Source organism: Cryptomeria japonica, chromosome 4 (genome assembly GCF_030272615.1).
Source record: "Cryptomeria japonica chromosome 4, Sugi_1.0, whole genome shotgun sequence".
NCBI lineage: Eukaryota > Viridiplantae > Streptophyta > Pinopsida > Cupressales > Cupressaceae > Cryptomeria > Cryptomeria japonica.
Genome location: NC_081408.1, coordinates 324155842 through 324227930, shown reverse-complemented (window position 1 = coordinate 324227930; position 72089 = coordinate 324155842). Strand labels below are relative to the sequence as shown.

General features: G+C 35.8%; 1 protein-coding gene across 3 annotated transcripts; it reads right to left on the bottom strand.

The window, feature by feature from the left end:
• Positions 1-30262: 30262 nt before the first annotated feature.
• Positions 30263-71111, bottom strand: LOC131041677 (uncharacterized). Of its 3 annotated transcripts, none has more exons than XM_057974830.2 (2): positions 68251-71111; positions 30263-30380 (listed from the first exon to the last, which is right to left on the bottom strand). In XM_057974830.2, exons 1-2 carry the CDS (start codon positions 70278-70280, stop codon positions 30377-30379), a joined length of 2034 nt encoding a protein of 677 aa, XP_057830813.1. In that variant the 5' UTR covers positions 70281-71111; the 3' UTR covers positions 30263-30376. The 3 variants fall into 3 exon arrangements, with proteins under 3 accessions (XP_057830813.1, XP_057830811.1, XP_057830812.1); XM_057974828.2 differs by lacking the exon at positions 30263-30380 and adding an exon at positions 67374-68028; XM_057974829.2 differs by lacking the exon at positions 30263-30380 and adding an exon at positions 67375-67964.
• Between the last annotated feature and the right edge of the window lie 978 nt (positions 71112-72089).

The window sequence follows — 72089 nt, the reverse complement described above, 5'->3', positions numbered from 1 at the left end:
TTTGGTGATTGGCACACTTGTGAAAATTTTGTCGAGTGGTCCAACTTCTAACACACACTATCCTCTCCCTTGGATTTTGTGGTCCTAGGTGCAAGAGAAAAGTGTTAGTAACACTCAAAATTTCTATCTTTTTAAGAGAGGCCTACAAAGAGACACATCACTCTTGGGAACGACCTCGCACGGTAAATCCTTCAAGCCACTATAGAAATTAGGTGTGAGGGAAAGTTGTATCCTTGGGTAGAGTTGTTCCTACAGTGTAACTTGCCAAAAGAACATATGGTCCCCACCACAAGTTACAAGGCTCTTAAGTGAGTCACTACAGAATGAACTTATGTCCAAAAACATCGAACATTACTAGACACCTTTTTATATAGAATCCCACCCATTCTATTGATTGAGGATAAGTGTGAAAATTTTAGTGCAAGAGCGTAGATGGTTTTTCTCCCAAGATACTCATCATACATATTTCCTTGAGTAGAAACAAGGATTTTTGAAAGGCTACTTGTAGCTTGATAAAAGTGGTGACTCCCCCATCATAGGGATCATCTATCTATTATTCTCATGCAAGACTTAGTATATCACATCCTTACCTTCCACGACAAGATTCATAAGGTATGTAGTACCAAAATTGAAGAAATATCAAGATGTGGGTTGAAAATATTGCAACTGCCAATTGACCTTAGGGATAAAAAGTGTTTGACTTGTCTTCGTATTGTGTCAGACCAGTACAAATTTGAGCCAACTTCAAGCTTTTGAAACATCTAAAATACACTTGTAAAAAGTGTCAAGAAGTTCAAAGAGTGTGTTGATCTAGACCCACACCTATTTGTGCCTTTTTGAGGCAACATTATTGTACTTGTGTGTTTGTTGTGTTTTCTTGTCAAAGAAATTCAAAAACCAAGTATTCATCCAACATTTGACCAACAAGACATCAAACAAAGTGCAAACAAGATATCAAATTATATGACCATCCTTCAAATCTTGAGAAAGAGAAATCTTCATCAACATGTCAACTTGAAGAAAAGACCATTGAGTTCAAAGGCTCTTATCAAAAGAAAGAAATTTTTCTATCTCAATAGATAAATTTTTATCTCACATAGAACCTTCGTGCATCATATGCATCTATATCTTCACAAAAAATCCAATGATTTTGATAAAGAGCCTTTGAAAAATAGAGCATTTACTCAGTATAGAGCTTTGAGTTATCACAAGAACAAAGGAGGCAAAATTATCCCTACTTTCTTTCTAAACATTTGCATTACATATAACATAGCTTGAGAAAAACCACCAACCCCTGAGCAAGAAGAAGAAGAGTTTATCCCATTTGTAACACAATGTTTTTATTGAAGTTCACATTCTATCCACTCTCATGTTCATACATCATCAATCCAAAACAAAATCTTGAAACATAAAAAGGTCTTGTCCTAAGTTCTTTTTCAGATATTGCTTAAAATCAAAACAACACATCTCTTTTTAGAGTGTCTCTACATCTAGGATAAACTCATCCTAAGAGGCATTTCTATGCAGGTTAACACTAGTCTATGAGTGCATCCTCTCATTACTAGGTAGCTTGGTTTGTAACACATCTCAAACCTTTCTATACCTTATCACATCAACATTATTGATAACACTAAAAGCAATTCAGAAAGGGACTTTGATAACATCAAACCTTCAGTGTCAAAGATATACACTTCACAACACATTTATCTCTTGATCTATCACCAACTCATAATCACTTTCACCAAACTTCAAAAACAACTTTCAAACAAAATGGCTCAAACTAGATCAAGAACCAGGCAAATAGAGATTGAAGAAGAGGAGGATGAAAATGTCAATGACTTTCAAGAAGCCATTGGAGGAGGTACAAATGATGAAGATCCTAGTATCCCCACTCCTAAAGCAATAGAAAGAGCACAACATAACCCCCTCTTCAATCAACTTTTTGATGAAATCCTTAAAAACAACACAGATGCTCATTTTTTGAGACTTGCTAAAGAGGGAGCCAAACTACCCTTTGATTTTGATACCACACAAATACGACAAACATTCAAAAACCATAGTCCTAACGAGGGTGGAAGAGGTCGAGATAACTTCAGATATGACCTTAATCAAGGAAACCCTCCACCTCCTCCTCCTAATGACATGGACATATTGAGGCAACAAGCCGAGAATCTCGTTCAACAACTCCATAGTGGTGTGAAGACTACCCGATTTTCACTTAATGATATTTGTCCCTATCCCTTTAATAGGAACCTACATATGCCACATTTTCCATGAGGGTTTGAAACACCTAAGTTCGAAAAGTATTGAGGAAAAGGAGACCCTAGAGATCATGTCCGAGAATTTCACTCATCTTGCCTAGAAGTTGCTTATGAAGACACCTATCTAATGTGCCTCTTTCCTCAGAGTTTGGGAGGTACAACCATGCAATGGTTCTCCCAATTACCTGGTGGCATTAGAACATTCAAGGAACTAGTCCAAAAGTTCATCGCATATTATTCACATAACATTGAATCACCATGGTAGATCTATGCAATACTAAACAAAAGCCAGGGGAGCTATTTTCAGCTTTCCTGCAAAGATGGAGGCAATTATCTAGCAAATGTTCTCTTCATCTACCTGAATGAGAGCTAGTGGAAATATTTATTTCCAACTTGAACGATGAAATGGAATTTCATCTAGACATGAAGGGCACAGAGTCCTTTGAAGACATGATCACGTAGGGATTAAAATGTGAGCGGGCCCTTATCAAAAAGGGACTTATTAAGATATACAATGAACCAAAAGATGGTCCTCACCCATGTTTTAACAGTGATAAACCTAACTTCTAGAATAAAAACAAGAACATCATCAATGATGGGGTCATAGATGCAAGGACCATACAAAATGCACAACCTGTGGTCAGATTTGCAGGACAAAATCCCCCTCCTAAAAATAACATCATTGCTCCTCCACAAAATCAAGGTCGCAATACACCGTAAGAGGAACCCAAACAATGACAACAAAATTATAAACCAAAATGTACATACACACCCTTAGGGGAACCCATTGAAACAATATTACGTCAATTAGTCTCTTCAAATATGGTGACCTTACCAAAGACATCTAACTACGAACCTTAGTTCAAACCTCCATGGTGGAGAGATAATGAACATTGTGAATTCCACCAAGGGAAAGGGCATAAAACAAGTAATTGTCATAGACTGAAAGATCTTCTTCAATATCTTATTGACCAAGGTGAAATTTAAATCAAAGGACACGATCCAAAATCTTCAAATAATGATCATCTCATGTTCAAAAATCCACTTCCATCACAAGATCAAAGTGGTCCTTCCACCTCATGGTGCAACACAGATACGACTGATTATATGCAAGCAGCCTATAATTATATTGTGACTCACCTATATGATGCCAATGAACAAATTGCAAACATCACCATCAAAAATCCGAACCCAACCTGCAATGTTGTCACACATCATAGCAAGATCAGCATTAAATCAACTCTACAAGGCACAACCTCCCTCCCAAAGTAGTATAATCTTGTAGAGCAGTTAGATAAGATGCCCACACTTATATCCATCTTAGAGATTTTATGCCTATACCCATCTCATAAAACAATCTTGGATCAAGGTCTCCAAGAGGTGTCAATCCTTGCAAATCTTAATACAAATCAATTTCAAGCTATGGTTGGTAATCTGAGATCATCCCCATGTCTCACTTTCTCTAAAAGTGACAATACATCCTTCCAACAACCTCACAACGCCTCACTCCATATTGAAGGGTTTATAAACCAACATAGGATCAAGAAAGTCTTGACTGACAATGGAGTTGGTCTAAATATATGTACATTATAGTTGGTCATAGTATTGGGATATCCAATAGAATCAGTGGACCCCCACAAAAAGATAACCATAAAAGCCTATGATGATGCAGAGCGTTCTTCCAAAGGAGTTGTTGTGTTACCGATCTGAGTGGGCTCAGTGGTGAAGCACATCATCTGTCAAGTTCTGGACCTTCCTTTTCCATATAATTTGTTGTTAGGAAGACCTTGGATACACACCATGCAAGCTATTCCATCCACCTATCATAAGTGTATCAAGTTTCCCCATAACGGTGTAGAAATCACAATCTTGGGTGATGCAAATCCATTTGCATATTGTAACAATATTAACCATTAGGCAGAGATAACCATTTGTAACAATAGAGAAGATATCCCATCCACATCATATGTAAGTCCAACCTCTCTTTTTATCTCAATAATCCCTACACCATAGCAAGAGAAGTTGAAAATGAAAATGGTTGAGGAAGGTCCCAGAGAATATAATCTAAGACAACTCTTTTGTGTTGGGAAATTACCCACTTCTCCTAGAACTTATGGAAAGCCTCAAAGGTTACTTCAACCACCATTGGTCAAGACAACATGCACTTTGACACAATTCATCCCTGGAAAAAGTCAGGAAGAGGAAAGTAGATATGAGGACCTAGCAGAATGGATCTACAAAGACCCTATCAAAGATATCCCACAAGTTAATCTTCCTACTAATAAATATGGAAAAGGCCTCATCATTATCCAAATTATGGGCTATGATGGTCGAGGTGCTTTGGGACCTTGCAAGCAAGGACAACATGAGTCATTGCAACCTGAATTAAAACCCAAAGATAACACTGGTCTAGGTTTTCAAAAGGAAACTCTTTGTAAACTCATATTCAAAGGGAAACCCAACAAAGCTCTACACTAGCCTAATACAATAAAGGGGCCACCCTTGATTATATCAACAATACCAAATATAACACCAACTACCCCAACAAGGCTAAAAATCCCATCAATACCATCCACAACACTACTCACACCGCTAAAAATACTAGCAAAACCCATTACCCCCACTAAAAACACCGATAATTCTACCAGCAACACCAATCATCCCACCAATCAAACCAACAACCCAATCAGCAGTAGCAATCACATCCACAACACCATTAGCAGTATCTGTACCCCCAGCAGCATTGGCAGAACCAGTTAACCTATTAGTAACATCAGTGGCACCCAAAGTATCAACAATCCCATTCCCAGTAGTACATCAGTCAATCACAACTATAGTGTTCAACTCAAAGGATATCCCGGTCTAGTATAGTAATTAGATACTAGAAAGTGACTTGGAGACTGACTCACATGAGTGGGAATTTGACTCTCTACATCCAGACACATTAGATGAGGAAGATACATCACCCCCTCCACCTCACAAATAAATCCTTGTTTACGGAGAAGCACAGATTAAAACCTCTTGGGTTCCTGAACTGGAAACACGTTCCACAGACCCTATGTCACATCCTACACCTGATTCTTATAGGGAGAGTACTATCAATGACCTTCACCACAATGTCTTAACCCTCACTGACACATCCCATGAGCTTAACCTGATCGATGAAGTAATGCCCATTATCCATCCTAAACTCATCGAATGGAACCAACCTAATCCCCCATGCCTTGACCAATTCCAAAATAATGAGGCGATCATTGAATTTTTGGAATTATGGGATAACATACCAAGCGGGGATCACAAAGCTGGATTCACCATCAAACTTAATAGCCTAGTATACTTTGGGGTGGATGCCAAACCTTTCAACTGCAAAAATATCACAATAAAGCATGGATCTTCTAGTGAAGACCACACTGTGGCACTATTTGATCCCAAAAAAATAAAAAGAAAGAGCATATCCAATGGTGAAAACCTCTCTGAGGTGCCTATGGATGAAAGGTTTGACATCCTCCCCTCTAGTATGAATCAGGAACAATCAACAATCCTCATTGAGGAAACAAAATAATTCAATGTGGGGACTCCTAAGACTCCTCACCAAATACATCTAGCATCTCTTTTAACTCCAGAGGAACAACCTAAATTTGTAGAATTCTTCCAAAAGCATCAGATCAACTTTGCATGGTCATATGCGTACATGCCTGGTCTAGATCCTGATTTGGTCATGCATCACCTCACCATGGCAAAAGGAGCCAAACTAGTAAAATAGAAACTCAGAAAGATGCACCCCCAGATTATTGTATTAGTCAAATCAGAACTCAAGAAGCTCTTAGACATTGGTTTCATCCGACCAATTGATTTTGTAGATTGGATCTCCAACATTGTACATGTTGGTCAACCAAAAGGGGGCATCTGCATTTGTATCGACTTCAGAGATTTAAATAAAGCATGTCCTAAAGATGACTTCCCCCTACCAAACATTGACATGATTGTAGACCTAACAGAAGGACATGTCATGCTTTCTCTTATGGATGGCTTTTCAAGGTACAACCAGATCAAGATTGCTCCAAAAGATCAACACAAAACTGCTTTCACATCCCTATGGGGAACATACTGTTGGAATGTGATGCCTTTCAGTCTAAAGAATGTAGGGGCAACTTATCAAAGAGCTATGACCACCATCTTTCATGATATGATGCATACCGTAATAGAGGATTATGTTGATGATTTAATAGCAAAATCATTAATTAGAGAAGGTCATCTAGAAATACTAGCTAAAATATTTGATAGATTAGAGAAATATCATGTCTGTCTAAATCCAAAGAAATGTATCTTTGGAGTAACCTTTGAGAAGATCCTAGGATATATTGTCTCAAGAAAAGGCAATGAAGTAGATCCGGAGAAAGTCAAATCAATCATGGACATTGTCACCTCTGAAGAACATCAATTAGTTAAGGACACTACAAGGGTGACTACAGTCAATACGAAGATTCATTGCACAACTGGCTGATAACTATCATCCCTTCACACATCTCCTACACAAGAATATCCACTTTCAATGGGATACAAAGTGCCAACAAGCATTCCAAATGCTTAGAGATTACCTCATGAATCCACCATTACTAATCCCACCAGATCCAAATAGACCTTTATTGCTCTACATTTCAGCTACAAATACAACATTAGGAGTATTGCTGACACAATACAATGCAGAAGGAAAAGAGTGTGTTGTATACTATATCACCCGCACACTGGTAGGCTATGAACTCAATTACACACCTATTGAGAGATCTTGTCTAGCATTTATATTGGTAGCCACCAAATTAAGACATTACCTGTTGACACACGAGGTGCAACTCATTGAAAAGATCGATCCACTAAAGTACCTACTCATCAAGGCAACATTGAAAGGTCGCTTGGCCAAATGGGTGATGATTTTTAGTGAATTTGACATTGAGTATGTGGATCGTAAGGCTATCAAAGGTAAATCTATTGCAGATTAGTTGGACAATGCACCCCTCATAGGTGATCATCCTCTTATTTCTAACTTCCCATATGAAGAGATCTTCATGATCACCGCAGTACAATTGTGGAAACTCTACTTTGATGGCTCCTATACTAGACATGGCCCAGGGGCAAGAGTTTTATTTATAACACCTCAAGGTGACAGTATCCCAAAATCTTACAGGCTAATTTTTCCATGTACAAACAACATAGCAAAATATGAGGCCTTAATCATAGGACTCCGACTAGCCATACAATGGAAACTGAAAGAGCTATAGGTATATGGTGACTCCCAACTAGTCATCCAACAAGTCATAGATGAATATCAGACCAAAGATGATAAGCTCATGCCATACAAACAAATGTTGGACAGTTTAAAAGCATCATTTACAACTATCACCTTAGAGTAGATACCTAGAGATCATAATCAAGCTGATGATGCCATGGCTACAATTGCATCTCTCTTAGATCTTCCACAAAATTCAACATGCTATGAGTTCTTGGTAGAACGGATTTGGATTCCCACTTATGATATCCCCGAATTCGAGATGATATGTCACCTTATCGGTTCTGAATCCCCATGGTAGGGTGAATTATACACTTACCTCTATGATCACACACTCCCTCCCAACCAATCCAATAACCAATGCAAAACCTTCATATGACAAACTGCTCAATACACCATCATTGTTGAAACCCTATGCCAACGCAATCTTGATGGTACTCTCCATCGATGTCTGGAACAAGATGAGATCACAAAGGCCTTGCAAGAGGTACATGAAGGAATTTGTGGGACTCATTCAAGTAGTCCTTCATTAGCAAAGAAGATCATATGCGTTGGATACTATTGGACATCCATGGAAAAAGACTTACTGTTTTGTCAAAAAATGTAAGAAATGCCAAGTCTATGGAGACCTGATACATGCACCAGCATAGGAATTGCAACCAATCACAACACCATGGCCTTTTTGTCAATGGGGACTCGACCTTGTGGGTAAAATCCATCTATCTTCATCCAATGGCCATAAATTTATCATTACCACCACCGAATACTTCACAAAGTGGATCCAAGTCGTTCCACCTACCCAAGTCACCGACAAGCAAATCGCCTCATTCATCCTTAATTACATCATCTACTAGTATGGTGTACCCATGTTCATCATCAGAGATAATGAACTCCCCTTTAAAAATTAGGATGTCCACGAACTTTGTGACAAGCTTCACATCCAACACCGCTTTTCCACTCCCTATTACCCACAAGGCAATGGTCAGACTGAAGCATCAAACAAAAAATTATTGAGAATCCTCAAGAAGACAATCAATGATGCTGGTCATGATTGGCACATTCAACTGAATCCAACACTCTGGGCATATCGAACTAGCATTTGAACCCCTACAGGCGCAACTCCCTATTCACTAGTTTATGGTGCAGAAGCCATTCTACCTATTGAGGTTGAGATACCATCTCTATGGGTTTCTTTGCATAATCTGATAGATGATGAAGCATATCGGGTCTCCCATCTTCAAGACTTAGAACTACTTGATGAAAGATGATAAGCTGCATACAACCACCTCAAAGCCTATCAGCAGTGAATGAGTAAAAGCTATAATCATCGGGTTAAACCTCATACATTTGAGGTAGGTGATCTCGTTCTCAGAGAGAATCCTCGCAAACAACCAAACAGAGAACATTAGGGAAAGTTTGAATCAAACTGGCTGAGTCCATATGTTATCACTACTATATTTGGGTCTGGGGCATATCAGTTGGCTACTTCAGAAGGTGAACCACTAGCATATCCTATCAATGGCATGCACCTCAAATAGTTTTATACATAAGTTGTATAGAGAATTAGGCTCCATCCCATACCAGAAAAACACCAAAAACATTTAGAAAATGTCCTGAAGAAAATACAAAAAAATAAAAAATAGTAAAGAGAAAAATCATACATCCAAACGGTGAACAACCACTCTGGTGGCACCTTGGGTAAATGCGATGGTGAAAACCTAGCAAATAGGTGCCACTCTTAAAGGTTATGGCTCCATTTATCTCTTAAACTTGTTTTGATCACATCCATTGTATACATTCATCCATCACTCAAACCATGGCTTATTATTTGATTTGCAATTAGGATTAGTCCTTCACGCATCCTACATCGTTCTTTTCATAAGGACTGTCTAAAACTAGGGGCAATGCTCTTAACCTATTGATGGAAGTGGATTCTACATTACAGGTGATTCATTGAGTTCCTTTTTTTCTAACATTCACAAAATCCAAAAACATTAAAAAACTATTAGGCAATAATACCAAAAACATTCCAAAACACCACAAAATCCAAAAAACATGATAAAACATCAAAAATCAATCAAAAAAAAGGCAACATATAAACTTTTGTACATACACATCGCAACAGACGCCAAACAAACATTTTTGAGCTACTTAAAATGATGATTACTTATCAAATCAACCACACAATCAACACAGGTACACACAACATTCTTAACAAGAATGCATCCTTCCTTTCAAACAACAAAGACATGATAACATTTTCTTTGACAAGAAAATTTTGTTTAAGCTATCATGTACTTGGTTGGATTGTTAAGTTATTTATTCATTTATATCAGGTTCCTACCCTACTCCGGGATATCCACAAATGATGAGAGTAGCCGGGATGGTTCCTAAAGTATTGTTTGTTTGTTATCTGCGAATTAATCCAATGAAGTTCTGGGGCATGTACTGATGGTGTCTACGTGGGAAGCTCACTAAGCTAAATGATCCTATGCAAAACTTGTCATAGATCACTATGGCTTGCTGACTACATCATATACCTCAACCATTTGAGCATGAACCAAAATGGAGGGTCCATATTCTTTATCTATGTTGTTTGTTTACAGGTATAAATGCTCCAACCTTGGTTCCTATTGCCTCGTCCAAGATTGATACTACCTTTCTCAGTGATGAAAATAAAAGCACTATGGATAGTCATTCCATCTCATCTATTTATATTGCATTCCATTTCATAGCACCCATCCATTTGATCATTCATTATTCATATTTATGGTTTGTATGCAAGTATGAACAAGCTAAAAAGAGAGGTTATTTAAATATGAATTAGTCTTGGATACAATCATGATGGAGTTCTCTGGTACATCATCATTACAACATACATTTTCTCACCAAGTTGCATTAATCTATCATTTAGTTGCATATGGGTTCATTACATCCATTTTATATTCATTAAGTACATCTCATATCATTTAGTTGCATTCATTATCATTTAATAATATTATCATCCTTACATCATTTCATCATTGCACATAGGAACATTTAGATTCATTTGGATAAATTTCCAATCATCTCATTTACTTCCATCATTAGACATTAACATAAATTCATTTAGGCATCTAGTTACAGTTAATTATATCTCAAATCATTAAAATATCATTACATCCATTTCATTTAAGTTGCATCTCATATCATTTAATCTTATCATTTCCTTACAAATCAATTCATCACATTCATTTAGATATTAATTTACGTACATTTAATATCATTTAAGAGCATTTTATTCATTATAATTTACAAGTGCATACATTTTTTTGACTCATATATAAACATGTGTATCCACATTTGTTTATTCATTATCATTTCAGTGCATTGATTTTTAGGATCATCAATAAACATGTATATCCACATTTGTTTATTCATTATCATTTAAGTACATTCATTTTTAGAAACATATATAAATAAATGTGGATACATTTGTTTATTCATTATCCATTAAGTGCATTCATTAAAGACTCATCCATAAACATGTATATCCACATTTTTTTATTCACTCATTACATACATTCATTTAGATCATTAAAATCAAAACGCGTGTCATTTCACATCACATATAAGCATTTGTCTCCATCATATAAATATATTCATATATAGCCATTTTTTTCAACATTCATTCATTCATATCCAAAATCTCCATTTATTTACATATACAATATAAACAAAAATGCATTTTGCTTCATCTAAATATCATCATCCAAATCATACATACAACATAACATCACAACATGTTATATCATCATCATAAACATCAATAAAAATTATACTTCATTTACTCATCATTCATTTATCATAAAGCCATCATTTGCATCATATGCATAAAAAATTCAACAAAGCATCATCCATCTACCAACCTACATCCAACATATTAGCATCACATACATGCATAGACATCATAAACATCATCATCATACACATATAGAAAGAAAACCCATCCATAACATACATCTACGCATAAATCATAAATTATCATCTTGCATAAACAACATCATACATAATCATCATCCTACATAAACAACATCATACATAATCATCATCCTGCATAGAAAACATCATACATATCAGCATATAAGCATAAAAATGTCATAACCACCATGGGATCTCCTCATATGTCACATCTCATCTTGCACAAATATACATGTATCAGAGTACAATGATGTCAAAAATATATCGGCTACCAAAGAGCCATCCAAGTCATAGTCCAAAAAAATACAAATGTCACAAATAAATAAGTGCTCTCAAATAGCACTCTGCCCAGATGTTGCACCACCACCACCCCCTACTCCACCACTACCACCTGCTCCACCACTACCATCTGCACCACCTGCACTATCCTGTCGTGGAGGACCCATCACACCACCACTGCTCTACACTCTTTGAGACTGCTTTGATCTTGCTCGGTGCATCTGTGAATAACTCAGTGCTTGCTGACTGGATGGAACCACCTGCTCATATAAACCCCACCAATAGTCAATTTCTCTCCCTGCCCAGTGCATAGCACTCAAAATTATCATTGTCAACTCTTGTGCCTGTGCTCCCTCCAAAATCTTAACTCTCTCCTGTAGCTGCATCACCCTATCCACTGCCTCATCCTACTCTCGATGCACTACAGTCAACTCTAACTCTTGGGAAAATAGCTAAACATCTCTAGCTGCAATCTCTGCCTCACTCTCCTCCAATTGTGCCTTAACCACTATCAACTGCGTCTACAGATATACTATCATGTGCTCTCGTAGGTCTCCACCTCCCTCTCCTCCACCTGTGGCTCCCTCTCCTCCACCTATAGCTCCCTCTCCCATCTCCATAGGTGCCTCGCCCTCCCACATCTCCCATCCTCCTAATCTAACTCCCCTTGCATCAAAGGCCCCTATGATAGTTGTAATGGTTGCCCACCTCTCCCTCTCCTCTACAAACGTCCTCCTCCACCACCTCCACCCCCAAAACCTACTCCTCCACCTCCATCACCTCCTCCCCCATCACCTCCACCTCCATCACCTCCCCTACCTCACCCACCTACTACAAGTCCTCGACCTCCTCTCCTCCTCCGTCTCTATCTCCTATCATCCTCAAAAGATGGAATTGGCTCCGCTAGATCCGATATGCGTGGAATAGGATGTGCAGTAATATACTGGGTATACTCATCTGTAACCCCTACATCTACAATCTTCAACCTCATATGCCATGGTCTCACCTATAGGGTCCAGAATTCGGCTAAGGCTTGATTATATGGTAATACTGGCCCCCACTAAAACCGCTCCTGCATTGCTCGTGCATACTCCCCTGACCCTCTCGGCAACCCATGTCTCCGCCCAAACTGTCTCATCACTCCACCTGGTAAATGTCTCTCCACATTGTAGGTTGTCCTACCAATAAAAAAACATGTCATAAACACATATGACAAGGCCTCTGCATCATCATCCCAAGGCTCACACTTAATATAGGGCCTCCATATCACTGTATCTAAATCGTCTAATGCACGTCGCCACCACTCTAACTTCCCCAGGTGGGGCTGACTCGTCATACCTACACACATGTACACATAGGGCTGATCTACTGCCCTAAATCTCAAACTGACAGGTTGTGTCATGGGTAGGTGCTCCCATGCCCAAATATGCAAAAGAGTGGTCCCAACTCCTAGAGAACTTGTCTCTTGGTACATTACCTCATGAAGATCCCAATATAAATGTGCCAGAATGCATGGTCCCCATGTAAAGAGGGTCCCCTCAGTCACCATCTTCTCTATAACTTGGCCCCATCCCATGGCTAGTCCATGCGATCATTGATCAATGCATAGAAGGCCCCCAACAATCCCTGATAACATAGTTGGAAGTGGCTCATATAACGCAGCTATCCCCTCCTATGGTTCTGAGCCGTCATCAATAAAAACATCCTCTGCAAATATCTGCTGCATAGTTGTTGTCTCCCATGCTTGGTCATATGTCATTAGCTCCCCTTGGATAGGGATGTGCAAAATCTGCCACACATCCTCTAGTGTCACGATCATCTCACTCATAACTAGATGGAATGTGCAAGTCTCATTATGCCACTGCTCCGCTAAAGCCGTAATCAAGTCACGATTCATCTGAATCATGGGCATGTGCATCACATCATAAAGGCTCGTCGCTGTAATGCAATTAATCTCAGCCAATCTCTTAGCTACTAGGTGGCCAAATGTCACTCCCGCATCTATAGCATGGGAAGATCCTCCTACACAAATACATTTGCATCATCATCAGTTGTTTTGTTTCAAACTTTCTTAAGTTTAAACCTAGACTATCAACAAATACTCTAATCAAGTATCTTTGGGTCTCAATAGGTAAGCAATCATGGCAAACCTAGACTACAACAGACATTTATCCTAAGAACCTAGTCTCAATGGGGCTACTATAGTTCAAAACAACTCACTTATCCATCCATCCACCCAACACAGGCATTAGAAGATCATTTTCCTCAACACTGGGGCATCTATTTTTGACAAAAGCACAATTTTTCTAAACACACAAAAGCACTACAACATGCACACAATAGCACTAAAAAAACAATAGCGCTATATAGATGACAATCGCACTAAAACCACCATGCACTAGCGCTAAAACAACTTAAGCGCTAAAAGACCTAGACAAACTCACCATAATAGAACAATAGCGCTACAAAATTGACTCGATCGTGCTAAAACTACATCAGCGCTAAAACTACCAGACACATGTGCTACAATAGTCGATAGTACTAAAACTAATGTGCAATAGTGCTATAGCGGCACAAAAGCGCTATTTTAGCGGACAAAAGCGCTAAAACATAGTCTTAGCGCTATTGTCTCGGGTTGACTTGGACGCTTGCAAAAAGACATTAAAAATGCACAAAACTTAAAAATTGAAATTTGCATACCACTGGTTTGTAGTCATCTGGCTACTAGAATCACAGATCCGCTCTAACCGATGGTCTGCTATGGGAATCGACATGTTGGCTGCTACTCGCTCTTCACCAAAAGTCACTATCAAGAGCTCTAAAATTTCTATGTAGATGGATGCTAATGAGGTTGTTTTATCCCTTACCCTCTATATATACCCTTCCAACCCTAAACCAATTTCACCCTGCTCACCGCCATGGTCCCCGTGAACTTCAAATGTCCTTCATTTCTCCGTTTTAACTCCAATTTCTTTTATTCTTTCACTGTTAATGCTAAATTCTTCTACTCTACTTCCTCGCCAATTCCCATTCTTTTTCGAGAGATCGCTTGAATTCTCAAAAAATTTCGGCCCATCTCTTGAGGGGGCATACCACCCACTAAATTAACATTTATGGGGCATATTTCTTTACACTTATTTTTCTTTCTTTGAAATGACGCGATAAACCGCACTGTCTCAAAGAGGGGCAAATGTAGTCACATAAAAATGTCCACTTAATTAAATGAATATTTGCTATTTATTTGATTAATAAACCATCCACAATCAGTTAATTAAATTAACATTTAATTAATTCATCCTCAAAATCCTTCTCCTTTTAATTAAATAAATTATCCAATTTATTTAAATTAATTCATTAAAACAAATTCACAATCAATTAAATGAATAAATCCTATTTATTTAATTTAATCCCCTTTCTTCTTTTAAATAAATAATTCAAATATTTATCTAAATCATTAAACAAACCCCCCCACTTGCATTCTCCTACAAATGCAAGTTGCACCTATTTGTTGAAATAAATGAATTTTATTTTAATAAAATCCTATTTTCCCTCACCCACCAAACCTACTTGCAATCTTAAATCCCCTTCTAGACTCTTCTAACCCCTTCCTAATTAGCCTAACCCATCCCCTAAATATTGTCACATTCCTAACCAACTTGGGGTCACTTCTTAAAGCCTTGAAAGTCTTTGAAAGGCATTCAATGCTTGGTGTCTTCAACAAGTTAACCCCTAAAGTCTTCCAAACCATTAACATTTAAATCCACTTGCCTACATAGGTATCTCCACTAACTCTTTCACAAGAGTTTATCCATTGGATAAAAACATTATTTATTGAATAATGGCTTTATTCATTCAACTCAAACATTAACCTTACCCCCTAGGGTAACCCTCATATCATATCAAGCATTTAATGCTTCTTCCCTCTCCCCTTAACCCATCTCATGTTGACATTTGTCATCTTGGGATTGGGTTGAAAGCCCTCACATGGATCTTAAAACTTTCAATCCTGACCCTTGTTGAGATTACTCAATCTCAACCATCCATTGCTCCATTTTTCCTATAAATAGAGCCCATTTCTTCATAATCCAGATCCTAAAAACTTGCATGCATCTAACTTATAGTGAATTCTAGAGAGCATTCAGCATAATCATTTACATTTTTTCTTTTGGGCTAAAATTAACACTAGATTAAATTAAATTCTCATTCTAGCTTGTTCATTTTTTGCATTCTCATAAGCATTCATTTTATAATCTTGAATCTCCATAAGACATCCAAAAAATAGTGCAAAAAGATTCTGAGAGCTACACTCATTTGGGAAATTGGAGAGGAGAGGAATAAGGGAAGACAAGCTACAAGCATGGTGGAGGGCATTTGGAGATGTCTTGTTTCATTTCTTAGATTCATTAAGCTTTCTATCTTATGTGTTGTGTCTCTGTTGATATGCTTGCTTAGGCTATTATTTGATTTTTGATTTCTAACACTAACAATTGGTTTTGTTGCTTGTTCATTTATGTTTGATACTAACATATCCTAACTATCCTTTTTGCAGAGCATCAAGAGCTATTTCTCTTAATGGAAAGAGTAGTGCAGATGATGTCTACTAGGTTGAAGGACTAAAGCACAATCTTTTGAGTGTGGCACAATGTAATGACAAAGGATACCCATTGGAATTTAAAAATGGTATGTACAAGATCTATGGCAATAAAGGTGGGATGATTGCAACCGAGAAGCAAACTAAAGGTAACTTGTTTCATCTTAATCCTAAAGTGAGCAACTGTTTCATTGCAAAGATAGATGATATTTGGCTTTGGCATAGGAGATTTTATCATGTAAACTTTGATAACATTGTTAAAGTGAGTAAGTCCAAGACAATGAGAGTTTTTCCTCAGTTAGACAAACCAGTTAATGCTCTGTGCAAAGAATATCAATTAGGAAAGATGACATCCTCAACTTTCAAGAGAAAATCTTTTTCAGCGGAACATTTGTTAGATTTGGTTCATACAGAACTTTGTGGACCAATAAGAACAAAAAAGATTCAAGGTGATAGATATTTCATGATCTTCACTGATGATTAGTTAAGGATGATGTGGGTCACATTCTTGAAGGATAAGACTAAATATTTTGGTAAGTTCAAGGCATTCAAGGCCTTAGCTGAGAAAGAGAGCGGTAAGAAGATAAAGTGTCCGAGGACAGATCAGGGTGGTGAATTTACTTATGAGGAATTCATTAGGTATTGTGAAGGAAATGGTATCAAGCGGAAGCTTTCTGCACCAAGGACACCACAGCAGAATGGTATCACAAAGAGGATCAATCGGTCAGTTGTTGAAGCTGCTAGGATGATGTTGATATAAGGAGGTGTAGTGAAAACTTTCTGGAGAAAATTTGTCAACACAACTGTCTACACTATGAACTGGATTCTGGTAAAGAAAGGTAAGGACAAAACTCCTTATGAATATTGGTATGGTAGATCACCTGATGTTAGTTATTTCAGAATATTTGGAAGCAAATGTTTTATTAAGAGAGGTGATTATATTAGCAAATTTGAGGCTAAAAGTGATCAAGGTATATTCCTTGGCTATTCCACCAAAAATAAGGCCTACAAGTGTTTTAACAACCAAACATAGAGAATTGTTGAGAGTGTTAATGATCGAGTAGATGAATTTCCTGAAGTCTTAGAGGAAACCAATTCAAAGAAAAAGGATGAAGATCCTTGCATTTTGATTTTGGAACCAGAAACTGTGAAATCAAATATTGGTGTACCAATCCAACTAGAATAGATAAATTCAAAAGAAGAAGATGATAGTGAAGAAGATGAACCTGAAGATAATGATCATGTTATTCTAAGATATGGAGACTGAATCACAATCCTGAACAGATTATTGGGCATAAGGATGCTAGAGTACTAACCAAAAGAAGAATCAGAGAAAATTCTTGCATGATCTCCACTATTGAACCAAGAACTGCTAAGGAAGCATTTGGTGATGATCATTGGGTTAAAGATATGGAGGAAGCATTAGATCAAATTGAGAAGAACAACAGATGGACCCTAGTACCCTGACCGGTAAATAAAAATGTGATAGGAACTAAGTGGGTTTTTAGGAATAAATTGAATGATTATGGTGTTGTGGTTCGCAATAAAACTAGGTTGGTTTGCAAAGGTTATGCACAAGAAGAAGGAGAAGACTATGGTGAGACTTTTGCACTATTGGCAAGACTGGAAGGTGTCAGAACTTTACTTGCATTTGTTGCACACAAGAAATTCAAGGTATACCAGATGGATGTTAAGTCAGCGTTTTTGAATGGGATACTTGAAGAAGAAGTATACATTGAGTAGCTAGATGGTTATGCTCTGACTGATAAGAAAGACAGGGTATGTAGATTGCATAAAGATTTATATGGATTACAGTAGGCACCTAAAGCATGGTATGAAACGCTTCATACACATCTGATGAAGATAGTGTTAGGGTTCCCACAGATACTGAGAGGGGGGGGTGAATCAGTATCTGACCGGTAATGAAATTTTCTTAAAACTGAATATGCAGAATATAAAGTAACAGTATACCGGTATGCAAGAATTAATGCAAATAATAGAATCAAAAGCATCCACATGAAAAAAACACCATAACACAAGATGTTTAACGAGGAAACCCGGTGTGGGAAAAACCTCAGTGGGATTTGTGACCCACAATATTCACTTACTGGCCAATAAGAGAATATTACTTACAATAGGGGCCTGCACATGCAGGAAGGCCAACTGCCTAGAGCTCACTGCTCAATAAAAAGTCACACTGACTTACAATGAGGATTTACACAAATCCAATATTCTGTACTGCTTTACAATAGCATCTTCAATGCCAGATTCAGTACCAATTCTTGCTCTGTTCTTTACATATACCCTTGACCTACAATTCGCACATTAGGTCTGCCTTATAATTTATTTATTGCATTATATCCATATCCTACAAATGCCTACAATGATCTCTTTTATATACAAGAGTCATTTTACAATTTGCCAAGTCGGCTTACAATGATAAACAAAATATTACATATCAGAAATCCTGTCAGCCTCTGTGCTGGTATACATATTTCCTTCTGTGTCGGTGTACATCTTCTATGTCGATGCCGGTGTAGATTGATTTTGTTGATGTTGGTGCACTATTTTGTTTGAGTAATGCTTAGCCGGTATAATGTCTTGCCGGTGCCATAGGATTGCAAGGTTGCCATCAATGACAAAACCTTCAATCACACACAATGTCTCATTGGAGTGTCCATATGCCAATAGATAGGCTTTCTAAGAACTAGTGATGATAGTAACATATATATCAAATCTGAAGGAGATAAAATACTAGTCAGTGAAGTATTTGTTGATGATATCATATTTGGAGGTAATGATGACATGAGCAACAGTTTTGGAGATGAAATGAAAAATGAGTTTGAAATGTCTTTAGTGGGGGTAATAAAAAAAAATCATAGGCTTGCAAATACAACAAATGAAGAATGGTATTTTCATCACAAAGTCTAAGTATGTGAAAGAGGTATTGAAGACATTTGCAATCAGTGACTGTAAACTAGTTGTCACACCTATGGTTACAGGTTGTAAGTTATCTAAGAAAGATGAGTCCAAATCTGTTGATGAGAAGGAATACAAGTCAATGGTTCGAAAATTACACTATGTTGTTCACAGTAGACCGAACATAGCTCATGCAATTGGCATAGTTGCTAGATTTCAGAAGAATCCTATGGAAACACATCTGATAGCAACCAAAATAATTTTTAGATACTTGAAAGGTACTGTTGATTATGGGTTATGGTATCCATATGGAGGAAATTTTGACTTGAAGGTGTACATAGATTCAGATTGATGAATACTAAGAGGAGGGGGTGAATTAGTATGCCAAAAATCTTTGCACTTAAAAACTTTGCTATACTAATAGTAAACTGGTAAAATAGTTTAGCAGACAAACTAGTTAGCACACATGCAAACCAAATAGAAAATAATGCATTCACCCACAGAAGCAAAAACACCATAACACAAGAGATTTTGATGTGGAAACCCAAATGGGAAAAACCACGGTGAGATGGAACTCACAAGTAACTTTCTGCAGAATAGGAACTAGACTGGTTAAGGTCAAACCAGTTAAGGTCATAAAATGTTCTTTACCAGAATAGATCCTGTTAGGAATCTCAATCTCTGTTAGGAGATAAGTCTGATTAAAGACTACCTTGCTAGAGGATTTTAGATCCACAGATGTGAACCACCTTGTTAAAGGATTTACAAAAGGCTTTTGGGCCTACCCAGTTAAGGGCTTCAGACTTGTCGAAGATGTGAGTAATCAACAAGTGAGTGATCTAGCTAATAACATAGATTGCTTGGTTAGATCCTTGATAGCTCGTTCCTAATACATTCTAGCATTACTTTAGTCTTCTACACATTCATACTCTCTCTAACTCATCAACCACCTAAAACCCTAGCAACAACCTAAAACCCTAGACATGATGTCCTTTTAAAGGAATTTGATTTCATGTCGGTCCAATAGGATTACAATACAATTTCTTGGGTTCAATGCATCTAGACATATCTAGTAACATGACACAAAAAGAACTATTGAAGTGTCGACACCGTCAAACAATTGGTGGATGGTAACTCATCACAAAATGTTAGTTGGTAACTCATCACAGAGTATTACTGGTTCATAAAAAATACCGGTTTAAGCAAAATACCGGTTGCTGGTTTGACAAAATGAAGACTGGGAAATATGTGTTCTGCCACTTTGATCCTTCATACCACTTGAGATCCCCAAACTATTTGGGGTCAACATACCGCTTTAGATTGGTAAACACTTTCTGCAAAACACCAATAGTCTAAGGACTATAATGCATCATACAGGTTGGGAACAATTGCTAGTTGAGCATAACTCATACATATAAAAGTGATCTCAATGCAAGTGTGTGTCCATCAATGACAATCACAACATAATCATCAAAAATGCCAACAATATCCCCCTTTGGCATTGATGGCAACACTTAGGAAATTTTGACATCTAAGTGTTTTACAACAAAAATATGCCATAATCAAAATTACTCCCCCTAAGCATATACACTATCCCTTTTGTAGAAAAATACAATGTATACTACTTCTTAACAAAAATAACATGAAAGTATACATCAAAACATTCAAAAGTTATACTTCTCCCCCTTTGCCAACAATGACAAAAATAATATTGCAGACTAACCCCTGTTTCATTAAAATAATAAATGTTTATGACAGTAAAGAATAAAACTTGTCAAAAACTGATTTGAAGTCCTACAAAAATTGTTTCATAGATAAAGACCAGGACTCAAGTAGGGAGGTTGCCACTTCTTTCTTTGTCTACATCTAGGAGACATGTTCTTCCATGGTGTCTAATGTGTTCATCTCTTGAGTCACCGTTAAGGCATCCAGATTTAGATAACATTTCTGAAGTATCTGCAGGTGAGGAAGTAGAACCAATTGGAGTTCCTGCAAATCTTGAGTCTGGTTGCTGATTTCCAACTCTATTTTGGCAGACTGGATGTGAAACCAGTGAACAGTTTTCCCATAAGCTGTAAAAGAGTCATACGACAGCTTGAAGGTGCTCATATATAACTGCAAGTCACTTTGTAACTTTTGCTTTTGTACAAGCACATCATCATAGAAGAGATGGGGTTGGCAAATCTTACTCAGTAGTAGATTCCCCTCATCCAGAGCATTTCTTATGTCTTTTTGTGCTTTTTGCAGTTTGGACCAGAGCTCATTAAGCTTCTTCACTAGGTCAATGTTGAGAGCCTTTTGATGCTCTTTCTTGGCATTTACCTCTACTACCTCTTCTAGGCTCTGCACTTGATCATCCACTACTGTGCATAGGAGCTTCAATTGTGCCAATGATGAGTCAGTATTGGGGAGGTTTGTGCCTAGTAACAAACCGATAAGAGTGTCCACCACAACTTTGATCACATCTTCCTCCTTAAAACCTCAAGGCATTCTTGAACAACCTTAATGCTCTGTAGCAGCTCTGTTTTGTTTGCAGACTGGAGGTCAATAGGACTAGTGAGGTCAACCGATTTGGCTTGACTACCAGTTGCCTTTGGAGTCTCCATCTGCATGCTCTTTACCGCTTCTATTTCTTTGTCCTCCTCTGCCTTCTTCTTCTCTGCTTCTTTTCTCTTTTCTTCTTCCTTATCCTCCTTTGCCTTCTTCTTCTCCACTTCTTTTCTCTTTTCTTCTTCCTTATCCTCCTCTGCCTTCTTCTTCTCTGCTTCCTTACTCTTCTCCTCTTCATTTTCTTCCTCTACCTTCTTCTTTTCTGCTTCCTTTCTCTTCTCCTCTTCCTTTCTCTTCTCCTCTTCCTTTCTTTTCTTCTCATCCTCTTTTCTCTTCTCTTCCTATTTCTGTTTCTCCTCATCTTCTTCCTTTTTCTTCTTCTCTTCCTTATCTTTTCTTCTTTCTTCTTCTTTGCATCTTCTTGTTTCTTTTTCTCTTCATCCTCTTCTCTTCTTTTCTTCTCATCTTCTTCCTTTTTCTTCTTCTCTTCCTGTTTCTTTTCTACCTTTTCCTATTTGTCCTCTGCTTGCTTTTCAACCTATTCAGCCTGCTTCTCTTGTCCTGTTGCTTCAAATGGTGTGTCCTATGTACATCTTCTACATCCAAAGCATCGACATCAATAGTGTCTATAGGTTCAACATCTGGGTTTCCTTCATTATCAAACACTTCATCTGGTTTAGTTATTGTTGGTTCTTGCTCAGCCTTCCTATTGGCTTCAGCCACTTGATGCATCTTAAGAGCTTCTAGAGCAAGAGTGTTTGTATTATTGATCACTTCTTGACTCTTTCCTTCCAGCAACAAGAGTCTTCTTCTTCTCATGAAGAAGAGGCCTTTGTATTTATTCATAACTTCGAAAAGTTCTGAATTAGATACATCAGAAAAATGTTGAGCAAAAATTATCTCTCATTTCCTGTTCTTTTTCTATGGCAATGCGCCATTTATTGTCTAAGGAGTTATACAAAGAATCTAGTGTATCAGATCTAATTTCTGAAGGTGACTGGTCATTAACACATAAATACTTAATGATTTCTTGTTCAACTGCTTCCTTTTCATCATCATTGAAATCATCAAAACAATCAATCAAATCATTCAGCACTTTTCTCCTAATATTTTTTATGGTTCTTTGACAATGTGTCAAAGGTTTGTAGGAAGAAATGTCAATATTTACCGGTGCCAATTATGTCGGTTCATTCTTTGTCTTTTTCCTTGCTAGTCTTGTCTTCTTGGGTTTTTCTTCAGACACAGTTTCTTCTGAGTCCGGTGAATTATTCCTTGTCTTCCTCTTTGTCTCGAAGACTTTGTCAGGTGCTGCTTCCGGTTTCTTCTTTGCAGGTGACCGCTTGGTCACTTTTGGACTGGCTACAGTAACCGGTGTCGATGCCGAAGGCACTGCCTTTCCTTTCTTTTCAGGAGGTTCTACAACTAGTGCAACCCTTTCCAGATAGGTGTCAATTCTCTTTGCCTTAGGATCAAGAGGTGAGGTGATTAGGGTAGAAGCATACCTGTCCAGCATATCATACATCACCTCATAACCCATAGGCTCTACTTCTTCCTGTCTGGGCTCAATGACCTCCATTATGCATTCATCCACATTGATGACAAAAAGCAGATATCATCTTCATATTTCTTGACAATGTCACTAAATATCCTCATCCTCATACTTATCTTGCTTTTGAACTCATCAAAGTACTTGTTCAAAACTTCAGGGTAGCCGGTTCCAACTACTTGTGGGCTTTCTTTGATCTGCTTGGTAACCGGTTGGTCCGCAGACCACTGAATATCTCCCACTCTGGGGAAGTAACCTTGGAAGTAGAAAAATAGTCCTACTAGTAGTTGACCAGACTTGAATTTTAATGCATTATCCTATTTGATTGATTTAAGATTAAATAGGAGTTGCCTTTGCATACCAGTGCAGAGGTCAAATGATGCATCTTCCTTGATCATCTGGTAAGCGGCATTTACCACTGCAGTAGATATAGAGTTAATTATGCTTGCATGGAACATCTGGTATCCAATCACCATGCACACATATTCATGAGGTCATCCTTGATGGAATTAACAATCATTCCTCATGAGTCACTTACTGAACCAGTGAGCTTGGTCATTTCAGTCTTGATGATCTTCCTCAGAGCTGGCACTTCACCGATGTTGCAGAAACTGGGGACGGCATGAATAGCTTGTGGTGTGATATTATGCGTTCTCTCCAGCTACATCTTGTCACCATGAACTCTGCTCAGAATGATTCTAATGTGGTCATCTATGAAATCCTCTAGGAAGTAAACTTCATTGTGAAGTTTCTTCTTCTCCAAAATGCTATACTCTGGTTTGATCTTTTTATCTTTCCCACAGAATAGACCTAGCTACAAGTGGATTGCTAGAGACCCTAGGTCTTCAATTTTACAGTCTATATAATCCGATATTCCTTCTTCCACTATTACTCCAGCAGGAACTTGTGACAGGGCATTGTATTTGGACTTGTGTTGAATGAAGCTTACTAAATCGATAGATGCACTAGAGCTAGTATGAGATGCAGAAGCCATGACAAAAACAAAATACTCAAGAAATACCTTTTAGAAATCAAGAATTTAGGGCTTTCAGATTCTACTTCACCTCACACTTCATCGGTTGCAGAATCATCGCTTTGCATTCTTCTCTTGACCATTTGTAATTTGCTTCTGAATCTTCTTCAAGGTTTCTAAATTTCTCTAAATCGTAGCACAAATCACTTTTTCCTTGCTCTGCACTTGAAAACCTTTTTTGCTTGAAAAATGATGGTGAGAAATGATTTGAAAATTCCTTTTAAGCATATTCCTCACCTACCGTAATAAATGCTCCACCATTAGGTCGTAAAACCCTAATTTTCCTCTTACCATTTCCAGTCTTCCGCCAAATAAAAGGTATCTCATACCAATTAAGGTCTTTTACCGGTGAAAACCGGGGGGTTCGTAGTGTTTCACCATTTTCTCCCCCTAAGATTTTCTGATGCTTAGTTTGTTGGTTCTATTATTTCCACACTAGGTGCAGAAATCAGTTCTTCTTGCAACACTGATGGTTTCTTCTTCCAGGTTTTGTTCATATCCACTTGAACAGTGTCAATATCAATCTTTCCTTTTGGAGTGATCAGTACATCATCCGATATGTTCTTTCTTGTTCTGCAAAATCTGGTAATGTGACCCAGTTTGTTGCAATGATAGTAGACCATTCCAGGTGCTCTCCAAGGTCCATTATTCATGTTGTCATTCTTCCTCCTGCATGTTGCAACAGTGTGACCATGACCATGACAAACCATACAGTTTGCTCTCCATCTAGTTGCCGCTTGATAGCCACCGCTTCTTGACTGATGATTGAAGGCATTAAACCAGTTGTGATTTCGGTTCACAAAAGGTTCAGGACCAACTCCTTGAGTCCTCTGAGGATATCTTCCAATGTTGTTCATAACAAACCTGAACTTAGATGCTCTATGCCCAAACTTGTTACATGCATAATAGTTACCATTGAATCTATAGGATCTAGGTTTATCATTTAAAAAATAAGGAAAATTATTGTAAGCCTTACTCCTACACACATTGGCAGTATGTCCTTCTTTAAAATAGTTAAAGAAAATAGGTTTAAACTTTTTCTTACCATTATCCTTTGATGTCGGTTGTTTATTTGATGCTCCAGCATTTGTACCAGAGGTCTCACCTTCCTCATGACTGGAATAACCAAGTCCATCAGTATTCTTGATGGGTTTGGCAGATTCAAGCTTTTTCTCTAGCTTAACAGAACTCCTGTTGAACTTAGCAAGTATTTCCTTTGACTCAGAGAGTTCTTTGGAAATAGCAGCATTTGTTTACATCAGATTTGCATTCTTAGAGATGGCAATGTTCAGTTCTCCTTGCATGTCTTCCTTTTCCATTTTGGTCGCATGGAGTTGAGCACTTAGGGCAGTGATCTCTTTCTTCATCTTGGAGATTTCTTGATCTTTGTCTTTTATTAGATCTTCAGCTTTCCTCCGGTTCTCAAGCTCTTGGCACATTCGGATAGTCAGTCCTTCCAACTCTTTTCTCATATTGGAATTGGATTCATTCATCTTTTCTACTTCTTGGATTAGGGCTTCCATGACCACTTCATCAAAAGAACTATTTTTTAGATAGCTCCATCAGCTTTTCAGCATGTTCTCTCCTTTTTGCTTGAGAGGCCCTGTATTTGACCATAAGATCATCGTAGGCTTGCTCAAACTGAGTGAGCCGATGAGTAAGTTCCCTCAATGTGTATTCCCCCATATCTCTCTCCAAGTGGTTAAACTTATAGAAAGGTAGGCTCTGATACCAATTGATGAATACTAAGAGGGGGGGTGAATTAGCATGCCAAAAATCTTTGCACTTAAAAACTTTGCTAGACTAACAGTAAACCGGTAAAACAGTTTAGCAGACAAAATGGTTAGCACACATGAAAACCAAATAGAAAATAATGCATTCACCCACAGAAGCACAAACATCATAACACAAGAGATTTTGATGTGGAAACCCAAATGGAAAAAACCACGGTGAGATGGAACTCACAAGTAACTATTTTCAAAATAGGAACCAGACCGGTTAAGGTCAGACAATTTTCTTTACCAGAATAGATCATGTTAGGAATCTCAATCTCTGTTAGGAGATAAGTCCGATTAAAGAATACCTTGTTAGAGGATTTTAGATCCACAGATGTGAACCACCTTGTTAGAGTATTTACAAAAGGCTTTTGGGCCTACCCGATTAAGGGCTTCAGACTTGTCAAAGATGTGAGTAGTCAACAAGTGAGTGATCTAGCTAATAGCATAGATTGCTTGGTTAGATCCTTGATAGCTCGTTCCTAATGCATTTCATCATTACTTTAGTCTTCTACACATTCATACTCTCTCTAACTCATCAACCACCTTAAACCCTAGCAACAACCTAAAACCCTAGACATGATGTCCTTTTAAAGGAATCTGATTTCATGTCAGTCCAATAGGATTACAATACAATTTCCTAGGTTCAATGCATCTAGACATATCTGGTAACATGACACAAAAAGCATCGTTGAAGTGTCGGCAGCATCAAACAATCAGTGGATGGTAACTCATCACAAAATGTTGGTTGGTAACTCATCACAGAGTATTACCAGTTCATACAAAATACCAGTTTAAGCAAAATACTGATTGCCGATTTGACAAAATGAAGACTAGGAAATATGTGTTATGTCGCTTTGATGTTTCGTACCACTTGAGATCCTCGAACTGCTTGGGGTCAACATACCACTTTAGATCAGTAAACACTTTCTGCAAAACACCAATAGTCTAAGGACTATAATGCATCATACCAGTTGGGAACAATTGTCGGTTGAGCATAACTCATACATATAAAAGTGATCTCAATGCAAGTGTGTGTCCATCAATGACAATCACAACATAATCATCAAAAATGCCAACACGGATTGGGCAAGAAATGTTGATGATCGAAAAAGCACAATCGGTGGAGCATTTTTTCTTGGACGAAGGTTTGTTTCATGGAGTAGTAAGAAGCAAAGTTGTACTTCACAATCTACTATTGAAGCTGAGTATGTTGCAGCTTACATGAATTGCACACATGCTATATGGATGAGGCACATTTTGGAAGGTTTTAAGATGAATATTTCAGAACCTATAAATATTTTATGTGATAACACAAGTGCCATAAATATTTCCAAGAACCCTATTTTTGCATGCATGAACCAAGCATATTGAATTGAAGTATCATTTCTTGAGGGAAAAAGTTCAGTGTAAAGATGTTATCTTGGAGCATGTTTCTACCAAGGAGAAGCTTGTAGATATTTTAACTAAACCTCTACCTAAGACTACTTTTGAATATCTTAGAAGTCAGTTAGGGGTTGTCCCTCTTCATGAATTCAGTTAAGTATGATGTAGATTACATCAGTCCTAAAGCTACTTGTAGAATTTTATAGGAGGATTGGTGTAAAAGTGGATGTATTCCACAAGGGGAGCATCTAGTTGCATATTGTTGATGATACACAATGAAATTTTACATTACATGTTTTACTTTCAATTTGGCATTGTTGTCAAAGGGGGAGAAGAATTATGTGATTATGGGAAGGAGAACCAGTGACAAGCTGAAGACACAGTGAACATGGTGAATACTTGCTAATGTAAACAAGGATTCCTATTCACAATCACACAGTAATCAATGGTATTAATACTTGTATTGTCATCAATGCCAAAGGGAGAGATTGTTGGCATTTGCATGAAGATTGCATTAATGATATGTTATGTTGTCATTGATGTCAGTTGAACCGGTAATGATATTGTTGATATTGTTGTAATATTGTTACAATAACCGGTAGGAAGAATTTATGCGGAGAACTAGTAACCAATGTAACGGTGTAAATCTTATCTATTGTTGTAATCGGTAAAAACTACTTGTTTTTAATAAACCCTAACTGATTAAGTTTGGTGAATTGGTTATATTGGTTTATGATCTGATGTTGAGCAGTAATGATGATGACATGCATGATTATTGTATGAAGACAATTCCAAGAGATTTTGGTGAGTTGTTGTAATGGTTTTTTGTCTAGGGAATGAGAAAATGTATTGCATTCAATGCAAAGTGTGTGATGAGTTACTAAGTTCAATGAAGCGCTGATCAAGGAGCAATCAAGGTTTTCTTGATTGATGTGCAGAGATTGCTATGTAATCCAATGGTCATACTTGAACCAAATCTATTTGTAATCTCGATGATAGTTAGGTTTTTGTTGTGTTACCAATCTGATTGATTTGTATTTAAGGTCGATGAATTTGTTTAGTTTTAAGAGAGTTGGCAAAGATATAGACACGGTTTAGTTGAGTGTGTGGTTTCCTAACCGGCTGCAATTTTAGTAAAGGCAGATAGGAGCATGAAATGGATTTGATCAAGCAAGTGTAGTGCTATTTAGATAGATCAGCAAACTCCTGTTGTTTTCTAACAATTACAGAAAAATTGAAATCCCCTAGCTGGGTAAGCTCTAACAAGCTTGGTGCTATTCAAATCCTCTAACAAGGTAGTCCATTAGATTGGATTTTCAAATCCTCTATCGAGGTTACTCCTTACAGGGTATTTATTCTAACAAAGCATTTGTAGTCAATCCCTTAACTGGGTGATTCCTAATAGGATCAGTTCTTAATAAGACTTTTTGTACAACTTTAACAGGCTAGGATCCTAAGAGAGCAAAATTCAAAAGAGTTTAGATATTATCTTGTGAGTCTCATCTCACTATGGTTTTTACCTATTTGGGTTTCTACATCAAAAATATTTGTGTCAAGTGGTGAATGTTTTTGTTGTTATGTTTTCATGGTTGATTTACTTAACTACTTAACTATTTTATTGATAAGTCATGATAATCAGTAGTATTGAAGATATGAAGAAGTTGTAAATAATGTTAAATTACTATAACAGACAACCAGTTTATCTTATGAGTTTTTATCTTGACAGAGTTATTATTCTAAGTTTACTTTGAGAGATTGATTGGTGAAGTATATTATCAATTTTTCTATCTACTGATTCACCCCCCCCCCCTCTCAGTAGTTGACCGGATACTTATTCTTTCATCATACAATCATTTCAATCAAACAAGAAATCTTTCAAGTGACAAAGGATTAGACCCCAAGGATTTCTTTAGTCACTTTGAATAAGAATTATTCAAGCATATACCCCCTTTAGTGGTTTGTATTCCAATGTTTAATGAAAAAGGGTTTAACCATGGTTGATTTGATAGCTAGTTTAGTCCATCCCTTGTTCATCCTAAACAATATCTATATATTCACTTTATCTAGGTCCATTAAAAAAATTTCAATTTATAGTGTTCAAACAAATTTATTTGAAAATAAACTTGTCATGGGAGAGAAAAATAGATTCAAAGAAATCCATGTGAGAGGGTCCAATACCATGCATAAATGCTTGACATAAATTAAATATATTGATAAATACATTCAATAAAGACATATATAAAATAATTCAATCATCACATGTACATTCAATAAATTTACTTGATATCTAACACATAGTAAAAACAAATATATAAATATATATAATAAACATAGGATAAGATCATGACATATGAGGTACACGTGTTTATGCACGAGTGTATCAATTACTCCAAACAAATATGTATGTATTTATGGTCCTAAAAACATGAGTTTGAGTAAATAACTTGAAGGTCCTAGTACATATAATCTAGATCCTCTCTATCTTTTATTATCTCTAAAATCCTTTACAATGTAATTTTAATGTTCTTTCAAATCACATATCTTCGGCTGGGATCTTCTTGAAAACAGAATCTTCATCCACCTCCATCAAATTTTCTATACCATACAAAAAAATTCTAGATTCGCTAGGACCAATTTCTTGTCATATCTAAGCTGCATTAACTTGCTCATTAATAATTTCAATAGGCTATTCTTGACTAGATGTTGAATCTCTTTTTTTGTCCTCTATTTTTTTCTGTCATACAACCTTGATCTAATCCTTTTATTCCCCATTGCAAATTTCTTGTTTTAATTCACCTGCATACACATACATATGCACACATAAGTCTTGAATTGTCCAAGCAAATATGAAACTATTAAGGAGAAAAAATTATTATTAAATTGTGACATACATGCAATACATATAATAAATATAAATCATTAAATTTATAAGTTTTTCCACCTTGAAAAATGCATGATTATGAATGGTTTTAAAGGGGTAGATTATTTCCTTGTGGATTAGGGATTCAAATGTACGTCCACTAAAATAAGTAAAATCTAGAATGGATTAGGAATGGTTAAGGATAATTTGTTGTAGATTAGGGATGAATAGGGATGGTTTCTATGGTTTGAGGATTGTTTATGGTGGATTAGGATGTTTTAGGAATGTTCTTTTAGAAAAATATAAAGGGATGAATTATCTCCTAGTGGATTAGGGATCTAAACTAATTCCAATGAAATTAATGAAACCTAAAATTGATTAGGAATGGTTAAAGATGGTTTGGTGTATACTAGGGATGACTAGGGATGGTTTAATATGGATTGGGATAAAATAGCCCATGGATTCTAGAGTAGATTAGGGATTTGACTGAGGGAAATTAAAGTAAAATATACTTGGATTAAACTTGGATTTTGAAGGATGATGGACTAAACTAACTTTTTTAATGTAAATTAATTAGTAAGAATATGTATTCAATGTAACATAGTAAAATATACATTTGAATACATGTAAATAAATTTTATATATATATATATATATATATATATACATATAGATAATACATACATACATGATGAATACTAAGAGGAGGGGGTGAATTAGTATACCAAAAATTAATGAACACAAACACTTAAATAGTTTAGCAGTTAATCGGTATAACAACTTTACTAACAAATGGGTTAAGACAAATGCAAACCAAACAGCAAATAAATCATATACCCACAAGAGCACAATCACCATAACACAAGAGATTTGGACTTGGAAACCCAAATGGAAAAAACCACGGTGAGATGAAATTCACAAGTAATTATCTGCAGAATAGTAACCAGAATGGTTAAGGTTAGACCGGTTAAGGTCATACAATGTTCTTCACCAAAACAAATCCTGTTAGGAATCTCAATCTCTGTTAGGAGATAAGTCTGATTAAAGACTACCTTGTGAGAGGATTTTAGATCCACAGTTGTGAACCACCTTGTTAGAGGATTTACAAAGGCTTTTCTAGGCCTACTTGGTTAAGGGTTTCAGACTTTTCGAAGATGTGAGTAATCAACAAGTGAGTGATCTAAATACTAGCACAGTATGCTTGCTTAGATCTTTGATAGCTCATTGTTAATGCACATTTAGCATTACTTCAGTCTTCAATATCTCCACACTCTGTTTCTTCACACAGACCTAATCTTCTTTTGTAATCGCACATACAAAAACCTCATCAACCACTTAAAACCCTAACAACAACTAAAACCCTAGACATGATGTCCTTATAAAGGAATCTAATTTCATGTCGGTCCAATAGGATTACATTGCAAGTTCCTAGGTGATAGTTTTGATACTTAATATAAGTATAGATCCAATAACCAACAAGATGAGAGGGGGGGTGAATCATACAAACTTAATCATCAATAAAAACATCAGATTCAACCTCGGTAACATATACTTCAGTAATATAACCAAAACTGTTAAACTTGAAAACTCAAAAGCATATGAACAACATAAACCTCATAACACCAGATTTAACATGGAAACCCAAATAGGGAAAAACCATTGTGGGATTTTGGACCCACTAAGAAATATACTCTTCTAGAGTATGCTCGATTAAAAGAAAATCCTGTTAAAGATTACAAACATATTGCTAGACGTGACCCGATTAAGGGATTTCCATCAGATTTGCTAGGATCTTCACCTTGTTAGAAGTGACCTTGTTAAAGGATTTCAAAAACTCAATCAGAATGTCACCTTGCTAGAGGGTTTTACATATAAGACTGTTAAGTCCACTCGGTTAAGAGATTTTCTATCACTTTCACAAAATAACAGTAATAAAATCTATCTGCAACTTCACATCTAAAATGCTAAAGCAGATTCCTATTTGTTCAATACAATCTAGACATAGAACTAATCTTGTCTATCTGTTGGGCTTCTATACTATGTTATTCTAACAGGTCTTCAAGCTTCTATGCTCGGTAATCACTATGTAGCATCCCTGTGCATACACTTGCCCGCATACATTATTTATCAACAGTTTCCTATTTATAAACAATTAGGTAACTACTTAATCTCCTTGATCACATTTCCCATGATCAGTCATAGCCATCAGATCTTCTATCTTGTCCAGGTTCAATGCATCTTTCGATCTGAAAACGTTTTACCCCACCTTGGAACTTGCGCCAAGGTATTGCGGTTCAATCTAAGCTATAGATCTTTATGCCAACTTTCCTTTGCCTTAGATTTGTTAACAAACTTCATTCATGACTCACCAATCATTTAATTTGTTCCAGCTCATCAGCTTCATTAAATAACGCATACAAACATTTAATGCATTATGTTATAGCTCGGTTACAACTCAATTATAACTCGGTGAATACTAAACTTCACTCGGTAGACATTCCACCTTCATTAATCGATAGCGATAACCTTAGGGTATACCGACTAGGTTCTTTGCTTGATAACATAGTATAGTAATAGCCTTTACAATTTGTAACATATGTATGATGTTAAAACAATCTAAAACATCATGATCTCATCATTGTCTGACTCGGTACTAGTTCCCCATTGAATACCTTATTCATCCCCTTATTCATCATATACCTGTGTCTTTTACCGACATCTATATATTCTTCAATTCATACTTACCATGATATGGCAACATCAAACTGAATTAGAAAATCAATTTCTTGACATCAATGACAAAATAATAATATCAAGATAGTAAACATCTTTAATCAGTTATATCCATAATCATCAACAACCTTCTCAATATCCTTATGAAATGACAACAATCTTCCATTGTCTATTATAATGCTATATTGCCAACACTAGGTACAGTGCATCTAGACACATTTGGTAACACAACACAGAATCACCACCAAAGTGTCGGTGGATGATAACTCATCACAAAAATACTGGTTGGTAACTCATCACAAAGTAATACCGGTTCATACATTTACCGATTACCGGTTCACACATTTTACCAATTACCGGTTTGTCAAAATGAAGACTGGGAAAAATGATAACAACTGCTTTGTTCCTTTGTATCACTTTGGGATCCTCGAACCACTTGAGGTCTTCATACCACTTTGGGTCCTCATATCGCTTGAGATCGGTAAACACTTTCTACAAAACATCGATAGTCTAAAGACTATAATACATAATACCGATTGGAACAAATATCGGTTGATCATAACTCATACATACAAAAATTGATCTCAAAGCAAGTGTGCGTCCATCAATGACAATCACAACATCATCATAAAAAATGCCACCAATCTCCCCCTTTGGCATTGATGGCAACACTTAGGAAAATTTTGACATCTAAGTGTTTTACAAAAAAAAATGCCATAATCAAAATTACTCCCCCTAAGCATATACGCTATCCCTTTTTGCAAAAAATACAATGTATGCTACTCCCTTACAGAGATAACATGAAATTATACATAGCATTCACCAAAATTTTAAATACAAAATACTACTCCCCCTTTGCCAATAATGACAAAGTATTGCAGAATAACCCATGTTTCTCATTATCATTAATATAATAAATGTTTTTGATAATAATGAGTGAGACTTATCAAAAACCGATTTAAAATCCTGCATAAAAGTCTTCATGGATAAAGACCATGATTCAAGTAATGAGGTAGCCACCTCACTTTCTGTTTGCATCTGGGATACCTGTTCTTCCATGCCATTAATTGTGCTCATCTCTTGAGTGACCATTAAGGCATCTAGATTAAGATAGCATTTATGAAGTATTTGCAGTCTGGGTAGTAGAACTAGTTGAAGTTCTTGCAAATCCCTCGTCCGGTTGCAAATCTCTACTTCAATTCTGATAGACAGGAGCTGAAACCGGTGAACAATTTGCCCATATGTAGTGAAGGAATCATAGGGCACCTTAAAGGTGCTTATATATGCCTGCAAATCAGATTGTAGTTTTTCCTTCTATGCAAGCACATCATCACAAAATAGATGGGGTTGGCTTATCTTACTAAGCAGTACTTTTCCCTCATCCATAGCATCTCTTATGTCCTTCTGTTCTTTCTGAATTTCAGACCGGAGCTCGTTCAATTTCTTCACTAAGGCAGTGTTTAGTGCCTTTTAATGCTTTTTTTGTGCATTAGCTTCAGTAACCTCTTCCAGGCATTGTACCTGGTCCTCCACAACTATGCATAGAAGTTTTAGTTGGGCCAAAGAGGAATCAGTACTGGGGAGGTTAGTACCGGGAATCAAACTGGTAAGAGTTTCAACCATAGTTTGTATAACATCTTGCTCCTTTTTCCTCCTTAATGCTTCTAGTCACTCTTGTGCAAGCTTAATGCTTTGGAGCAGCTCTGATTCATTTGTAGATTGGAGGTCAATAGGACTATTAATGTTAGCTAGTTTGGCTTGACTACCGATTGCCTTTGGTGTCTCCACATGTGTGCTCTTTGTTGTTTCCTTCTTCGCTTCGGCTCTTTGCTTTTCCTCTTCTACCTTCTTTTGTTCCTCTGCTTCTTTCTTTTTCTTCTCTTCATCCTTCTTCCTTTCTTCTTCCTTCTGCTTCTCATCTTCTTTCTTCTTCTCCTCTTCCTATTTCCTCTTCTCCTCTTCCTGTTTCCTTTTCTCTTCTCCTCTTCCTGTTTCCTCTTATCCTCTTCCTGTTTCCTCTTCTCCTCTTCCTGTTTCCTTTTCTCTTCTTCTTTTCTCTTCTCTTCTTCCTGTTTCTTTTTCTCCTCTTGCACTTTATCAACCTTTTCTTTGTCATGTTTTTCCTTGTCCACTCTCTCTTTATCAGCCTTTTCCTTTGCTGCATCTAGAGTAACATTTTCACCATCCAAAGCATCAACGTCAATTGTGTTCATTTGTTTAGTAACCGGTTCTCCTTCACTGTCATATATCTCATTCGGTTTTCCGGTTTCTAGTTCTTGTTTAGCCTTCTTGTTGGCTTCAGACACTTGGTGCAACCTCAGAGCGGCTTTGGCATGTGAGTGTGTATCTTTCACCACTTCAGGGACTTTGCCTTCTAGTAACAAGAGTCTTCTTCTTCTCATGAAGAAGAGGCCTTTGTACTTATCCATAATTTCATAGAGTTCTGAATTTGACACATTAGGAAAATATTGTGCAAAAATTTCTTCTCTTATTTCCTGTTCCTTTTCTATGGCAATGCGCCATTTGTTATCTAAAGAATTGTATAAATAATCCGGTGTCACAGATCTAATTTCTGATGGCGACCGATCATTAATACATAGATATTGAATAACCTCTTGTTCAACTTCCTCCTTTTCATTGTCATTAAAATCATCAAAATGATCTATTAAATCACTTAGCACTTTTCTCCTAATATTCTTGATAGTCCTTTGAAAATGAGTCAATAGTTTGTAAGAGGAAATGTCTATATTTACTGGTGTTGACGATGTCGGTTCATTGCTGGTTGTCTTTGCCTACTTCCTTGTTTTCATAGTCTTCTTAGGCTGCACTTCAGGTTCTGTATCCTCAGAATCTGGTGAGTTGTTCTTAGTTTTCTGCTTTATTTCAAAGACCTTGGCAAGTGAAACTTTCAGTTTCTTCTTGGCAGGTGATCACTTGGTCACTTTAGGACTTGCAGAAGTAACCGGTGTCGATACCGATGGAACTACCTTTCCCTTCTTCACTGAAGGTTCTTCAACCGGTGTTACCCTTTCTAAGTAGGTGTTGATTCTCTTCTTCTTTGGATCAAGAGGTGAGGCAATTAGGGTAGAGGCATACCCATTGAGCATGTCATACATCACCTCATATCCCATGGGCTCCACTTTTTCTTTTCTAGGCTCAACCGCCTCCATTATGCACTCATCTACTTTGATGATAAAGCGGATGTCTTCTTCATACTTCTTGACAATATCGCCAGATATCCTCATCTTCCACTTGAATTCATCAAAGTATTTGTTCAAGACTTTAGGATAACCGATTCCCACCACTTGAAGACTTTCTCTGATTTGCTTGGTAACTGGTTGGTCAGCAGACCATTGAATATCACCGACTCCCAAAAAAATAGCCTTGAAAGTAGAAAAAAAATCCTACCAACAGTTGTCCAAATTTAAATCTTAAGGCATTTTCCTATTTAATAGACTTCAAGTTTCCAAAATTTGCCTCTGCATACAGGTGCACAGATCAAATGAGGCATCTTCCATGATCATTCTATAGGTAGCATTAACCGCAGCAGCAGAGACAGAGTTAATTCTACTGGCATAGAATGTCCAGTATCTGATCACCATGCAGGCATACTTGACCAAATCATCCTTGATGGTGTTGATGGTCATTCCCCGTTGGTCTCTCATAGAACTGGTGAGCTTGGTCATTTCTGTCTTAATGACTTTCCTTAGGGCTGGCACTTCTCCAACATTATAGAAACTGGTGACGACATGAATCACTTTTGGTGTGATGTCATGTGTCTACTCAAGATATATTTTGTCATCGTGCACTCTGCTTAGGATGATGCAGATGTGATCTTCTATGAATTCTTCAAGAAAATAGACCGCATTGTGAAGTTTCTTTCTTTCCAGGATGTTGTATTCCAATTTGATCTTCTTGTCATCCCCGCAAAATAAACCTAACTGAGAATGGATCACTAGGGATCCTAGATCTTCTAGTTTGCAATCAATATAATCTGAAATACCTTCCTCAACTATAACACCAGCGGGTATCTGGGATAGGGTATTGTATTTCATCTTCCTTTGTATGAAATTCATTGAATCAATAGGTGCACTTGAACTGGAGTGCGATGCAGAAGCCATGATAAACAAAGAAACTCAAAAAATACCTTCGCAAATCAAGATTTAGGGCTTTGACATTGTAGCTAGCAACACACCACTTTGGTCGCTTGGAACACCGCTTAGTGTTCTTCACTTGACTGATTGATACTATCTCTGGATTCTACTTCAAAGTTTTTGAAATCTCTCTAAATCGCAAAATAAATCGTCTTTGGTCGCTTTGCTCTTTTGAATTTCTTCGCTCACAAATTGATAAGTGAAAATGACTTGAAAATTTCATTTAAACGAATTCTTCATCTACCACAATAAATGCTCCACCGTTAGGGCATAAACCCTAATTTTGCCTTTTACCATTTCCGGTCTTCTGTCAATTAATAGGTTAACACATACCGGTTAAGGTCTTTTACCGATATAAACCAGGGATTCAAAATATTTCAACGATTCACTCCCCCTAAGCTTTTCTGAAGCTTAGTTTACCGGTTCAGAGATTTCCACACTAGGTGCAGAAACCGGTTCTTCTTGTGATACTTCTTCTAGTTTCTTTTTCCAAGTTTTCTTCATGTCCATTTGAACAATTTCAACATCAATATTTCCTTTCGGAGTGATTGGTATGTCATCCGATATGTTCTTTCTCATCCTACAGATTCTAGTTGTGTGACCCGGTTTATTGCAATGATAGCAAACCATTCCAATTTCTCTCCATGGTCCATTATTCATGTTTCCATTCTTCCTTCAGCATGTTGTAGCAGTGTGACTGCTACCATGATAGATCAAATAGGTTTCTCTCCAACCAGTTGTCGCTTGATAGCCACCACTACCTGACTAATGGTCATAGGCATTATACCAGTTTGGATTCCGGTTCACAGAGGATTCAGGAAAAACTCCTTGACTCCTTTGAGGATATCTTCTAGTGTTGTGCACAATAGACCTGCATTCAAATGCTTGATGCCCAAACTTGTTGCATGTATAATAGTTACCATTGAATCTATTGGATCTAGGCTTATTGTTTAGAAAATAAGGAAAATTATTGTAAGCCTTATTTCTACATACATTGGCAGTGTGTCCTTCCTTGAGACAATTAAAGCAAACAGGTTTAAACTTTTTCTTACCTTTATCCTTTGGTGTCGGTTGCTTCTTTGATGCTACATCTTTTGCTCCAGAGGTCTCACCTACCTCATAACCGGAGAAACCAAGTCCATTAGTATTCTTTACCAGTTTGGCTAATTTAAGCTTTTGCTCTAACTTAGCAACACTCTGATTGAATTTGGCAAGTATCTCCTTTGTTTTAGTGAGTTCCTTGGTAATAGAAGCATTGGACTCCTTCAAGGTTGCATTCTCAGAAATAGCCATTTTTAGTTTACCTTGCATTTCTTCTTTTTCCATTTTACTCTCTTTGAGATGAGCAGTAAGTGCACTGGTTTCTTTCTTCAGTATGGAGATCTCATGATCTTTGTCTTTTACCAGATCTTCATCTTTCCTCTGGTTCTCAATCTCTCGACACATTTTGATAGTCGGTCCTTCTAGTTCCCTTCTCAGATTGGCATTAGACCCATTCAGTTTTTCAACTTCTTCAACTAGGGCTTCCATGTCTGCTTCATCAAAAGAACTATTTTTAGTAAGCTCCATTAGTTTCTCAGCATGCTCTCTTCTTTTTGCCAGAGGCTTTATATTTGACCTTGAGTTCATCAAAGGCTTTCTCAGTCTGAGTGAGACGGTGAGTAAGCTCCATCATAGTGTATTCCCCCATATCTCCTTCCAAGTGGTTAGACTTATAGAAAGGTTGGCTCTGATACCAATTGATGAATACTAAGAGGGGGGCGGTGAATTAGTATACCAAAAATTACTGAACACAAACACTTAAATAGTTTTGCAGTTAACTGATATAACAGATTTACTAACAAATCGGTTAAGACAAATGCAAACCAAACAACAAATAAAGCATTCACCCACAAGACCACAATCACCATAACACAAGAGATTTTGACGTGGAAACCCAAATGGGAAAACCACGGTGAGACGAAACTCACAAGTAACTATCTGCAAAATAGTAACCAGACTAGTTAAGGTCAGATTAGTTAAGGTCATACAATGTTCTTCACTAGAACATATCCTGTTAGGAATCTCAATCTCTGTTAGGAGATAAGTCTGATTAAAGACTACCTTGTGAGAGGATTTCAGATCCACAGTTGTGAACCACCTTGTTAGAGGATTTACAAAGGCTTTGCCAGGCCTACCTGGTTAAGGGTTTCAGACTTGTCGAAGATGTGAGTAACCAACAAGTGAGTGATCTAAATACTAGCACAGTATGCTTGGTTAGATCCTTGATAGCTCATTGTTAATGTATATTTAGCATTACTTCAGTCTTCAATATCTCCACACTCTGTTTCTTCACACAGACCTAATCTTCTTATGTAATCGCACATACAAAAACCTCATCAACCACCTAAAACCCTAACAACAACTAAAACCCTAGACATGATTTCCTTATAAAGGAATCTGATTTCATGTTGGTCCAATAGGATTACATTGCAAGTTCCTAGGTACAGTGCATCTGGACACATTTGGTAACATGACACAGAATCACCGCCAAAGTGTTGGTGGATGATAACTCATCACAAAAATACCAGTTGGTAACTCATCACAGAGTAATATCGGTTCATACATTTACCGATTACTGGTTCACACATTTTACCAATTACCGGTTTGTCAAAATGAAGACTGGGAAAAATGATAACAACCGCTTTGTTCCTTCATACTACTTTAGGATCCTTGAACCGCTTGAGGTCTTCATACTGCTTTGGGTCCTCATACCGCTTGAGACCGGTAAACACTCTCTACAAAACATAGATAGTCTAAAGACTATAATACATAATATTGGTTGGAACAAATACCGGTTGAGCATAACTCATACATACAAAAAGTGATCTTAAAGCAAGTGTGTTTCCATCAATGACAATCACAACATCATCATCAAAAATGCCAACAATACATACATACATACATATATGTGTGTGTGTATATGTATATGTGTGTGTATATATATATATATATGTATATATGTCTATGTATATGTATGTATATGTACACACACACACACACATATGTGTATGTATGTACACACACACACACACATATGTATGTATGTGTGTGTGTGTATGTATATATATAGATATATATGTGTGTATATGTGTTTATATATATGTATATGTATTTATATATACATATATATATATGTATATGTATTTATATATACATATATAGATATAGATATACATATATATATCTATATCTATATATGTATATGTATATATATCTATATATATATTTATATATATATATATGTATGCATGTATGTAAGTATGTATGTATATATATACATATCCATATATACATACATACATATATATATATATATATACATATATACACATATATATGTATCCATATATGTATGTATGTATGTATGTATGTATGTATGTATGTTTGAATATATATACATGTATATATGTATATGTATATGTATATATATCCATATATACATATATATATCCATATATATGTATATATATATTATATATATATACAAATATATATATCTATATATATATCCATATATATATCTATATATATATGTATATATATACATACATACATATATATATGTATATATATCCATATATACATACATACACACACACACACACACACACCCACACACACACACACACATATACATATATATACATACATATATACACACACACATATACATACACACACACACATATACATATACATATACATACATATATATCTATATATATGTGTATGTATGTATGTATGTATGTATGTACACACACACACACACATGCACACACACATATATATATGTATGTATATATGTATGTATATATGTATGTATGTATGTATGTCTGTGTGTGTGTGTTCATACATACATATGTGTGTGTGTGTGTGTGTTGTTGGCATTCTACACTCACATGAGAATGGTTGATGTTGTCATTGATGGCAACCAACCGGTAACAGGATTCTACAGGTTTACCGGAAACACAGACATCATTTACCAACACCAATAGGCATAACAAATTCATTCATCGGCATCTATTTTACACTGGCAATAAAGTATACCGGCACTCAGGTTGACATGAGACAATTTTGTTTATATGAATTGTATTTTAATGTAATTAATTATCAGTAAGCCGACATGATGTATTGTAAAGACTCATATATGTATGAGATCTTATAGGTCATTTTGATATGATATGTAGAGGCGATTATGTAACAAGATAATAGAAGATAGCGAAAGGATTTTGTAATAAGGAAGATAGATTATGTGAGCGAATATCATTTTCCAGTAAGGTTTTTGGTTATGGTTTCTAACAAAGCTTAAACCGATACTGAATCAAGCATTGCAGATGCTATTTTGAGTAGTACATTGTCTTGGATTTAATTATCCATTTTTTAGTCAGTGAGACTCTTTCATTGAGAAGTGAGCTCTAGGTTGTTGGCCTTCCTGCATGTGCAGGCCCCTATTGTAAGTAATATTTATTCATATTGGCCAGTGAGTAAATATTATGGGTCACAAATCCCATTGAGGTTTTTCCCTTACCAGGTTTCCTTGCCAAAATATCTTGTGTTATGGGGTGAATTTATGTTGTCTCTGTTATTTCTCTTTACTGCATTATTACTTGTTTACCGGTACATTAATTTGGGTTGCAAAGGTATAAATAAATTCAAATATTTCATTAACTAGTTAGACACTGATTCAACCCCCCCCTCTCAGTGTCTTTGGGACTATCATTTCATTTAACAATTGGTATCAGAGCCTGGTCCTCTATTTGCAAAAGCCTAACAGCTTGAGGAAGATTCTGAAACCGGTACCGATGGAGAGTTTAAGAAAATAGTTGGAAGGAGCTCTTGAAGATTTTGATGCAGAAAAATTGAAGAATATCAAACTTGAAGATGATCTGAGGATTGCCTAGGAATTCATTAAAGGACTTTAGGAGAACCTAGTTATAGCACAAAACAAGAGGAAGGAACTTCATGAGAAAATGCAGAAACGTGATGATGAAAAGGAAACTCTTAGTGATATTGCAGAAAAGTTGAGGCAAGGGAACAGTAACATGAGGAATGAAATGCAAGATTTAACCATGAGGCTATGTAAGGATATTGAAGATAGGAAGACAAATGAAGAAGACTTGACTAGGAGACTTAATGATGGAGCAAATGAAAATCTAAGACTTTGTCATGAAAATGATATGCTAAAGACAAATTTGATTCACATGCAACATGATAAAGAGGAGCTTATGAGACAAGTTGGGATTCTGGAAAATGACTTGATCACTGCAAATGAACACAAAGACAAATTCAAGAAAAGTTCAGAATGGCTTGATGACATGCTAAAAAACCAGAAACCTGATGGAGATACAATTGGACTTGGATTTGAACATAGAGAAAGTTCTAGGACTGCAAATAATCAAGATCACAGTAAACCGATAAGACAACCTAATGCTTATAAATTTAAAGGGAAATGTTTTAATTACAACAAATTTGTTCATAGAGAAAATCAATGTAGATTTAGAAATAATCAGAATACAAATTTACCCATTGGTCAATGTTCCAAATAAAATAAAGTTGTTCATAACTCAGAAAATTGCAGAATAAATGTGAAATGCTATGTTTGTGGTAGATTTGGACATGTATCTAATCAATGCAGAACACAAATTGGTCAAGGATATGGAAAATATATTCAGAGGAATAATGTAACTTTTTATGCATGTAACAAGATTGGGCATATTGCAAAATTTTGTAGAAGCAAGACTATACTGAAGAACAATAAAGGATCTAATGAGAAGGGAAAAGAAAAAGTAAACAAAATAAAGCAAAAAATTTCAAAACAATGGATCAAGAAGAGAGATCAGAGAATTGATGAATCTATCTTTGCACTAGTAGAACAGAGTAATCCTCCACCGGTAGGAGATTCTTCATCTGATTAAGGAATAATCCTTAGGGGGGGGGGTATGGAAGCAAATTGAAAATCATGCATTCTACCCTCGGTTGATGGTGAGAAGATATATTTCTTCTTTATCGGTAGATATGTTAAGACTTCACTTAACTGGCAAGCATTTAATGCGGTTGTTGAAGAAATTTTTGGTTATAAAGCACTAGAAAACCCCATTTCAATTCACCAAGCATCCAAGCATTCGAAGAGTGAAAAGAGAGAGCAAAGGCATTCTAAGGCGAAGCGGCAAGGTTTTTTTTAGGCATTCAAGGATTTCACAAGTCAAAAGGTATTTATCTTTTGAAATGGCATCTTCATCTTTTGCACTTGAATTTATTGCAAACCCTATTGTGTTAGAGAACATTAAGCACCCTAGACCCGTGTTTAAAATCATTCCTAAGATTGCTAAGCAATATGATTCCATCAAAGCCTTTTCCAAGATTCCAAAGGGAGTTGGTTTTGTCGAAGACCTGAGGATTTATATTCACTGCAACATAGAGAATTTAGGGTCTGGTGATTTGAAAAACATGTACAAAGATGTTATAATTGATGAACAAGGTTTAGTCAAGCTGGAGCATAAGATTGTTGAGGATTTAGGATTTGTTGAAATTTTGAACATTCCTAAATTTTTGGATGAAATAGTTCGTCTTGTACTGAGCAGAGTTCATGGGGAGTTTATGTGGCTAGACTCTATTTTTAAAATCACTAAGGAAGCAACCAAGGCAGTTACTAGTTTACCCTCAACTGGTACTAGGCCCGACAAAAAGAAGAAGATACCAAACAAGGGTGTTATGGACCTAACCGGAGCTACATTTGACAACAGATCTCTTAGGGTTAGTGATATCACTGATGCAAATATGAAATATGTGAGCATGCTATTTGGATACATAGTTACTCATGCAAATAGGTTAAATTTTGTTTCTAGCTTGTGTATACATAGTGCATATGAAATGGTTAAGATAAATGCTAAAATTTACATCTGTGAGTAGCTTAAGGATGAACTGATAGATAACTTGAAAAAGATTAAGGGTGATAAGAAGGGAACATTCTATTTTGGGAATCTACTTGTGTGTTTAATGCTTTACTTCACAAAGGAGATACCCAACATTGGTCACAAGGACTTTGCATATGACATCCCTATTGGTAGACAAATCATGGAAGCTATTACTGGCATAGGTGCTAACAGTGATGACATGGTAAAAGCCTATTTCAAAAACTTTCAAACCAAGATGAAGGCTAGAGAAAGGATACCACAGAGTATTGTGGATAAGTATGACAAGCAAATATGTTTTCTAATCAAAAGAGATGAAACGTGGATGGAAGTTGTTACTCCTAGAACCATTTGGATAACAGAGATGGGATATGAAGTAGATCTGAATATTCTTGAAGCTTATGCTAAGACATTTCTTGATGCAACTTTGGAACCTTCTGAAGAATTTTTTGGCAGTGCTGACACTATTGAGAGTATTGTTTCAATGAAAAAGAAGAGGAAAAGAAGAGAAAAATTCATCAGAGATGCATCCAAAATGGTTAAAGAGGTTAAAGAAAATTTGATGAACTTAAGTGGTATTTATGCTAGTGAACTGGAAGGACTGGAACCAATAGCTCATGTTTCACCAATTGTCACTTCTTCTGATACAGATAGTGGTAAGGCAGCAGAGTTCAAAAGAGTTGAAAGGGAGAAGAGGAAACCTTCATCGGTACCTTCTCCTTCTCCTAAAAGGACAAGAACATTAAGGAAGAAGCAGCAGGCTATAAGAGACTCTAAGAAGAAATTAACTCCAAAGAAGAAACAACAACCTAAGGCACTAGATACCCTTACACCAGAGGAATTGATCAATGATATTACACAAGAAGGTAATCTTAGTAATGTGATAAATTCTATCATTATTTCAAGGATTCTAACAAGGAGACAATAGAGGAAAGCATCATTTTGCATCTTGACATCTACAAGAAAGTTTTGATTGAGGTTGTAGATGATCTGCCTAATGACTTATACATAATATTAGAGGCTAAAAGAATGTCAATGATGGAATTGGATAAAAAGTTAAAGGTTGAAGCATTGTTGGTTGTTCACCCTGTTAATTCTAGAGAGGATATTGATGAACTGATTGTTGAAGCCAACCGCTCAGTTTTTATGAGTGGTCACCGACAGGTTAGTCTAATGGTGGGGAGAGTGAAAGAAATAGCTGATGAAACTACTAACAAATGGGACATATTTTTTGTTGAAAAAGAAAAGAAAGAAGAAAGGGATAGACAAAAAATGGATGTCTTTTACAAAGGTATATCAAAAGGATAAAGGTAAAGGCAAAATTGGTAGTGTACCTATTATAAAGGTCATAGATAACCTTTCTCCACCAGCACAGGACACCCCACCAATAACTTCAGGGACACCAGTACATACATACAGTCAACTAGATAAGGAGGTTGAAGAAACAACTCACACTGATAGTAATCTAGAATCAGAAATTCTTTTTACTATAAATGAAGATACATAGGATTTTAATATTGTTATGGATAAAGAGACTGCAAAGGTTAAGACAGTTGATGCTACGAATGTTGAGATCTTTGAGTCACCGGTTAACACTGCTAACTCTCAAAACATTGAAATACTGATAGAAGCTAAGAAAGTGGACATTGAGAAACAAGCAGATGCAAAGGTACTTACACAGACTGAAAACCCAACAAAAGGAGAGGTAATAACACACAGTGAGAAACCGGCAACAACTATAAATAAAGAGGTAACAAATGATGGAAACAAGGAAGAAATTGTTAAGGTAATTGGTCAAGTATCTGTGGAAAAGGAATTTATTGCAGAATTGAGCACATCCACTACAAATTTCAGACCTACAAATGTAACAAATGTTCTTTTGGATTCAATTAAGAGGATCACATATTGCAATGCCTTAGCATTTAAGGTCATTGATGATACATTGCCTATTTTGAAAATGACTGCACCGACATGTAAGATAGATCATATTGATGGTTCTTTGAGGAAATTGGATGCATTGTCCAAATTTATTGCTTCAAATGTTCTAACTATAGATAAGGTTAATGAAGAAACCATTAAGGAAAAGGTGAATTCTTTGAGAAAACTATCAAGGATTGTACTAAGCATATTGATTCCTTATTACCGGTACTTAATTCAACAATTTTGGAATATAAGGATTTGTATAAAGAAGCTTGCAAGCCTCACCACCTGACTGAATACATTGATGACAAAATAAAGAAAAAACAAAAGGAGATATATGATATAACAGATAATATGATAGGTTCTTTGGAACTTACCTCAGTTTTTAATCAAGAGATGGCAGTTTTTGAGGAAAAGATAGAGAAACTAGAGTAGGAAAAAGAAAGGATAAGGTTGAAGGCCTGGGAGCTGAAAAACAAACTTGGTCCTAGATTGGACAACCTTACAACTCAGCGGGTTGAGCTATCTATAGCAGCAATTCAAGGAGACCGATCACTAGAGCAACAAATGCATTATCTGACCAGCATGATCCAATAGACTGAAACCATTATCTCTGACAGTAATAAATTTATGTAGAGCCTAAATCTAATTTTGGCGGATATCTTTCAAATTGTACACAACTAGTTACAGGCTATGAGGTAGAATTTTGTACTCTTTGAATTTTTTTGACATCCTTTGTCATTGATGCCAAAGGGGGAGTAGTATGGATAAAAATGTATGGAGAAAGAAAATGTACAGAAGAAATCACTTGCTCAGGGGGAGCACACTCTTTTTTGGGGGGGATCAGTTTTGGACTTTATTTTTGGACAATACTTTTTGGATTTTTCTCATGAGTGTTGCCATCAATTCTAAAGGGGGAGATTGTTGGCATTCTACACTCACATGAGAATTGTTGATGTTGTCATTGATGGCAACCAACCGGTAACAGGATTCTATAGGTTTACGGGCAACACAGACATCATTTATCGGCACCTTCAAGCACAACAAGTTCATTCATCGACATCTAGTTTACACTGGCAATAAAGCATATCGGCACTCAGGCCGACATGGGACAAAGTTTTGTTTATATGAATTGTATTGTAATGTAATTAATTATCTGTAAGCCAACATGATGTATTGTAAAGACTCATATATGTATGAGATCTTATAGGTCATTTTGATATGATATGTAGAGGCGATTATGTAACAAGATCATAGAAGATAGTGAAAGGATTTTGTAATAAGGAAGATAGATTATGTGAGCGAATATCATTCGTCGGCAAGGTTTTTGGTTATGGTTTCTGATAGAGCTTAAACTGGTACTAAATCAAGCATTGCAGATGCTATTTTGAGTAGTACATTGTCTTGGATTTAATTATCCATTTTGTAGTCAGTGAAACTCTTTCATTGAGTAGTGATCTCTAGGTTGTTGGCATTCCTGCATGTGCAGGCCCCTATTGTAAGTAATATTTATTCATATTGGCCAGTGAGTAAATATTGTGGGTCACAAATCCCACCGAGGTTTTTCCCTTACCGGGTTTCCTCACCAAAATATCTTGTGTTATGGTGTGCATTTATGTTGTCTTTGTTATTTCTCTTTGCTGCATTATTGCTTGTTTACCAGTACATTAATTTGGGTTGCAAAGTTATAAATAAGTTCAAATATTCCATTAACTAGTTAGACATGGATTCACCACCACCCCCCCTCTCAGTGTCTTTGGGACTATCATTGCATCTAACATGTGTGTGTGTGTGTGACACACACACACGCGCGCGCACACACACACACACACACACACACACACACACACACACACACACACACACACACACACACATGCATACACATACATATATACAAAGACATACATATATGCATATGTATACATATAAATACACACACACACACACATATAAAATATATATGTATACATGTATACATTTAGATATATATATAGATATGTATATATATATAGATATGTATATATATACAGATATGTATATATATACAGATATGTATATATACACATACACATACACATACACATACACATACACATACACATACACATACACATACACATACACATACATGTACACGTATGCATACACATACACATACATGTACATATACATACATACACATAAACCTAGAATGGTCAAATTAAGATAATTCTAACAAATAATTCATATAACATGCATGCATACTCATTTTAGCAAAATATAGGTGAAAGGAATCTGTATATTGCATGAATTAATGAGGAGACAAATAAGCATTGTGTTGTACCTACAATCCTATAATCATTATATCCAAGCTCAGAAGCTCACAAATCTATAAAATTAATCAATAATGAATCGAAAACTATCACACTTCAAAATTTGAAGCCTTTTTTGCCAAAAAAATTGTCTGTGTGTGACTATTTGATATGCTTGAATTGATGAAAAAATAAATTTAAAAAAATCTTTTATATAGGTATTTGTGTTTAGATTATTTTTGGTTGGTACGTAGTCGGCTAGAAAATTTTCAGCTAGAAGATTTTCGACCAAGCCAATTTCGACTGAAATTCTTTTTGCCAAAATGCTTCCGACCGGGCATGTTTATATGGCATCCTTTTTGACAGTCTCACCCATTTTAGAAAGTTCTACAACTTTCCACTTCCTCTAAATTTTTCTTTAGTAAAAAAGAGTTTTTTTCAAAAAACTAAAAATTCCTTGCTGTAGAGATCGAAGTCAAGAATTCAAACATGTATTTTTTAATATTTTTATATTTTTACTATATTTTTTTCAAAAATATTAAAGCAGGTTATTAAAAATAAAAATGAGGGTGATTAAAAATTAAAAGAAAAATATTAAACCTTCTAAAAATATTTTATAAAATTATGGTGCATTAGAGGAGAGAATCTTCTCCAAAAGCGTATAATTTATTTTTTGATAATGATAAAATATTAGACACAAATTAATTTTAAATGACAACTATCAAATTCTAGTTTGTTGGACTTTAAAATGTTATGATGAAGAAAAAATACCTTTTTTTTTTTTTTTCTTTCTATGCACTAGATATTGATGTTATCTATTTGGAAAATAGAAATTCGAGAATTTTTATTTTCATTTTTATTTTCATTTTTATTTTTGGTGTAAACTCAAGCTCGTATTTTTCTGAATTTTTTAGCAATAAAAAACTTGACTTTATGTGCATTAAAAAATATTAAAAAAATTTACACTAAACTTCATGAATATTTTTACATTTTATTAGTTTACATCATTTTCAAATTCCAAACATAAATGTCACTTTTATGTAGTTGAAGTTGAATAGTTTTTGTTGTGTTGACCAAATATTTTTTTATAAAAGTGTGACACATGTTTGTACTTTTAGCCAAATAGAAATTTCATCAACCATGTTTTCATCAATCAAGTTCTAAAAAACTTTTTCACTAATATAGGCCAAATTTTAGTTTCACAAAATACATTTTTAGAATTCTCAATTATACTAGAAAAATTACAAAATATGGAGACATCAACCTAAACAAATTCTGAGACCATGATCCCTTCACTACCACCAATTTCCTGACTAACCTACAACTAAGCTTGTCAAATGTTACATTCATTAGGGACATTATTTCAATTTCGATACAAAAAAATTGTTGCATTTCTTAGGATATGTAAAATATTATTAAAATTTTTCACTATCACATTATTGAAACACAATCATACCTTTTCCTTACCAACAATCTAATGTAAACTATTATCACTAAGAAAAAATTTGTATTCATCAAAAGCTTAATTAGAGAATCATTACTTGTGAGAATTAATATGATAGGAGAAACTTGAATTAAGTTAGCAAGAGACACCACTAACAACATTAACTAAGAAAACAAAGCATCATTATTACCATCATTGTAGGTTTCATCTTTTGTTTGCATTCCCTCTTTACATGTTCCCATTTCCCATAATTCTAGTACTTCACTATACTATTTCCAAGGGTTTTGGACTATCCTTTACATTTAGATCTATTTTATGATTTCTTTTGTTTTGCTTTTGACCCACCTTTTCCCTTAGGCCTTCCTCAAATATATAATGCATCTTTGAAGCCCTTATGCATGGATTTCCTTCTCACATATCCACTTAGCAAAGTAAAAATAAGAGCATCTATTTTGGGGTTTATAATAGAACCACTTTGAGCAACAATTATATTTTCTATCAAAGAACAAAGTAGTAAAGTGAACCTATCCTCCTCATCTAACTCAACACTAATGGTCGACTTAAAATTAAACTTAAAGAATTCAAATGCTTAGAAATAGAGTCTCCCTCTTTCATTTTCACATATCAGAGCTTTCTTTTTAAAAATAAATTATTAAGAAGGCTCTTAATTTAATAAATATCATATATTATCTTCCACATGCTATGTGTGGTTGTCTCCTCTAAGACATTCAAGATTATGGCATCTCCAAGAGATAACCAAATGGTTCTAACACATGATTTTTTAGGGTTGTCACAAGACAACCCACTTCACACTTCACAAATGATGTGTTGGTATTAAGTATTGAGGTGGAGATGGTTGAGGTTGATTTTTGGGTGGAATTTATTTATGTGAGTAACTTGGTGGGTTTCTTTAGAGAAATAAATATGATTGACTAAGGTCAAGAGGTAAACCAAGTGGAGGGGATCACCTACACCTTTTTGTAAGCTTATCAGGCACCATTGAATATATTAACCTCTTGCAATGTCAACCTTCTCCTTCAAAATATTGAGTTGGTTAATGATGAGGGGCTGAATTAAAGTGGACATAAATAACAATTGGCATAAACTTCTATCAATGTTAGTTTGTGCTTGATAAATTTTAGGTTTTCTTAAGAAAGGGAAGATGGGAGGAAGAATTCACATATGGTGAATAGTTTAATGTTGGCATATGTGTGGATAAATGTTTATTCATTTGTAAGATGGTTGCTGGGAAATATTTGTAATGAAGAATATGCGGTTGGTTAGTGTGTATATTGTTTCTTGTTGTGTTGATAATATTATTATTTTTTGTTTTTTGAGATTCCATACAAAACAACAAATAAACTATGTCATAATTCTTCAAAAATAGAAAGTCAACACTATTCCACTTATAAAAATAAATTGATGAAATTAATTTAATCTAATTTTAAGAGACCAACTAAATTGGTAATTCTCTTTTTATTTTATTTTTATAACAAATGGTATGCAAATAATTAATTAAATGCAACTAAATAGTTCAATACAACTAAATTTAATATATTTGGAAAATCTTTTTTTCTATTATGTAAAAATAGAACCATTTCTTAAAAATATAATGATCAATTTTGCAAGTAGAAAAGATGTGTTTGTTTAGATAATTGTTTTTTAGGTTTCTAAGTTTTTTTATTCGAAGAAGCTAATGATAATTAGAATGATTTATTTAAATGAAAGATAAATTAATTGATATCTTTATTTGATTTGATTTTTTTTATCCAAATTAAGGTAATATTTTGTGATCTACCCTAAACACACAAATTGTATGCAAGGGAAGAGAGCATAAATTTGAATCATTAATTAACCTTGCCCAAAGCTTTAAGTCCTTTGAGTTTTTATTTAAAGTAATGATGTTGATTTTGATGATATGATGAAAGAATAAGTACCCAGTAGAATACTGAGAGGGGGGGGTGAATCAATATATTGAAAAACTGATACAAAGTTCCCAATCTCAAACTCAGTCACACAAAGTAAACATATCTTAGTCAAGATCAATATTCATAATAATACTTGACATCAACCGGTTTAACTGTTATGACAACTTAATAGTAAACAACTTCAATCTTGTAAACATCAACAATTCTTAATCATAACTCAACATATTCATCTTTCAATGCTTCTACTTATCATGCCTTGTCAGAAGTTAATCAAATCAACAAATAAGATCATAACCACAAAAGCATTCACCACTCAACACAAATGTTTATACGTGGAAAACCCAAATAGGTAAAAACCACAGTGAGATGAGACTCAAAAGGATAGCTATCCGAACTCTTCTGAATTTTGCCCCGTTAGGAACCAAGCCTGTTAAAGCTTTACAATAAGTCTTGTTAAGAACTAATTTCAGTTAGGAATCACCTAGTTAAGGGATTTACAAATATGCCTTGATGAAAAGCACAATACCTTGTTAGGAGTAACCTCGCTAGAGGATTTAAGAATCCAAGCTAATGCACCACCTTGTTAGAGGATTTAATAAGTAACCAAGCTTGTTAGAGCTTACCCGGTTACGAGATTTCACTCCTACTGTAATTGTTAGAAAACAAGAAGTTTTCTTGATCTGTCTGAGTAGCACTACATTTGCTTGATCAAATCCTTCTAAGCTTCAATTTGCCTTCACTCAGAGTGTAGATCCATTCGCTGGTTAGGCAACTACACACTCAACAGGTTTCTATCAATCTTGCCAACAACCTTTACAAACAACTTCATTGACCTTAAATACAAATCAATTAGGTCGGTAACACAACAAAAACCTAATTCTCATCATCGAGATTACAAACAAGTTGATACAATCTTGATCGTTAAAAATCATGACAATCTCTTCACATTCTTCAAGAAAATTTCAACCACTCCATGATCACCGCTTCATCGAACTTTGTAACTCATCACACATTGTGCATTAGATGCAATCCACTTTTCTCCTTCCCTAGACAATAAACAAACATACCAAAACAATTTTAACTTCCTCATACAATGATCACGCATGTCTCCATCATTACCGCTTATTAGATAATAAACCAACAAACTTGATCGATTAGGGTTTAACAGTTGATAGGGTTTACCGGTTACATTGCTTAGAAAGGTTTAACCCTTTACACTGATTCATCAGTTCAACTCACAAACGTTACATTTCGGTTTATAACATCTTCCACAAATCTCTTCTTACCAATTACTAGCCAATATCAAAAACAACAATATTAGCCATAACATGAATACCATTATTGGTTCAATTGACATCAATGACAACATATCATTAAAGAAATCTCTATGCAAAATGCCAACAAACTCAAAATGCCAGCAATCTCCCCCTTTGGAATTGATGACAATACAAATATCAACGCTTTTGATTGTTGTTGAGATTGGTGAATAGGAATCCTGGTTTACATTACCAAGTATTCACCTTGCAGTTTTCTGTCTTCAGCCTACCGTTGGTTCACCTAATCAGACACATAATTCTTCTCCTCAATCACATAATTATTCTCCCCCTTTGATAGTAATGCTAAAGTGAAAGTAAAAAGAAAATGTAATTCTCCTCTCACTATGCATCAACATCATTTTGCAACTTGATGCTCCCCCTATGGAATACATCCACTTCTTCATCAATCCATGTAAAATTCTGCAAGTGGTTCAGGGATTGATGCAATCAACATCATGCTCAACTAACTTCATGAAGAGGGACAACCCCCAATTGACTTCTAAGATACTCGAAAGTGGTCTTAGGCAGAGGTTTGGTAAAGATATATGCAAGCTGTGTTAGGTCCCGAAGACAACTAAGAGGGGGGGGTGAATCAGTTGTCCAATAAATTCAACAAAAATTAATTTAACCAAAACTTAATGCTTAATTCTAGTAAACCAAACTTTATGCCGGTAGATAGTTTTATCAGTTAATTGCAGTATCGGTAAAGATTAATGCATGAAATAGAAAGGCAATAACATCCACAACACATAACACAAATATTTGTACGTGGAAACCCTGTAAGGGGAAAAACCATGGTGGGAAGCCTTACCCACAATCAAATGATACTACTGCAGATAGTATGTGTATACAATATGGAGTCTACACATGCAGAAAGGCCAGCTGCCTAGAGCTCATTGCTCAATCACAAAATGGGAGTCACACTGACTACAATTGGATGGTTAAATCCAATGATATTGTACTGCTTAAAATAGCATCTTCATATGTTGGATTCAGTACCGGTTTAGTTCTGATTGCCTTCACAAAAACCTTCCTTCAACCTTCAAATGATGTATGCAAGTATAGCTCTACTTATTTTCGCATATATCCTATTACAATCCTTTTCCTTATCGCATATCAATCTCACAAATGAGATCTTACATTTATACCATAACCTAATACCAATTGAAAATGTTGGCTCACTAAAAATATTACAATAAAATCAATTACAAATAAATCAATAAGTGATGCATCATGTCGGCTCAATGCATTTACAATAATAACAAATCATCTCTATAACATGTTGTGCTGATCTGGAATAGATATGCTTGTTGGTGCATAACCTAGACGTATTTGTTGGTAACAACAAATATGCAAACCCGAATAGACCAATAACCAAATCGCCAAAACCAAGTGATCAAATAATGTCTTCAACATAACCAAGTATTATCTAAGTCATTCCAAGTGTTGGTGAACCACATACTGATGACTGTGCATAAGTCACTGACTTGCCGGTGAACATAACCAAAGATCTCCAAGTGTTGATAAGGTTGACAAGTGTTGACATCAATGACAAAACCATATCAACATATCCAAAATACCAAAAATCTCCCCCCTTTGGCATTGATGGCAACACAAGATGGAAAAACCATCAAAATGCCAAAACAGAAATGCCAAAAACCAAAAACCAACAATCTCCCAAAGAGATCATTAATCAGAAATCAAAATACATAATTTCTCTCCCCTAGGAATAATCTCTCCCAAAAGATATCTCTCCCCAAAATGTTTTTCCATGATATCTCTCCCCCTTTGACATCAAATGCCAAAGAAATACAAAACCAAATACAAAATACTAATTCATTACAAAATACCAACTACTCCCCCTAAGAAGTAGCTCTCCTCATCAAAGCCGGAATAAAATTTCTCTGTTAATTTATGTCGATTGATGACAAACATCAACTGTCTAAGTCTCTACCGATGGGGGTAGGACTCCAAGCTTCTCTCTGAGATATTCAAAAGTATCCTTAGGCAAAGGCTTAGTGAAAATATCTGCAATTTGCTCTTTAGTATTCACATAAACCAATTTTACTTCTTTTGCTTCAACATTCTCTTTTAGAAAAATGAATTTGATAGAAACATGTTTAGTCTTTGAATGAAATACCGGGTTCTTTGATATATCAATTGTTGTCATATTATCACCGTAAATGTTATAGGTTCCTTGCATTTTACCTTTATGTCCTTCAACATTTGTTTAATCCATAATACCTGTGTACAATTAGTTGATGTTGCAACATATTTTGATTCTGCTGTTGATAGTGATGTACAACTTTGTTTCTTGCTCAGCCATGAAATTAGTCTACTACCAAGAAAAAATGCTTTGTCGGTGGTGCTTTTTTTGTCATGTACATCTCCTGCCCAATTAGCACCTGTGTATTCACATAAATCAAAGTTTTCATCTCTAGGATACCATAAACCAAGATTTGTAGTGCCTTGTAGGTACTGGAAAATCCTTTTCACTGTTGATTCATGATTTTCTTTAGGATTACTCTAAAATCTTGAAACAATACATACTGCATTCATAATATCAGGTCTTGTTTGTGTCAAATACAGTAGACCTCCTATCATAGACTTGTATCTAGTCAGATTAACATGTGTTGATTCATCCTTCAAAGATAGTTTATCAGTTGTAGTCATAGGTGTGCTTACCGGTTTAGAGTTTTCAATGCCAAATTTCTTTAGTAATTCCTTCAAGTACTTAGATTGACATAGGAATATACCTTTATCAGTCTATGAAATATGCAATCCTAAAAATAATTTTATCTCTCCAATCATAGACATTTCAAATTCTTGTTGCAGTTTGTTAGAAAAGTCTTTACACAATCCATCTTCTCCTCCAAAGATTATATCATCAACAAAAACTTCAATAACCAAGATGTCATCATTAGTCACTTTGTAGTATAGATTGTTGTCAACATTACCTTTAGTGTATCCAAGCTTCAAAGATATTTGTCCAATCTAGCATACCAAGCTTTAGGAGCTTGTTTTAGTCCATATAAAGCTTTCCTTAACCTGCAAACCATATCTTTGTTATCTGTCAAAGAAAATCCATCAGGTTGTTCAATATAAACTTCTTCTTCAAGATCTCCATTTAGAAATGCACATTTAACATCCATTTGATATACTTTATAGTTCTTGTGTGTTGCAAAAACCAATAAAAGTCTGACTGCCTCAATTCTAGCTACCAGTTCAATGGTTTCATTGTAATCAATTCCTTCTTTCTGTAAATATCCCTTTCAAACTGATCTTTCTTTGCTTCTAATTACCTTGACATCTTCATTAAGTTTATTTCTGAAAACCCATTTAGTTCCAATTACATTTGTGTCTTTAGGCCGGGGAACTAATGACCAAGTGTTATTTCTTTCAATTTGTTCCAATTCATCTTCCATAGCTTTAATTTAATACTTATCTTCACATGCCTCATTAATTGATGTAGGTTCAATTTGAGAAATAAGACATACCTCTTCATTTGCCAATCTTCCTCTAGTCATAACTCCTTGAAATTTGTTTCCAATTATCTGATCTTCAGAGTGATTAGATCTTACATAACGGGGTGTTTTTACTTGCTGCTATTCTTCAGTAACTATTGAATCCTCAGATGATGCTAGTGTAACTGATCACCATTCTGTACTAGTGTACTCACAATAGGTTCATTTGTGTTTATCTCTATTGCCGGTTTAGAGTCCATGTACCTTGAATTTCCTCTAAACCGTTCATCAATCTTCACATTTGCACTATCAACAATTTTCTGCAATCTCTTGTTAAAACATCTATATGCCTTGCTCTTAGATGAATAACCAATAAATATTCCTTCATCACTTCTAGGATCAAATTTTCCAATATACTCATCTCTTCTAATATAACATTTACTTCCAAATATTCTAAAATATTTAAGAGGAGTATTTCCAAACCATAGTTCATGAGGGGTCTTGCTGGTTTCACCTTTGATATGAACTATGTTGAATGTATAAACTATTGTATTGACTACTTCTCTCTAGTGTATATGAGGTAGATTTGCTTCTGATATCATAATTTTGGCTGCATTCAAGATAGTTATGTTTTTCCTTTCAACAACTCCATTCTGTTGGGGTGTCTTGGGTGTTGATAATTGTCTTCTGATCCCATTCACTTCACATAATGTATTAAATTACTTACATGTGAACTCACCTCCTCAATTTGATCTCAAACATTTGATTTTCTTGTTGGTTTCATTCTCTACCATCACCTTGAATAGTTTGAATTTCCCAAATGCTTCAAATTTCTCCCTAAGAAAAGTAACCCAACACATTCTAGAATAGTCATCAATAATTAGCATAAAATACCTATCTCCTTCTATACTTTTAGTTCTTGTTGGACCACATAAATCAGTATGAATTAAATCAAGAACATTGTTAGATTTCTCTAGAATACTTTTGAAAGTTGCTCTAACTTGCTTTCCAAATTGACATTCCTTACATACTGGATTGTGAGGTTTAACAATCTTAGGTAAATCTCTTACTGCCTTAGTTGTATTGATTTTCACAATGCAATCAAAATTTACATGACAAAGTCTCTTATGTCATAACCAACTTTCATCAATATGTGCAATCAAACATGATTTCTCATTGTTGTTCAAATGAAAGATATTACCTCTAGTCTGATTACCGATTGCAATTTCCAAACCAGTTTTGTTTAAGATTTTGCATTTGTCATTCTTGAATTGTAACTGAAATCCTTTCTCAACTAATTGACCAACACTCAAAAGATTATGCTTCAAACCTTCTACATAGTAAACATTATCAGTATTGTGCTTACCATCAAAAGATATAGTTCATTTTCCTTTGATCATACAAGCTTTATCATCTCCAAATATCACTAGACCTCCATTGTCATCCTAAAAGGTTAAGAATTTACTCTTATCACCAATCATGTGATGTGAACATCCTGAATCAATGATCCATTCATCCTTATCTTCAACTTTAGCTACCAGGGCCTGCTCTACTTGTTGAACAGTAGGTGCTGGTTGATCTTCTGTTATAGCAATAAAATCCCATCCATTATCTGTCGAATCCTCATCAGAATCATCAATAACTCCTTCATCAGCATAATAACAAGATTTGTCTCTATTCTTCTTAAACTTGTATCTCTGATAATTAGGGTTAGGCTTATATGTTCTTTTAGCTTCTTCTCTCAGTCTTGCATGTCTATTAGGACATCTAGAATCCATATGACCAATCTTATTACAGTTAAAACATTTAAATGGTGTTTTACCTTCATACTTACTTCCAACTGGACCTTTAGGCATTTTCCTTGCAAATAGTGCTTCAAGCTCTTCCAGTCCTTCATTCTCCTTCTCGATTTCTTCAAGTTCTCTTACGTAAAAGGATTTTCAATCAAATTTCTTAGATGATGATGATGATGATGCAGATGATGATGATGCTTTGAAAGCTAGATCTGTCTTAATAGTAGCAATATGACCAAATTCCTCAAGTTCAAAAGCTGAAAGTTTTTCAACCAAGGTGTCTCTAGATACTAATGCATTAGGCATTGTTCTTAGTTCATTTATAGCAGTAACTTTCATTTTATATGCTGGTGGCAATGCTCTTAAAACTTTAGAAATAATCTCATCTTCACTTAAGGTTCCTCCACAACATTGTATACCCAAAACAATTTCATTTACTCTTTCCATAAAAGTGGAAATTCTTTCATCTTCTTCCATTTTCAAATTTTCATACCTAACTCGGAAGCATTCAAGTTTTGCAATTTTGACTGTGGAATCTCCTTCATTCAATGTTTCCAATTTGTCCCAAATAGCTTTAGTAGTAGATCTGTCTGATAATCCCATGACTTGTTGATTTGACAATGTGCTCAAAAGTGCTTCTCTTGCTTTGCAATCATTTTCCTTATCTTTAGCCAAGTTAGGTGGATTAGGTTGACCTTGAGTAGGAGTAGTATAACCATTCTTTGTAACATCCCATATGTCCTTTCCAATGAAATTCAAATATGTCTCCATCTTGATCTTCCATATGCCATAGTTGGTTCCATCAAGTTTCAGACTATTCTTCCTGAAATAGTTAGAAGACATTGGATCTCCTCAAGCTGTTAAACTTCTGCAAAAAGAGGACTATGATCTGATACCAATTGTTAGATCTCAGAGACAATTGAGAGGGGGGGTGAATTAGTTGTCCAATAAATTCAACCAAAATTAACTTAACCAAAACTTAATGCTTAATGTCGGTAAACCAAACTTTACATCGGTAGACAGTTTTATCAGTTAATTGCAGTACCAGTAAAGATTAATGCATGAAATAGAAAGACAATAACATCCACAACACATAACACAAATATTTGTACGTGGAAACCCTGTAAGGGGAAAACCCATGGTGGGAAGACTTACCCACAATCAAATGATACTACTGCAGATAGTATGTGTATACAATATGGAGTCTGCACATGCAGAAAGGCTAGCTTCCTAGAGCTCACTGCTCAATCACAAAATGGGAGTCACACTGAATACAATTGGATGGTTAAATCTAATGATAATGTACTTCTTAAAATAACATCTTCATATGTTAGATTCAGTACCGGTTTAGTTTTGATTGCCTTCACAAAAACTTTCGTTCAACCTTCAAATGATGTCTGCATGTATAGCTCTGCTTATTTTCGCATATATCCTATTACAATCCTTTTCCTTATCGCATATCAATCTCACAAATGAGATCTTACATTTATACCATAACCTAAGGCCAATTGAATAGGTCGGCTCACTAAGAATATTACAATAAAATCAATTACAAATAAATCAATAAGTGATGCATCATGTCGGCTCAATGCATTTACAATAATAACAAATCATCTCTATAATGTGTCGTGCTGATCTGGAATAGATATGCTTCCCGATGCATACCTGGACCTATTTGCCAGTAACAACAAATATGCAAACTTGAATAGACCAATTACCAAATCGCCAAAACTAAGTGATCAAATAATGTCTTCGACATAACCAAGTAATCTCCAAGTCATTCCAAGTGCCGGTGAACAATATAACCTGTCGGTGAACCAAATAAAGGTGACTGTGCATAAGTCACTGACTTGCTGGTGAATATAACCAAAGATCTCCAAGTGCTGATAAGGTTGACAAGTGTTGACAAGTGTTGACATCAATGAAAAAACCATATCAACATATCCAAAATACCAACAAGTTTCTCCTTAGTAGAAACATGCTCCAAGATAACATCTTTACTTTGAAATTTTTTCCTCAAGAAGTGATATTTCAATTCAATGTGCTTAGTCCTTGCGTACAAAACATGATTTTTTGAAATGTTTATTGCACTTGTATTATCACACAAAATCTTTATTGGTTCTGAGATTTCCATCTTCAAACCTTCCAAAATGTGTCTCATCCACATAGCTTGTGTGCAATTCATATAAGCTGCTACATACTCAGCTTCAACAGTAGATTAAGAAGTACAACTCTGCTTTTTACTACTCCATGAAACTAGCCTTCCTCCTAGAAAGAATTCTCCACCGGTAGTACTCTTTCGGTCATCAATATTTCCTGCCCAATCAACATCTATGTATGCTTTCAAATCAAAATTTTCACCATATGGATACCATAACCCATAGTCAATAGTACCTTTCAAATATCTAAAAATTCTTTTGGTTGCCATCAAATGTGCCTCCTTTGGATTCTTTTGAAATCTGGCAACAATACCAACTGCATGGGCAATATCCGGTTGACTATGAACAACATAGTGTAATTTGTCAATCATTGACTTGTATTCCTTTTCATCTACAGACTTAGATGCATCTTCCTTGGACAATTTACAACCTGTAACCATTGGGGTTCCAACTGGTTTACAGTCACTCATACCAAAAGTCTTCAAAACCTCTTTCACATACTTGGATTGAGTAATGAAAATACCATTCTTCATTTGTTGTATCTATAAGCCTATGAATTATTTCCCCTACTAATGACATCTCTAATTCATTCTTCATTTCATCTGCAAAACAATTACTCATGTCATCATTACCTCCAAATATAATGTCATCAAAAAATACTTCACTGACCAGTATTTCATCTCCTTCAGACTTGAGATAAATGTTGTTGTCATCACTGGTTCTAGCAAAGCCTATCTTCATCAGATGAGTATGAAGTTATTCATACCATGCTCTGGGTGCCTGCTTTAATCCATGCAAAGCTTTATGCAATTTGCATACCATGCCTTCCTTTTCTGTCAATGCATAACGATCAGGCTGCTCTATATAAACCTCTTCTCCAGTATCTCATTCAAGAATGCAGACTTAAAATCCATATGGTATACCTTGAACTTCTTATGAGCTGCAAATGCAAGCAATGTTCTAACACCTTCCAGTCTTGCTAATGGTGCAAAAGTTTCTCCATAATCCTCTCCTTCTTCTTACACATAACCTTTGCATACTAATCTTGCCTTGTTGCGAACTACAACACCATCTTCATTTAACTTGTTTCTGAACACCCATTTAGTACCTATTACATTTTTGTTTACCGGTCGAGGCACCAGAGTCCAAGTGTTGTTTTTCTCAATTTGATCCAACTCCTCCTCCATAGCTTTCACCCAAGGATCATCACCAAATTCCTCCTTAGCACTTCTAGGTTCAAAGGTGGAGATCATGCAAGAGTTCTCTCTTATTCTCCTTCTAGTTAGTACACCGACATCCTTATCTCCAATTATCTGATCAAGACTGTGATTCAATTTCACATACCTAGGAATAACATGATCATCCTCTTCAAGTTCAACTTCCTCATTATCATCTTCCTCTGAATTTATTTGTTCCAGATGAACAAGTACACCAAGATTTGATTTACCGGTTTCTAATTTAATAGTTTCGGGTTCTAAAAGAAAAATACAAGGATCTTCATCCTTCATCTCAGAACTGGTTCCTTCTGAAACTTCAAGACATTCATCTACATGAACATCAACACTCTCAACAATTTTCTATGTCCGGTTGTTGAAGTATTTATAGGCCTTACTCTTGGTGGAATAGCCAAGAAATATGCCTTCATCACTCTTAGCTTCAAACTTGCTTATGTAATCACCTCTTTTAATAAAACATTTGCTTCCAAATATCTTAAAATAGCTAACATGAGGTGATCTCCCATACCAATATTCATATGGGGTCTTGTCCTTACCTCTTTTCACCAGAACTCGGTTCATTGTGTAAACAACTGTACTTGTAGCTTCTTTCCAAAATGTTTTTGCTACACCTCCTTGTATCAACATAGTCCTAGCAGCTTCAACCACTAACCGATTGTTTCTCTCTATTATACCATTCTGCTGTGGTGTCCTTGGTGCAGAAAGTTGTGCAGAAAGTTGTCGCTTGATACCATTATCATCACAATACTTAGTGAACTCCACAGAAGTGAATTCACCGCCTTGATCTGTTTTTAGACATTTTATCTTTTTGCCACTCTCTTTCTTAGTTAAGGCTCTGAATGCCTTGAATTTACCAAAAGCTTCATTCTTATCTTTCAAGAATGTGACCCACATCATCCTTGAACAATCATCAGTGAAGATCATGAAGTATCTGTCACCTTGAATGCTTCTTGTTCTTATTGGTCCACATAGATCTATATGAACCAAATCTAACAAGTGCTCTGCTGAGAAGGACTTGCTCTTAACAGTTGAAGAAGTCATCTTTCCTAGCTGACATTTTTTACAAAGAGCATTAACCGGTTTGTCTAGCTAAGATAGACCTCTTACTGTCTTAGACTTGCTTACTTTAACAATATTGTCAAAATTTATATGACAAAATATCCTATGCCAAAGTCAACTATCATCTAATTTTTCAATCAAATAGTTGCTAACTTTAGGATTGAGATGAAATAGATTACCTCTAGTATGTTTCTCGGTTGCAATCAATTCACCTTTGTTGTCAAAGATTGCACATTCCATTTCTAAACTCCAATGGGTACCCTCTTTCATTAAGTTGTGCCACACTTAAAAGAGTGTGCTTTAGGCCTTCAACCCAATAGACATTGTTAGCACTGCTCTTCCCATTAAGAGAAATAATTCCCTTACCTTTAACCATACAGGGTGAGTCATTGCCAAATCTGACAACACTGCCATCAAATTCCTTCAAGGAAAGAAATTTGCTTTGATCACCGGTCATGTGATGTGAATAACCACTATCAATGATCCAATCATCAGAGCTATCCATTCTGGATACTAGTGCCTTCTGATCTAATATTTATTCCTTAATAGCTACAAACACAATATCTTCACTATCATCATCATCAGATTCTTCATCAGTAATACCACTATCAATAGCTACAAGACAATCTCTCTTGCCTTTACCCTTATACTTCTTAAATTTGTCTATCTTGTATTCATTTTCACCATTAGGGCAATTAGCTGCTATATGACCAATTTTGTTGCATGCAAAACATTTTAAAGGCATCTTACCTCTATATTTACCAATGCCTCTAGGGAGTCGTTTTTCCAACAATGCTTCAAGTTCCACTAAGTTGTCTTCATCATCAGCATCTCTGTTGGATCTAGATTAATAGCAATGGCCAGTATCTCTACTTCTCACAAATGAGTTAGAGACAGAAGCTCTGAATGCAAATTCTAATTTCTGTACACTACCATCATAGCCATTTAGTTCAAAAGCAGTAAGTTTGCCAATAATAGAGTCAAGAGTTACCTTTGTCTTATCAATGGATTTTAGCTCTTGAATAGCTGCAACTCGGATAGCATAGATTGGTAGCAGGGTTCTTAGTACCCTACTGATTACTGTGGCATCTTCCACTTTCCCTCCTACACTCTTTATCTCTCCAACTATCTCTTTAATCCTTTGACCATACTGTTGGATATTCTCACCTTCAGACATTCTCATGTCATCAAACTTTCCTCTTAAACTCTCCTCTTTGGCAATCTTAACATGTTCATCACCACTATAAATCTCTTCAAGTTTTTGCCACACTTCATGTGTAGTCTCAAGGCCATGAACATCTACATATTCAGCATCAGACAGAAAATTGATAATAGCCTTTAATGCTTGGTGATTTTCTTGTTGTTCTTTCTTCTGATCAACAATCAAGATTCCAGTACGTGTAATATACTTAGTTCCTATATGATCCCAATACTGACTGCCAAGACTCTTAATGTAAATCTTCATTCTCTTACTCCATATTCTATAGTTATCTTTGTTGAACTTCGGACCTTCTTTCTTCATCATGATCTACAAGATCTTTTCCTCAAGCTGTTAGGCTTTTAGATTAAGAGGACCTGAGATGCTCTGATACCAATTGATGATACGATGAAAGAATAAGTATTTGGTAGAATACTGAGAGGGGGAGGGGGGGTGAATCAGTATATTGAAAAACTGATACAAAGTTCCCAATCTCAAACTCAGTCACACAAAGTAAACATATCTTAGTCAAGATCAATATTCATAATAATACTTGACATCAACCGGTTTAACTGTTATGACAACTTAATAGTAAACAACTTCAATCTTGTAAACATCAACAATTCTTAATCATAACTCAACATATTCATCTTTCAATGCTTCTGCTTATCATGCCTTGTCAGAAGTTAATCAAATCAACAAATAAGATCATAACCACAAAAGCATTCACCACTCAACACAAATGTTTATACGTGGAAAACCCAAATAGGTAAAAACCACAGTGAGATGAGACTCAAAAGGATAGCTATCCGAACTCTTCTGAATTTTGCCCTGTTAGGAACCAAGCCTGTTAAAGCTTTACAATAAGTCTTGTTAAGAACTAATTTCAGTTAGGAATCACTTGGTTAAGGGATTTACAAATATGCCTTGATGAAAAGCACAATACCTTGTTAGGAGTAACCTCGCTAGAGGATTTAAGAATCCAAGCTAATGCACCACCTTGTTAGAGGATTTAATGAGTAACCAAGCTTGTTAGAGCTTACCCGGTTACGAGATTTCACTCCTACTGTAATTGTTAGAAAACAACAAGTTTTCTTGATCTGTCTGAGTAGCACTACATTTGCTTGATCAAATCCTTCTAAGCTTCAATTTGCCTTCACTCAGAGTGTAGATCCATTCGCTGGTTAGGCAACTACACACTCAACAGGTTTCTATCAATCTTGCCAACAACCTTTACAAACAACTTCATCAACCTTAAATACAAATCAATTAGGTCGGTAACACAACAAAAACCTAATTCTCATCATCGAGATTACAAACAAGTCGGTACAATCTTGACCATTAAAAATCATGACAATCTCTTCACATTCTTCAAGAAAATTCCAACTGCTTCATGACCACCACTTCATTGTTCTTTGTAACGCATCACGCGTTGTGCATTAGATGCAATCCACTTTGATCCTTCCCTAGACAATAAACAAACGTGCCAAAACAATTTGAACTTATCCTCATACAATGGTCACACGTGTCTCCATCATTACCGCTTATCAGATAATAAGCCAACAAACTTGATCGGTTAAGGTTTTAACAGCTGATAGGGTTTACCAGTTACATTGCTTAGAAAGGTTTAACCCTTTACACCAGTTCACCGGTTCAACTCACAAACTTTACATACCAGTTTATAACATCTTCCACAAATCTCTTCTTACCGGTTACTAGCCAATATAAAAAACAACAATATCAGCAATAACATGAATACCATTACCGGTTCAATTGACATCAATGACAACATATCATTAATGCAATCTCTATGCAGAATGCCAACAGATTTTACCAATGGAATATGGAGACAAAATATTTAAGCACCATTGTTGTCATGTAGATTTCAAATCAAATCTAAAAAAATATTCAAATTAGTTATAAATAGTATTTCTAATTTTTGAAATGAAATATTTTTTTTCTAAATTTTAAAAATATTTTTAAAACAATTTATGCAAACTAAAAACAATCGATATTTTTTTTTTTTTTTTTGTATTTTTGTCAATGGGCCTTTGGTCTGTTGGTGAAGTTGAAAGGTTCTTAATGAGCCCACTAGGAATCAAATCTTACTGAGTGCAAGGTTTCGACATTTAAAAGGGATGAGGTCAGGATTGTGCCCTAGGCAAATTTGGTGGAATGGATACTCCTCAATACTTGACTTTTAGCCAAAAAGATATTCATTCTCTTTTATTACATAAGAAAAACAAATATGACAACAAACCTCCAATCAAAAGTCATTCAATTTTTTTATAGAAAATATAAATGTACTTAATTTACAATGATAATCCTCCCCTTCTATCTTTTTATGTGTTTTGACCTTGAAAAGACACTTTTTTTAGTTTGTAGAGTGGAGTTGTCCTTGACATGTTGGAATGGCTGATTTGATGAATGTTTCCTTGTGGGACTGTGCTCTTGCTGTTTTGTTTGACTTTCCTTTTGAGGGCATCATTTGTTGCTACTGTGATTCCATACCAACCTTTTTAATCGTAAAAATATATTTTAACTTATAATTTTAAAATATAATCTCTTCATTATAAAATTAAACTACCAAACAAAGAAAACAAACAAACAAAAGGACAGTATACATGCCAAATTAAGATTAATTAATGAAATGATTAACACCACTACACATGAACATTACCATAATATGTGACAAGAGTACTGACCGTGGATTTGAAGTTGAGATGGCATTAAAGCTGAGGAAACCAAGCTTATGCATTTTTTTAACTTTTGTGAATCAAACAATCATATGCGCTGTAGTCCAAGACATGCCAGGAATGTGAATTTGTGTGAAAGTGACATCTTTTAGCAACTGTGTTCAACTTTTGTTAATCCACTGAGGTAAGGGTGGGATACATTCCAAAAGAGTCCTACCATCAGCTATTGACAGTAGTCCTTAATGGGTAACTTTGGGACCACACCCAGTGATAGATTCCATACTTTTCCCATCCAAAGAACATGCACCTCCTCTTCCACTTTGTTTGCTCTTCTTCTTATTGTACAAGCAAACAAAATTATTTCACTTGAGAAAATTGGGTCTTGTAATCCACACACAGTTTGCCAAAAGTTCTTTTCTTTCTCTGTAATGTTTTGGAGGTGGGCTCTCATGAACAACTGTTTATAATATATATATCTATCAACAAACATTGACTCTTGAAATTAGGGTTAGGGTTTCAAAAACCACAGTTGAATCCCTTAAAAATGCTCAGACAATATTTGTTTTCTCTTTATTCATGACAATGAATGCCCCTCACATGGGGCTAGTTGCACAATCCTGTCAAGTTCTGTATTAAAAACAATAAATGCCAAATGCCACATAGTAAAGGAGGGCGGTGTCTATGCAGCCGACAAAATGGTCCTTTTATTCATTACCAAAACACTTTTAACAATTTACAAGAGTATAATTTTGTCGGCTGCATAGCCAATGCGGTAAAGGAGAGGAGACGACTATCCTCCCCACGAAATGGCATGCCGTATCGAGAACCATGCGTAAAATCACATAAAATGGTATAGCATACATCCCCTTCTGATGTAAGCAACAACTGGGGCCAACCAGGTGAGCACAATGGGATGTCAAAGACATCCCATACCATGCCTTTTTGTGGAGAGAGAGTATAATTTTGTCGGCTGCATAGCCAATGCGGTAAAGGAGAGGAGACGACTATCCTCCCCACGAAATGGCATGCCGTATCGAGAACCATGCGTAAAATCACATAAAATGGTATAGCATACATCCCCTTCTGATGTAAGCAACAACTGGGGCCAACCGGGTGAGCACAATGGGATGTCAAAGACATCCCATACCATGCCTTTTTGTGGAGAGATTAGCTACTGGCATAAAACTTAGAGTTGGAGCCCTCTTCAGAAAGCACATACTTCACATCAAACATAGGAACTGTAAGGGAAAAAGAATGAATTGCTTAGAAAACCCAAAAATGGTCAGAAGAGAGATTTGAATTATGGACATTACAGTGTTACTTATAACAGATATGTTCTCAGCAAGTGTTTGGGCTATTTAAAATCTGCCACCCTTGGATCATCAATGCACTTAAATCTATACCATCTATAGATGATAAAACAGATTTTATAGAAATGAAAAAATTGTATAAGTAATTACCGTTTCTTAAAATATGCCCCCTGCTCAAAGTCCAAGTTCTCTTGAGCTCCTCTAATAGGACTTCCAGGTGCTGAAGCAATATAGACAGCTCTGTTATTTCTGCATGATCTGAGGAAGGTAGTGTTCCTTGTTGGCTTGGTGAAATCTCTTGCGCTGTCCCTTACAATTGATCTACTTATGTACCCTTCCGATCTCCTGCCTATCTCCACATTACTGATGAAATGCTTTTCTTCTTGCTTTGCACTAGAACTTATGCAGCTATGCCGCCCTGTAGCTTCTGAATCCATTTCAGGTTGAGTAGTGCTTGGATTGCAGTCTTTCAATTGGATCCTCCCTGAACTAGTCCTCATATGATATTGTGTACAAGGGGCTATATCATTGGAGAGGTTCTCAATTTCAAATAAATCTGAACTGGAATCACTTCTGTCATCTTCAACTGTGTGTGTATTGTCCAACTTCATGGCATGGTAATTGTAAGCACTAGAGTTTTTATTAAAAGGTAGGTCCTTGTCATCAAAACTGTCCTGAGAGCAGAAAGATATCCGAGGAAAGCTGAAACTGCTTCTGGTTTCTGTACTGGAACTATTTTCTGCCCTGCTATCTACAGAATACATTCTGGGTCTCCTCTGTGTGTGGGAGGATTGTTTTTGAAAATCTCTACTGCTACAACATGATGACTCAAGGACTTGCAGAGACAACCTTGGTTTCTCTTTTGGATAACTGAAAACCACAGAGGACATTGAAGAAGAACCAAGAATAGGAAAGGAGAATCCCTCACCTTGGTTTTTTCCAGAGGTCCCATCTTCTTCTGTGTCTGTGGAGGCTGGTCTAATCTCAATGAGAGATTTGCCCATCTTGGGACTTGCGTAAGGCTTCATCTGTAACTGATCATCTTTTTGAATCAATCCTGCTTTTATTGAAAGAAACCTGTTTGCAAAATCTCTATCCTTATTGACAGGGAGACCTCTAGTCTTATCCAGGGAATATGATTTCCTGATACTATCAAAGTTATTTGAACTGAGTGGGCTACTCACATGTGATGACTGCAAGGAAGTAGGTGCAACCTGATACAGTAATGAGTCATTAGTTGCAACAGACTTTTTACTAGTGCAGGGGCATTTGCAAGCGATCTTCCATTTGGGTGTGCCGATTTTGGTTCCAGTAGGCATCCTCTGATTCAATGGAGGCCCATTGAGAAGGGAAGTGACCCCATTTGAAAGCAATCCAGATTGACTGTTCCAACTTGCCTGTGAATCAGACTGAACAGCTTTAGAACCCATGGAAGATGCTGCTGAACTTGGCTGCCTGGATATTGTTGCCCCTCCATCAGATACCACATTATTATCAGAAATCAATCCACTGGTAATTTGGGGTCTTTTGCTTTTGCTGCTTGGTCTTGATTTCTGCCCCTTTCTAGAATTGGAGATAACCAAGCGTGGTGAAGATTTTTCTTCATCATGTGTGTTGCTAAAATAACTTTCTGCATCAAAAACACCAAGTTCCCCATCCTTTGCATTTCTTCCAGCCACACCCACCCTAGGCCCAAATGAGGCTTGTCTATCTAACCTCACCGATCTTTGCATGTATGGCTCATCTCCATCAATTAGCCCTGCTTTTGCTTTGAAATGCATGTTAGAACCAGTACCACCCTCAGCATGTGGGCTTGAATCCCCTGCCTTATGTTTACTCTTTGCAACCCCTCTTTGGTATTCAATCCCCATGGATTGACCTTTCTTATTATCAACCCACCTGCAATTGACAATGGGAAATGCCCCTTCCCCTGAATTCCTCTCTGAAGAAGACCTCCTTGCACACAATTCCTCTGCACGAAACAGATAAGAAGAAAAAGACACATCCCCAGTAGAATCTCTTCCAATTTCAATTCCTGCAGCCTCTTTAACATTGTTGCAGCTCTGCAACTTTTGATTAGGACTATCGATGCCCATTGATTTAAACTTACCATCAAGAGCTATAAGTGTTCGTATACTCTTGCCATTGTTCATAGAATCTCCATTCAATTTCTCATCCATTTTCAATCAATGACAGCTCCTCAATGCATGTGAAGCTCTGGATGGCTCTGCATCATTCATCATATCAGCTCAGGAAAGCTAAAGCTGATTCTTAACTGCATTCAATACCATTATTCCTAAAACAGGCCTCTAAGCCTGATGCAATATCACACTCTCATGCCTAAATTATCTATAACAATACTGTTTTCAATGTTCTTAACATGTTCAATTCAGATAGCCATTATGGTGTCCTCCCATTGACAAAAACAGCTTACCCACTTCACCCAATTGAGATTTAAATTTCCACAGAATACCAAAATTATCACAGAGAGCATTCAAAGAAGTTTCCATATCCATCACAACAATCATGGCTTTCTCCTCCTAACTTGAGGGTCATTGTCATCCATTAAAAAGGGAAAGTTTACAGGCATCTGTGTCTGTAAATACTAGTAATGGCTGCTTGTATTTAGGTCTCATAACATATGAAACTTTGTGGGATTTGAAAGGGGTAAATTGTAATGAGCTAGAATTGTGCTGATGTGATGGCTGTCGCAGATTAGGGAGAACATGGTGATATTCTACCTAATGTAATCATAACAACATGCGGCGAGGAATTTTCAGAGTTGGCATTCGTGGCACTCATGCCTACACCTTCCTTCATTTAAATTTCCTCCCTCACCAAATTTTACATACCATCTACATACTCCCATACAAAATACAACGTATATTCTCTGTCACCTATAGATTTACTTATTGATTTTCTGTTCCTTCACAGTGGAATCCATAAGAAACTTTGCCATGAAGGATTGCTAAATGGAAACCTAAATGAGCTTGAAGGCGAAGCCATCTCCCATAAATCTTGTTTATTTATGAAACTTGACTGGTATTTGGAGGCGGGGTTAAAAGTTTTTCGGAGTATCTGCAAATTTTTAATATATTTTGACTTCTTAACATGATATTTTGATAAATTTTGGAGGCATCAATTTTCCATCTAATTTTAAATGGACTTAATTTTTTTAATGGAGAATTTTTCATTTATAATTTGGGTATCCATTCATGATCTTGACCTCATCTCTTTTTGATGTTGGAACCTTGCATTTAGGAAGACTTGATCTCTAGTGGGCTCATTAAGAACTTTTCAACTTCACCAATAGACCAAGTCATAATTATTATTTTAAAATATCATTATAATTTGTAACATGCTTTATTTTGAAAAGATTTTTAGGTTGTTCATAGATGGTACTATAGATTTGAACAAATAGGATACAGTTTTTGAAAAATAATGTTGAAAACATGCATTTATCAAGAAGTTATATTAATCATTTGAATACTTACAATTGTGACCTCATTTATACCATTAGTTATATACATATGGTACAAAAATCTTTTATAGATTGTAGGTTCAAAAATTTTGACCTCAATTGTACTAAACACTAGAGAAGTACCATGCATTCAGGGGGTTCATTGAATCTCTTCAAACATGACATCTCAAAATTAATAACTTTCTTCTTGTTTCAAAGAGTCAAACGCGACACTTGTAAGCTCATAATTATTTTCCTCTTCTACATTCTCAATGATATTTATTTAAACAAGTTAGGATTCTCCATAATCTCAATCTTATGAGCTTATTAGCTCTCTAAAATAATGAATCGTACAATATTATGGATGCTAGTACTAAATTACTTTATGCTATAATGATGGTTATGTGGGCTTTTTTGACAAGGCACATATCTACATGATATCTTTCAAAGCGAGTGACTTAATTCATATATAATATCATCGTTGTGATATTCGACGATAAAATTTACGTCTTCAAAAGTCTTGCTTATT

What these genes read in the sequence shown, in the direction of transcription:
- LOC131041677 (XM_057974828.2), bottom strand. Translation starts at nt 70,280, where the DNA reads ATGGATGAGAAATTGAATGGAGATTCTATGAACAATGGCAAGAGTATA.